Below are 72,089 nucleotides of genomic sequence, written 5' to 3' on the forward strand. Positions count from 1 at the left end.
AGAGTGAATGCTGACTGTGGTTAACAATGACTATTAAAATGACCCAACTCATGAAAAATAAAGAGATGAAGCTCCTGGGTAAATGGATGCAATGAAACAGCCCCATATCCCTCCGCATCTCTTCAAATCAATTGAAGTCAGCAAAGTCACAAGTTTGCCAAGAGAACACTGGCTTTTAACTCTTGTTTCACTTTGATGTATTTATTCAGCAACCAGGAGCCCTGTGGGTTAACCTTTCTCTGCCATTCATTGTTCCTCTGAGATCTGAAGACTTAATAAAAATGACTTAACCAACACCTAATTTTTTAATATAGTTTGTCTAAATCAGACTGCACCTGAGATTGTTAGAACTCCTTCCATCTATAAATGATGACAAGAAAAGAAGCCAAAGACATTATTGAATTTCTAGCTATTCTGTACTTGAACAAATGCTTGAGATATTTTAAAGCATAAAATAACTTCTAAACTGGCAGTCTAGGGGTAATTTCTCTTTAGCTGTGACTTTCACCCCAAGAAGAGAGGAAAATGACCAAATTATTAAGACAGTTGAGAAAACCTCGATATGCCAGCCTCCTTACTGACTGCAAAAACCCTGACCTCAAGAGAATCTAAACTTTTTCATTACAGCTACATTCTTTCAGGACACATCAGTTTTTCTTTTCTGTTTTGTTTTATTTTGTACTTTTTGTTTGTCTGTTTGTTTGATTTTTTAACATTAGAAATGGAAAGGGAATGGACCAAAATGTACTTACTTGCAGATGTTTCCAGAATGCCTTCTTAAGGTTTACCTGTGGGAGTGGGCTAACTCCTGTTGTGGCTTGTACCTAGATGTCCCCTCAAAGCCTCATGCACTCACAGGTAGGACATTTTTATGGTTGCTGGATTATGCTTGTGAATGTGATTAAGGGTGTAATACTGGGATTAAGAATGCGGATAATGGAAGTCCCACTCTGGGTGTGATGGACTTCACAAATCAGTCGGATTGTCACCTGGATAAAATACAGAAGAACAGACGGAAGCTAAGCTTGCTGCTGCTGCTGTTGCTCACCACCTTCTGCCTGCCTTGCCACACAATTGACTGTTTCTCCCCTGTGATCCCCCCTCTACCATTCCACCCTGCTTTGGAACTGGCTAACTACAGACTGAAACCTCTACAAACTGTGAGCTGAAATACATTTTTCCTCCTTTAACTTTAGGAATTGCACATTTTATCTCAGCAATGAGAATAGTAATTTAAAACACCATCTAATCATAAGTGTGAGATTAATCCACACATATTTCTTGGCATTTCTCAAAAATAATTACGTGATTGACTTGGAATGCTGTCAAAAAAGTTTGCTTTATGAATTGATTTCTGAATTATAAAATGCAATGACTATCCACTTTAGAAAAAATGCATTTTCAGATCTGAATAAGTGCTTCTCTGCATTTGGACAGAATTCATCTTTCATTTAGAATAACAGGCGTGTCTATTTTTCTGAGCAGGGCCCAGTGTGGAATTTAAACACTCACATCCCCCTGTAATTACTTCACTAGTCTCTTGTTCTGTCCTAGTACGTTTGTTCTCCAATTAGATAACAAGAATGATCTAAATTAGAAATTAGGGAACTGAGGTACTGCAAAGGGACTTGCAATCAGAAGACCTGTCCTTCAGTCCTAGATTTGCTGTTTTCAGCCTAAAGGATCTTAAACAAGCAATTAAACATTCTCAATCCCCAATCTCATCATCTACCACAACAGAATAACAGTGCTTCACAAGCATTTATTTTAATGAGGCTGAACAACACAATAAATGTGAAAGTTCTTTGATGGGTATATAGTTCTTTGTAATACATCCATGTTACCACTGAGAGGCAAGTTGGTAAAGTGCGTTCACATGAGACCTGGGGTCAGAGCAACTTAGATTCAGAATCTGGCTCTAAGACTGCTGTGGTCTATGGCTGTGTGCACAATTACGTGATTGACTGGTAATTCAGTGAAATGTGTTTTCATTAATGAATTTGTTGTTTTCTGAATTATGTTTAAAGTTTCAATGACTATCTTCCTTAAAACAATGATTTTTAACACCTGAATGGGATGTTTCTAGGGCAAGGAGGCAGGTAATTCCTAAACGGTCCCTAAAATCCTCACCCCTAATCCCCAGGAGTGGGAGTATGATGAGCTATCATACTTATGGCAAAAGGGATTTAACAGATGTTGTTAAGCCTACTAATCAGTTGACTTTGAATTAGTAAAAATGGAGAGCATGGGAATGAATTTAGTCTACTAATAGGAGTACTTGAAAAGCAAGAGGTTTTTCATAGCTCATACAAGGGGAAGTCAGAGACCCTGGAGGCACAAGAAGGATTTTACACATGATTGCTGTCTTTGAGGATGAAGGAGACAGTATGAAAAGGAGCTCAGAGTGCCCCCTAGAAGCTGAGAAAAACTTCTGATCCACAACCCAGAAGCCCACAAGAAAGCAGAACCTCACTCCTAGAACCACAAGGAAGTAGATTCTGTTAATAACTTGGATGAACTTGGAAGTAAATTCTCCACATGGGCTCCAATTATGAACCTAGCCTGCTAACACCTTGATTTATGCCTGTGAAATCCTGAATGGAGAAGTCTGTAGACTTCCAACCTACAGAACCATGAGACAGCAAGTGTTGTTTGAAGCTATTAGGTTTTTGTTACTGTTAGGGCAGCAGTAGAAAACTTTTACAGCCAAGATTAAGATATAGTGAGTTAAGCAGCCTGCTCAATAGCTGGCATTCAGAAAGGAAAGAGGAATTTATAAATTCAAATCCTGTGACTTCCTCTAGAGTCTGATTTCCCAAATTGTAATGCATACTTCAATCAGTTGGGAACCTGGTTACAATAAAGACACTGATTCACCAGGTCAAAGTGTTTCTAATGAGTCCCCAGTGATACCGTGCTGTGGCCTGGAAATCATGCTTGGAGTGCAGGACTTGGAGCTCACTTCCTCCAGTGAGTGGGTCTCCTTGACTAATACCCAGAAGCCTGCATTTACCTTCTAATTTAGTTGGTCTCAGGTTGAGCAGAGACCTCAGTATCTTTTCCAAAGATCTTATAGTAAGTCTCTAGTGCAAGCAGGGTGGTAAAGGATGGCCCTGGTTCTGATTCTCAAAATGTGTCCCTGGTCCAGCAGCATTAGTTTCCTTAAGGGACATGTTAGAAATGCAAATCCAGACCTAACACCTGTTGGCTGAACAGTGCCCAGAAAATCTAACACTAAAATTTTCCACTTAAAACGTATCCCCTTGGTCCAACTTCAGGCATGTCATGGGGAACTCTTGTCTCCTAAGTGGTCCCAAAAGGAAGATCCTTTCTCCCAGTGATGGCATAGAGCAGCTGCTGACCTCCTGTGACTTCTGTGGATGCAGCTGAGACTCATTACAACTCCTTATCTTAAACACCACTTATGGCCATGTGTCCTTATGTAATCTGAAAACTCTTTTCAAAAGAATGAATTAGAAAGGCAATGTGGAATGTGGAACAACCAATTACTACAAGAAACTCCCTTCTTTTTCCCCCTTTTGACTTATCTCATTAGATAGGCAGTTGATACTCAGAATCTTCCAACTTTTTAAAAATTAATTATTAGTGCCTGGAGGTATGGAAGCCCTGAACATTTATGAGACTACACAATCAGACAAAAACAGAAGGCCTGCTGACTTTCCAGCCAGGCAACGTAATTTCCCAATTATCTTTCGTAGGCAAATTACAGATCTAAATATAACATATTGTAACCTCTGCCATTTTTCTGCAGGGCTGATACATTGATGCTTTGATCTCTTGTTTTCTCTCTTCTGCTCAAGAAAACAAGGATGGGTGACGGTGATCTACATGCTTGTCAAATACGACATTGCTAAACTAAGAGGGAAACCCACATGACCTTACCCAGTCAGCATCTATGAAGGGAAATGGGAAGGCTTGAACTCTCCTTCCCCAACACTGGGAACGAATTAATTAATGGTTCTGAGTTTAGACCCTTCAGGCAGCATCTCTGAGTGAAGAGACTGTGGCTGACTCCCAGGAAGCCCTTACTTGTTATTTCAGGGTGATGCTAATTGCCAGACAGTGGGGACTCCAATTAGCATAATGTTTATGGCAGCTGATGGGAAGTGGTCTGCTTCCCTAGGAAGTGCCCCCACCCTACAGGGGGTGAGGATGGATTCAGCAACATCTGCTATGGATAACTTCTGATCTCTGCTTTAGGGCCAGCTTGTCTTCTGGGCTCAAACCCCAACCTCTGACATCTTGGAAATCCCAACTGCAAGTCCTAAAGATACCTTACACTTAACAGATATGGAAAGCTGGCCTGACACCTCAGTTGTTCCTTTTTTAAATACTTTTTGACCCTCTACAATCAGGAAAACCATTTAGAGTCTGTCAAAACCCTATATGTGGCACTCCAGATCCTACATTTCTCTTGGTCACTTCTGCCATGCCTACTTTATAATTCCTCACTTTTCTTGATATGTGAATCATGCACTTTGTCTTTGAACTTGTTTTTGTCAACCTTGTTTGACTTCACATCTCATCTTCTGCTTCATGCCTTAGGCTGAATGATGGGCCCATTTGCCACCACCACCAAAATTCACATATTGAAGTCCCCCAAAACCTCAGGCTGTGTTTTATTCAGAGGTAGAGTTTTTAAAGAAGTGATTATGATTAAATGAGGTTGTTAGGATTCTCTCCACCCAACATAGCTTGTGGCCATGTAAGAAGAGAAGAACTGGACACAGAGACGCACAGAGGAAAGACCCTGTGGGGCCCAGGGAGATATCTGGATGTCCACTGACGATCAAGGGAGGCTTTATGGAAACCAAAGCTGCTGACACCTTGATCTCAGATTTCTAGCCTCCAGAACTATGGGAAAACAAAATTCTGCTGTTCAAGTTGCCCATTCTGTGGTTCTTTGTTACAGAAGCCCTAGCAAACCAATACATCTCAACAGCCTTTGAAGGCATAATTTATCTTTTTTTTTTTTTTTTTGCCCCCACTGCTACTCCAACCCTAGTTGAAGGACAACACACCCATAATTCTCTCATCCCTTGGGAGCCAAGGGTGATATTCAAAATACTTTAAAACAAGTAAACCAGAATGAACTGCAATTGTAGGGATGACGACACCATTGCCCATCTATTATTAAATGATAATAGATCAAGGGATCTGGAGGGGATTGGATGGGAGCTACAACAGCCAGGACTTGTGGTGGAAGCCATTTACCATGGAAATATTTTAGCATATTCATAAACTGTAGTGCCATGCAGGCAAGCCAGGTGAGCCTGAGCCTGTGTAATCCAGGCAGCTGAGCAGCTCTGGCTACCAACATTCTCTGTCTTCCTCTGATGGGAAAGAGGTATCATTATTTACTAATTTCAGCAGGTACTAGAAACCTGCACCTCACTGTTGATTCTTCCCTCTTCCTCACAGCATTGGTGATCATTTCTTAGTGTTCTTATTTCTGAACTTTTCCCATTTCCCTAACTCAGCTTCAGTTCATTACATCTCATCTGTACCACACAATGCTTTACTAACTGACTGTCTCTTAACCAGTCCTGACACTCACTCTGGTGCTAGCATCCCAAGGGACAGTTCTGATAGAATTGCCCCCTCTCCCCACAAATAAATCATTCTCTGATGTACACTAAAGAACATGCAAATATGCTAATCTTTTTTTTTTTTAAAGCTTAACCTGGCTCATCTGTTATTGAATGCATTCACCCCATAAATATTTACCCTCCTCCCCCAAAGTCATTTGGGGGAGCACTGAAAAAAGTCATTTGTCCTGAGCACTGAAAATCCAGCCATGAATGAGACATGGCCTCTACCCTCCAGTTCCTTGCATGCAACAGAGTAGGAAGCAAACCACAAGAGGGCATGAAAAGAGCTGTAATTGGATAAGCACAGTGTGTTCTCAGAACACACAGGAGGGGCCTCCAACTGAACGCAGTGGTGACAGCAAAGAAATGAGAAAAGTAGGACACTGCACTCAAGAGAAAGAATGTCAGGCTAAGGAAATTCAGAGAGAGGCTCTAAAAATGAAGGAAAGTGACAGAGAGAAAGAAAGAGAGAGAGAGAGAGAGAATTATTTCAGAGTGAGTGCAATCTGAGATATAGGTGCCATGGCAAATCATGAAGAGGGGAGGTCCATAAGTATATCCAGGAAGGCAATGGAAAGCAGGAGCTGTTATGCCAAAATGAAGAGGCTTGTGTAAGTTATTCTGAGACAAAGGGAACATTGGCTACAGTGGCTTATGGCTCAAGTTGACCTCAGTTCATTAGTGGCGGCAGTGTCAGGCAAGTGTTTATGTACATCCAGTGAGCTGGCCTTGTGCCCCTGTGTTAGGTGGTTTGATGGACTCTTTTGTGACAGTTCCTCGCTCTGGGAAGATTGTGCACAAGGAATCTTCTTTCATGTCCCCCTGGATCTATTTAATGAGGGCTTGACAAAAGTGACTCCATTTTGATTCTGACAACTTTGAGTGGGGACAGTTCAAGGACAGCGGGCCTTGTAAACAAAGAACAAAAGCATGGCCACTTTTGGTAACTGTGAATGACTTAGTAAGACTTTTGGGGAGACCTCAGGGAGAAGAATAACACCTAGAACTGGAGAGGCAAACAGAAGCCCAGTCATGGAGAGACTATCGACTCCTGCCAAAAGGTTTGGACTTACCTGAGAGAACTGGAAGTCACTGGAAAAAGCACCTGGAAAGGACACAATGTGGTCAGGCCTGCATTTGCAATTGAGCCTCCTGGCCTCAGTTGGATGTAAAGTCTGGAAGAGCTAAGACTGGAGACCATGTGGACAACTTCAAGAAAGAGCTTTTGGTTAAGGGGACAGCAGAATTAAGAAGGGTTGTATTGAACCCTATTAGAAACCACAAGGAACAGGATTTGGAGCCTGATATATTTTGAGGATTCAAGAACAAGGGATGGCTTCCCAATTTCTGACTTTAGCAGCTAGGTGAGAGATGACGCCATTTTCTGGCCTAAGAGACACAAGCATGAGAACTGTTTCAATGGGAGAATATGATGAATTCAGCACTGGGCTGAATGTCCAGAAATACCAAACAGAAATGTCCAGGTACCAAAGATATGGATCTAGAGCTCCAAAGATGTAAACAACAGATATAACTTGAGTTTTCAGCAAATAGTTCTCTGCTATGACTTCCCATCACCACACCCTCTCCAGCCACAGACCACCCACACAGCCCCAGACACAGCCGTGCAGCTCTCCCTGTACCTGCACAGTTCCTTCATAAGCAATCACCTTCACCATTCCCTCCCATTCCCTGAACAACCCTTGTCAAAATTCTGCTCCTCCTTTGAATGTTGTTTTCTCTACCAAGCCTTATGGAATTCCACTAATTGCTTCCAGATGTGTTTTCTTTATTCAGAAAATTATATCTGTCTCTCTTGGTAGAATATCAGTTCTTGAAAATATTTATCTTTCCATGTCCTCCTGTCATAATACCCCAAAGAGAATAGATGAACAATAAATTTTAGTGGAATGCCAAGATAAGCCTGTGGAAAACAAGGGCTGGTGATGTAGTCAGAGTAGTTAGAAAAAGAATAGCCAGTCTGGTAGATCTAACAAGGGGAACTCATTATACCATAAAGGAAAAACTGAGAAGTCAAAAAGAGAAGGTGAGGCCACTTATCAACTATATCCATAGCAGGAAGCCTCTGCTACTCTTCAGGAACACAAGCAGTGTTAGTGTGCCCCAGGAATTGAGCCCAGCTGGCAGATCTTTATCTATGGAGGTCAGTTATGGTTTAGATCCAAAATGTCCCCAAGTCTCATGTATTCCGAGGTAGGGTCTTGAAGGTGATTGTCTCATAGGGGTGGAAGGGTACTCTACACATTAGTGAGCTAATCCATTGATGAGATCATGGCTGACTATGCTGTAGGAGGTGGGGCCTGGGGGGAGGCTGGTCACTGGGGTATGACCTAGAAAGGAATATTCTTTTGTTTTTCAGATTAATTTAATTGGTACACTTTGGATACACATAATGATCACATTCATCATAGGGAAGCTATACCTGTACATAATATATCTTGATTCTTCTTTTTTTTCCCCACTCTCCTCCCCGCTTGAGCCCTTCTCCCCCGTCATTTACAAAAGTTTTATTTCCATTTTCCCTTCTATTCTCTTTTTTCCCTTTTCCCTTCCTTCCCTTCCCCTCCCCCTCCCTTGTTCCCCTCCCCATTTGAACATATTCTTCCTACTTCTCAATATCTACTATCCATTGTGGGTCTTATTTATCCTTTCAGTTTCTCACACAAGAGAAACAAAGTGATATTTAAACATGTGTGTCTTATTTATCTTGCTTAAAATTATGTCCTTAAGGTACATCCATTTACCTAAAATTGTCACAAGGCTACCCTTCTTTATGGTAAAGTAGTACTCCATTTTATATAAAAACAATATCTGCTTTATCCATTCATGCAGTGATGGGCATCTGGGCTGTTTCTAAGATTTAGCTATTACAAACTGTGCTACTATGAATGTGGGTATGTACATATCACTGTGGTATGACACTTTTAACTCTTTTGAGAAGACACCAACAAGGGGAATAATAGCTGCAACAAATAGAACCTGTAGGTTTAGTTTTCTGAAGAATCTCCACACTGATTTCCATAGTGGTTGCACCAGTCTGCACTCCCAACAGTGAAGAAGGAGTCCTTTTACACCCACAGTCCCACCAGCATTTGTTATTGATTTCTTGAAGACAGCCATTCCTCCTGGAATGAGATGGAATCTCAATGTTATTTTAATTTCCAACCATTCTCATTCTGTTTCCTATTCTCCACGAGGTGAATACTTTCTCCACTATGCTTTTCTGCCATGTAGTTTCTGCCTCGGAGCCAACCAATCCTGGACAAAATCTCTAAAGACCACATGCCAAAATAAACCTTTCCTTCTTTGAGTTGTGGCATTTTGTCTCAGCAACAGGAAAACTGAAAAGACTTTTCAGAACTACAAAAAGAACCAGACACTACCATGGGATACGGCCAAGGAGAAGACATAGCTGTCACTGGAGAGGCTGCCAGACATAGAGGAGGAAGAGGAGAAAGTTCCTGGCTTCTCCCTTCCTCCCACCCTCTTACATACCACTCATTGGCCCAATCAGGCAACAACCAATCCACAGGACAGTTGGAGAAACACCCTGCAAGGTGGGCCATCTGTGAGGGATAAAGAGCAGAGCAGAGGTAGACTTAGGAGCAGACCCAAGACGAAGGTAAATGGCCAGCCCAGCTAGTAACAAACTGCTGGCAATTCACTTTATAAACAGGAGTCTAAGGAGCTTGCTTTTTAATAAATCAAAGAGACCACGATGCAAAAAAGTGTCTCGGAATTGTTTTCTGTCTACTGAGATGGAGCCTGAAACGCAAAAGGAGGTGCATCCCACTGTTTAGCGTCATAAGCCCTATAACAGGACATAGGACAATGAAATAGAAACATGGGAGCGAGTAAGACTTTACTAAGAAGAGATATTTGAAGTAGGTTTTATGTACCATACTGATCAGCTTTCATTTGCTAGGACAAAATACCTGACACCTAAATCTAAAGAAGAGGTTTATTTTGCCCTATAGTCTCAGAGGCTTTAATCCATGGTTGGCTGGCTCCAAGGCAGAAACGTGGAGGAAAGGTATACAAGAGAAAAGGTGCTCAATACACGGCAGCCAGGAAGCATACAGTGAAGGAAGGAATCAAACATAAATGGCTGAGGACCTGATACAATTGCTAAGGTCTTGTCCTTATAACCCACTTCCTCCAAGTAGGTCCTGCCTTCCAATACCCCATTCAGCTATGAAGTGATCCATGGTTACCGATTGCTAACAACATTGCCTTCTCAATTCATTCACCTTCCCAGAAGTCTCTTCATCCAGTCAAACTGACAAACAAAATTAACCAGCACAGATAGCTAGCAGTCCTCCAGCAAAAGATCACAAAGCCCATTAGATACAAACACAGTATAAGAGTTTAGAAAAGAGAGAAAATATTTTTATCTGGAGTTCTCAGATAAAAATATTGTCATCAAGAAGCTACTATTTTGATTTAAACTATTTTAAGATTTGGAAAATGAAGCAAAAGCTAAGAAGCAAACCAGATATATACTCAGAGAAAACCTCAATTTGTTGGGATTGTGACCTTCAAAATGAGGCAGCAATTCTCCTCTAATCCCTTTCAGCAGCAGATATTTGTGCTCTCTGGTATGCTTTGCTGTGAACGTGGTTCCAAATAATGTGGGTTGGTCAAAATGCTAATAAGAAGTCACAGTTGCTTAGCGGAGGTCCCCTTTCCACTCATATTTCACCTTTCTACCTTGCAGGAAGGCCCCAAAGCATACCATTGTCCTATGAGGCTGATCAGAGGCAGAAGGACTGCAGCAAGAAGGTTGACCCTACTTCCCTTCTTAGAATAAAAGACTGACTTGCCCTTTGATGTGGACCAGTGTGTTCAATGGGTTTCCTTCTAACTGCTTGGGAACGATGGTTTTAATTGTTATAGAACTTTGAAACTTACATAAGCCCCACATTCATGCACAGAAAGTTCCTAAATCTGAAAGTCAGAAGAAAGCAATGCAGCTATTATAAGAAACTTAGCAACATTTTAGCAAAATGTTTAAAGTTCTTATAACTGGAGAGAATTGGGCCATGTTGTTCTTTTTTTTTTTTTTTAATTTTATTTTAAAAATAAAAGGAGGAGGGGCTGGGGGTTTAGCTCAGCGGCAAAAGCGCCTGCCTGGCATGCGCAAGGTCGTGAGTTCGGTTCCCGGTACCAGAGAAAAACCAAAAAAAAATAAAATAAATAAAAAAAAAAATAAAAGGAGGAAAACATTAACAGATAGACAACTATTTCCAAAATAGCAAAAGAACAATACAAACAATACAGTTACAAACAAAGTGGTAGGAAATTAACAATTCTTGTTGTATTACATACTAATATCTTCAAAGTGGTTTCTCATGAAAAATTCAGGGTTTTTGTTTTGTTTTGTTTTGTTTTGTTTTTGTTTTTGTCTTTTTCCTCTACTGGGAATTGAACTCACGACCTTGCACTTGCCAGGCAGGCGCTGTGCAGCTGAACTAAATCCCCAGCCCCTCTGGGCCATGTTATTCTAATTGTAAGTCTTGTCCTGAATTGTGTGTTCTTTCTGATTGGCCCTTTCACTGGGCCAAAGAGATGATCGTAGAGATCCTTCATTTTTCATGGCTTTCTGGACTAGTAAAGACAAGTTTCTCCATTCTACTTGAAGATAGAAATGAAGCTGAAAGATTTGAGGACCAGAAAGTGTTTTGTAGTATCCTAGAGGAAGCTCTAAAATAGCCAAAAAAGAGACAACCATTTTGCATTCCTGTTTCAAGACAGCCCTCAATGGTAGCTCTTCATGGTGTTTGAGTGTTATTCCAAGCTGTCACCAGGGATGGGGCTCTGGGGCAAGGTGACATCCTCTTTTGCTCCATGCCAACCCCAATTACTCTCTGCAGCTGTTAGTCCCTGCTGGAACATGGGCTCTCCGCCTTGGAAAGTAAAGCCATTTCCACCCTCAAACACAATTTCCCACCTAAAATCCCTATCACACTAATGACTAATCAGCAAGATTACATATTATTGCTCTCTTCCACCTGCCATCTTCTGGGCTATTTTGTACATTCAGTCATCATTGCCTCTTTTAGCTCCCCAGGACCTTTCATTTCCATAAATTTCTTACCATCCCAAGATGAGTGGACCATCAAAGTTCCTAGTTGCTAATAGTCAACTGGCCAGCGAGATGCTGCTCACCAAACACAGGGAGCTGAAGGGAAAACCTCTACTCTAATGTCCCATGCGAGCTTACTGTTGCATCACCAAGCATGAGAAATCAGTGGCAAAGGAGTGAAAACAAAGATCAGCACCTTTTTTGTTTTTGATTTTTGGCTCACTCACTAATCCTCCCTCACTCCCTGAGAAGCAAGATTCTGAACATTCCAGTATGCCAATGAATAAACCATCTCCCTGTTTGTTTGTGAACGGACAACAGGACATCTGTTTTGGAAGTGGAATAGATTTTGTATACAGCTGGATCATATAGTGCCACAGGCAGGAACACCAATCAACTTGGAAGCACAGTTTTGATCTCAAGATCAATGAATTTAAAGAGATAATATAACATTGACATCCTTTTTCTTGAGAAAAGAGGATAAACAAATTTAGAAAAACTCTATTTTTTATTGTCATATATGATGCTTTCTGGGATGAATATTGCTGTTTCTATTCAATTATTATTGCTTCCTTCTTAGGCATGTGATCATGACTAAATACATTTCTGCTGGCAACTCATTTGTTGAATCTCCAGTGAAATTCACAAGCCACATTAGGGCCATTTCAAAATACCTTCATGAATTCAGTGTTCTTATTTAGGAAGAAACCAGTAGAAAGCCCCAAATTTCCAAATTTTTCTCTGTGATTCTCAAAAATAGTCTTGAAAACCTTATCTAAAGGCTGCATGAGCATAACACTATTTTGAATGCAAATAACAAAAATTATCTCAGTACATTCTGTACCTGTCACTCATTTATTCCTGAGCAACCATTTTTTTATTACTTTGTGCTTACTTAAGAGTGGTATTGTAATGTACCACAAATGCTTCAGTCAGTGTCTTAGTTACTTTCTAGTCACTGAGACACAATATCCAACACTAACAGCTCTAAGGGGGAGAGGTTTATGTTGGCTCACGGTTTGTAGATGCTTCAGTCCATAGTCCCCCGGCTCCAAGCAGGGTGATATGGCAGAAGGGCATGGCATGGGAGGCTTGCTTATGGCATGGCAGCAGCAGGAAGCAGAGAGAGGGATCAAAGGAGGAGGAGGGAAAGACCCTTCCAAGCCATGCCTTTGTGGCCCACCTCCTCCAATCAGGCTCCATCTCCTACCATCACATTTAGCTATAAACTTATCAGTGGACTAATCCAGTGATAAGTTTCACACCCCTATGATCCAATCACCCCCCCCCCAGAGAACCATCTATGAGTGCACGAAGCTTGGAGGGGAGCATCTTGTTATAAACCAAAATAATCAGCAGTAGAGGACATGGATAATGACAATCCTCTAAGATCATAATGGGACTAAAGAATTCCTGTTGCTTAGTTACATCATAGCTGTAATGATATCACAGCACAGCACGTTTCTCATGTGTTTATGGTGATGGTGGGAAAAACACACTAGTGCACTGCTGGTCACCAAAGAGTAGAGCGCATGCAAGTATAATGCATGTTACTTACTAATGATAAGTGACTATATTACTGGTTTATGTATTTCCTACATGGTGATTGTTATTATTTTAGAGTGTACTACTTATACAAAAACATTTACTTGGAAAGAATATGGCATGTTAAACAGGCAGCAGCCTCATGCATCTCCTGTTTACCCCATCTTGTGTTTAACTTAATCTCATATCTTTTCCTCATCATGGCCCTAGGAGTCATGGACTATATGAGATATGATTGAAAAATACTGTGAAATTTAACAATTTATTACAGTAAAAGGCACATTATCATTAACCCCCCTCAAAAAGAATCCTTCCCACTTTGAACACATTTGTCCCATCTTTCTTGCCACATTCTGAAGCAGTTCTGGAAGTCCTCTTTCATGAATGTCTTTTGCTGTCCTATTTGCCTTGATGTCCTGAATCAATTAAAAATGTTTACTTTCATGGTTATTTTTGGCTTTGGGGAAGAGCCAGAAGTTTCATTGTACCGAATTATTGAACTAAGGTGAATGAGAACACACCATAATGTTTTTTGGCTCCTGCCTTTTCCCTTGGATGGCACTGAGGCCATCTAACAACATTCACTGTACTTTTATCATATTTTGTGAAGACCTTCACAGAAGAAGACATCCAAAGTTGCTTCAGAAAGTGACAAGAACAATGGAATAAGTGTTCACATTAAGGGCCATGTGTCTTTTACTATAATCAATTGTTTAAACACCCACTGTGTGTGTGTATATATGTGTGTGTGTGTGTGTGTGTGTGTGTGTGTATTACTGTGTAGCCTATGTGTGTCCATATAAGGGCACTTTCTGATGTTCACATAATGTCCAAACCACCTAATGACATTCCTCACAATTCATCTTCATTATTAAATGATACATGACTGTAATTCCTTCCTTCCCCCAACAGGCACCTGCAGTTCTACTAGTCACACACGTCAAAAAGCATACTTATATGTAGTTTCCAAGATACTCTATGAATAATTTTTCAGTGACAGGTAAAGTAATTACACATGGAATGCTTAGAAGAAGGATTCAGGGTTTCAAGTCAATGTACTACATAGCAAAGCAGCAGTAAAAACTGTTGTTGCAACCTTAACAGTAAGGCAGCTACTACCAGACAATAATTCTACGTAAAAATAGCCAAACACATAGAGTTGTACACCATACTGGGACATAGGAAGAATTTAAATTAAGCAGAAAGAAAAGTAAAGGCACAGTGGACCAATATATATAACTCTTGGTTTTTGTTTTGTTTTTTTGATTTTGCTATTGGTGGTGGTGGTTTACATTTTGTATTTTTAATGAGCTGGAAAATCAACTGAGGGAAGAGGCAAAACTACAAAAAGAAATGTCATCAAAATAAGAGTTTTTAAGAAGGTAAATGGAACTTCAAATACAAAACAAGAATTTAATAGAACCAAGAAGTTGAATATTGCTTCGGCTAAATAAAACTATAGGCTATAGATTTTAGGAAATACTTGCTGAGCAGAATTGATTGTTAGTTTGATTTTAGTTGAGATGCTTGGTACAGGGTAGAGTTTGTGTATAAAGGAACCAAGTCCAAGACGGACATCATACCAAGTTTTACCTTCCAAATGGATGTCTGCTTCAGGACTGGTGGCAGAAAAACTGAATTAAATTAAATTCCACACTTGCCATGCAACAGAAGCATGGCTCTTCAAATGTGTCGAGCAATACAAGCTTTCCTCTCTCTTTGACCTCCTGCTTTTTAGCAGGTTCCTTTCTGATCTTTCTATGATTTCTGTCTAGATTCCACTTAGTGGGGCAGTGTCCTGAAGTTCCAACAAAAATCCCCTTGATGGGCAAAGGTACAGGTCCCTTATTTTTAACATGAATAGAACAGATTTGTTTAAGTAGGCGTAACATTCTATGACTCCACACAGGAATTTCTTCAACCTTTCTTACTCTATAACAAAGCACCACACACCCACATATCAGTGTCTCAGCCTATGATAGAGCACCCTATAGATCACCAGTGTTTCTCTTTTAAAACTCGGTGTAAGCTTCTTCCAACCCCTTTGCGTGTACAGGGGCTGTGAAGATACTGGTCTTCAGTGCTATTTGGAAACACACATTTATATTTATTACCCTTAATGAAAAGCAACAATTTATGCATTTTTGTTCTTGATTTGATCCACTTGCCTGTAACTAGCTTTTAAATGCTCACAGACAAACTTTGCCCCCACAAGTCACACTGTGGTGAGCAAATGAAATGCATGACCATGATTTTACATAATATTTATATGCAAAAAGATGGATGCATTGCTTACAAACTCCTAACTCAATAGACTGCTCTAATAATACATGGGGGAATTTAAATGTATTACACAAGAGCAATTCTAAATTCAATGAAAAATGAAAAGTGGGTATACTCTCTTGAAACAATAAGCAAAATAGAATTTAAAATTCTTAGTGTAGTTTTGCACAAAACAAATTTTTTTCTTCATCTTCCACAGTAGATTACAAAGAATGTTAAATGACTCTTTGTGAACCTTGGAAATAGTGGATCAATCTTAGATTAATAATGTAAGAGATATTACATAATGTGAAGAGCACACTGTGGAGAAGAAATGGAACTCTACATGGGTAAGAATTCCAGATACCTGCATAATGTCATGGTCACAAGGGTACTAAATGCGATGAGTTCAAGTCATGTTACTTTACAAAAGGAAGTATTATGTTCTTTTTCCAGCCACATACAGAACTAATTCATGTTGTGGGAAATGTTAAGATATGTTAAAAATGATCTGCAGACATACCCAACCATCCAATCTTTGTTGTTTGAGGGCGGGGTGGGTTTTAGCTTTGTTTTCACTGTGATATATTGCCCCTGGGTATTGTCCTTTAAATTCAACTTTCATAATTGTTTTCAGTGCACTGATTTTGCAAATAAGTTGCACTATGGACTGGAACAATTTGGATAAACATGTGGACAAAACTATTAACCTTGACCCCTATATCCTACTATAGGCAAAACTCAATCCCAAATGTAAAAGGAAAAAAAAATGAAGTTCTAGAAGATATTGTAAGAGAATATAGTATGATGGTGGATACTGAGGGCTTCTTTAAAAGGTGTTTAAACCACTACCACTACAGAAAAATATTAATACGTGTGACTGTGTCAAAATTAGGAATTTCCATATATCAAAACTCAACATTAAGCAAATAAAAAACAAATATACTAGAAGAGCTTTGCAATAAATATAACTCACAAATGACTTAAATACTATTTATTATTACAAAGAAAGATAAAAATAGAACAAAAGATTTAAATAGGTACTTCACAATAAATGGTATCCATATTGGCAATAAACACAAAAAGGTGTTCAACCTCATTAGTCATCAGAAAAAAATAAAATTAAAGTCATGATGATGCATCATCACATGCTTGCTATAATGAGTAAAATTCTAAAACACTAACAACATCAAATGTTGGCAAGAACATAAAGTAATAGAGTAACTGGAACTAATCTATAATGCTTGTTGGAATCTATGTTACAGCTTCTTTGGAAAACTCTTAGGCAATATCTACTACAGCTCAACATATATATTACCAGGACCCAACAATTGGTATTAAAAAGTCAAAATAATGGTTAATATTGGAAAAATAGTATCTAAAAGAGAATTTGAAGAAAATTGATTATTAACATTCTTTTGTATGTGGGCACCTAGATATGCTCACTTTATGAAAATTCATCATACTGCTCTAATATTACAGATACTTTTCTGTGTTTATGGTATGCTCTGATAAAAACTTTTACTTAAAAAATTCTTTGGCAACTACTTGCACAAATGTAAAACAAAACAAAACAAAATTTCCACAACTGTAGACACTGACACGGGTGCAGAAGGGGATAGTAAATAAAAGTGAAAGTCACCTCCATATTCTATAGTATTTTAAATTCAAGCTAATTTCTGATACAGCTTGCATATATTCCTATTAACTATTCCATTTTAATGGTACTATGAAGTCAAAACCTAGCTACACTTTTTCTCTTTTGTGGTGTTAGTGATCAAATTTGGGGCCTTGAACATGCTAATCAAGTTCTTAACACTGCGCTATATCCCCAGTCTTACTAAGTTTTTAGAAAAAAATGTTAGGTGAGTTTGATAATACAACAGGGTACCATTAACTCTAAACTTCTAGAATATGTGGACTTACCAGGAGTGACCCAGACCTGCTAAGGCAGAGAAAGTGAAGGAGTCAGAATAGCACAGACTGCTTTCTTCCTCTGAAATTCTGTATCATTGCTAACCAAAATCAAATACAGTTACTTTGAATAACTGCTACATTTTCTCCACATTTCCCTTTATTAGTTGCAAGATAACTAATAAAAGAAGGATGCAGGTGCCATGTGAAATAGCTGATACCTTTTGTGATATGGAACTGCTAGGAACAAGAATTTAAGACATATTACACAGGATAGTGGATTTTCTTAACTAGAAATAAAGGAGGTCTATAATCTCACCCCTCTTTTTCTTACACTGAAAAGGTAGTAACTAAAAGAATATCAGACAGGAGGCTTAAATAGGCAACTCACCAAAGGTGCAAGTGGAGGATATAGGGTACAGTCTACATTTCAAGCATTCCTAAGAGGGGACATGAAAGAGTGAACCCAGCAAAAAGGCTAGGCCAGTAATAATGAAAGAAATTTCACAGTGCATGAACTTTAGATGCAATGATATACAGTGTTGGGAGCTTTTCTGTGTCCCTTTCCATTATAATTGCCTTATGCTGTTTTACAGTCTTCAGTAGAGGAATCTCAGAGGAGCATGGGAGCAAAGGTGACTTCCCAACCATGAGGGACAGAAACTCACCTTAAACTGCCCACAGTCTGAGGAAAGTGCAGGAGACATGGGTCTACAGATGCAATGAATCTTGCACACAGTAGGTAACCTAAGGCAAGCAGCTATTGTCATCTCATTCCTATACAAGAATGTCAGGAAAGTCTTTACAATATCATTCAAAATGGAACAAACAACCCACAGCAACATTTTCCAGACATCAGAAAATAACTTGAATTAGAGTCATCTTACAGTTTAGAAAATGTGGAATCATAACTAAGGAAAGTCACTCTTTGAAAAACAAACAGTGTGACAGTAATGACTTCCAAGAAAAGTTTGGAGGATTTTGTCGGTACGAAAAATATAGGCCAAGGTTAGAAAAAAATTCAGAAAAAGATTCAGCTACAAACTGTCAGAGTGGTGGGAAATTGCATGTCATTATGGAGATGCAGCTCAGCAACTTTTCTGTCTTGCTAGTTCTTCTTTGATTGGGAAGATGCAGGTGTCAAGTAAAACATCTTGTACCTTTTGCAATGTGAAACTGTCAGGAAGGAAAAGATGTGTTGCCAAAGGGCAAAAAATTCAAGTTTATAATAGATTTGTACTAAATTGCCAAATTTCATCTATGCAAACACTAAACATCTTCTTCCATACATGATGTATTATTCAGTGCCGGGGAGTGGAAGTGGTTCATTAAGTGAGACAAGGCACGGACATAGCATGAGTAGTGATTTGTACAATACTCCGCATGGTGCTTCAGATGAGGTCCCATAGGAGGCACAGCAGAAAAGGAGTGAGCCTCAGGACAGTCCTGCTGAGCTGTCGCAATGCATGAACTTCCCAAGACACCAGAGGCGGTGAGGGATAACTGGCCAAATCCATGCAAGGGGAGAGCTAGTAAATTTGGCAAGATAATGGTGACATATCAATAATTCAGAAGCATCTACATGAAAGCTCAAGTTACTTGGGACAAGGCCCTCTGGGCAAGTACAGGGGAGCTAACTGGAGTGCTATCTAAATCAGAAACCTCAGCACTAAAGAGCAACCGGGTTCCCATCTTCCATTACCTGATCTGTAATGGCAAGTTAATTTGGGAATCAAAATAAAATCCCAAAACCTGTTCTTATGGCCTTTGATTTTTTTATTTTGTTTAAGTTTGGTTTGGGGGTTTGGATTGGTTTGGTTTGGTTTGGTTTGGTTTGGTTTGGTTTGGTTTGGTTTGCAAAACTGGGGATTAAACCCAGGGCCTTTGCACAAGATTGTAGGGGAAAGGGGTGTGTAAATAGAGGAAGGACTCATTGAACTTCTTGGCTAATCCTGACTAGAAAGAGTTAAAGCTTCACTGGAAAAAGCAATTCACAAGACCAGATGGGAGGAGACAGTAGACAGGAAGAGCGCAGGGAAAACCAGGTGCTGGAAACCACAGTAGCCTCACCCACCTCCAATAAAATGCAAAGGAGACAAATGGCAGCCACTTAAAAGAAAGAAAAAGATATACGGCCACTATATTAGTGCACTAGCTCCTTTATTTGCTAACTCAACCTTGTACGTAAGGTCTTTTATAACCAACACATAAATTCTAAAGATAAGATTCTGACAGGCTCACTAAGGATTTGCACAAAGATCAAGGCAAGCAGGTTAGGAGTCTTGGGGGCTGTGATCCATCTATGACAGCCCAGGAAATCAATCAGATTAAGACAAGTTCCAGGTAGGGGAGGGCCCTGGTAACCAATAAAAACAGCCAAGAACAAAAGGCCCTCGGATCCTCCATCTTTCCACAACCCCCCACCCTGATTTACCAGTGCAGCTACCTACCTCCTCCTTTTCCCCTCTTTCCAATAAAGTATCCTTCAAAATGTCTTCTTTTCCTGAAACTTTGTATCTTTAATACCTTCCTGATACAAAGTTTACAAACCCTAGTGAGCGGCCCCCCCACAGTTGAGCAGCAGTGCTCCCCCCAGCTGAATGCAACAGGGTTACTTCCCCATCCCTTTTTTATTTTGAGACATGGCCTTACTACGGCACTAACTTGGCCAGGCTGGGCTTGAACTTGTGATCTTCTTACTTTAACCTTCAAAAATGCAAAAATTATAGGTGGATGCTATCATATCTGGCAAGACTGAAGTTTTTCAAGTGCTCCTGGTGCTGTCTGGTGCTGCCAGAAGCATTTTGGGGGTGCAGGCACTGCTCTAGCAAGCCCATGGGCAATGAACAGGCCATGAGATCTGCTGTGATGACAAGGTTCCAAAGAAGCTGAGCTGCAGGGGATCAGAGGTCCACACTGTAGTCCCGAAGGACAGTCTTCACTCACTCAGCCTTTTATACGTGGAGGTGTTGCACTGTTTCTCGTGCAGATACTCCAGAAGTGATCAATGTTGCCTTAATGCAACAGTTTAGAGTCCTGATGTCCACACTCCTGATTTACCACGTTGCAATGGAAGATTGACCATAGCTCATGGAACCTAGCATCACCCTTTCTGCAAAGAAACAGTTGGTGTAAAAACAATCTCTTGAAGTTCTTCTTCAGTGGTGATTTGCACAAGTACCTTCTATGATACTTCAAAAAGATTTATTATAATATGTTTCATTATTAACCAACTAATGTAAGTCCCTTACTAACCTCATAACATGATAGCAATTGCATAGCTCTTTTGTCTCCTCATTTAATTTTAGTTAACATATTTTTATTATAAATGTGTTATATAAATCACCTATTACATTATCCTTAATGATCATAAACTTTATTATACATGATACAGGCAATCATACACAGATCTAGAATTTAGAAAGCCAAACTAAAAACATTTTCTTAAATTGCTGAAATCATCTACATATGAAAGAGATTGAAAAAAAGAGAGGGGAAGAGAGACAGAGGGAAAAAGAAGAGACAGAGAGAGAGAGAGAGAGAGAGGGAGAGAGAAAGAGAATACTCTTGATAGCTTCTCACTAAGAGTTCATTTTTAGGTTACAACAAATTGACCTAAAGACCTGAAGATTCAGAAAGTTGAGGCTCTACCTACCAGATAGCTTTAATTAAGAAGGAGTTCTAATAAGTTTGAGATAAAAACAAAGATAGTGCAAGGAGTAATTAATGATAGGTAAGAATTTAAGTATAAAAGTATTGGGCTGTTACTTAGACTTTGCTCTGCATCCGTCAACAAATCTTTCCAGAAAACTGCATCAGAAGTTAGGTTAAGGCAGCAAAATGAATACAGTATGGTCTTCAGTCCTCGATACAAATGTCAAAGACAGTGTAGTCAGCTCATAAATAGGCAGTTAGCAAAGGAAAGGCCCAAGACGTAGCTAGGTAATCAGGTATACCGGTAAGAATTAAAATAAAAACGGGGAGTGGACTAGGACTTTAGACCAACAATAAAGTTCCTCAGGCAACTTGGGAAGGGAGTTGCACACCCTCCCTAATAAGTTCCTGAGTTGCAAGGATCTTAAAAATGCAAAATAACTAGTCTTCCTTTAAAATCCCAGTTTCCTCTAAACTCTACATTCTGAGTAACTGGATTAGAGATCATGAGGTCCAATTGGTCATTTTAAGTTCACTGAGCTGCTTAACAATTGAGCAATTCCTATGCTCTGCTTATCCATAAGGAGCTCTGGATCAAGAGGACATGCGGCACCCCACTCAGGACCCTGTTCAACTGGGAACTATGTCGCTTCCTATATTTCTAATTATCACTCTCCCAGCTTCCTCCTTTTTGTTCATGATGTCATTCTTTGGCCTCCTGAGACAACAAGATTGGGTTTACACGGTTTCTTTTTTTTTTTTTTTTTCTTTTGGTTTTTTTCCGGTACCAGGAATCGAACTCACGACCTCGTGCTTGTCAGGCAGGCACTATGCCACTGAGCTAAACCCCCAGCCCCAGGTTTACATGGTTTCTATGGAGATAACTGATGGTTGTTTCACTAACAAGAAGTTGAGGGAGCAGCAGACATACAGATGGTGTTGTTCTGTAGGAAACCCCATGTGTGTATAATCTACTTAGTATGAACTGAATGTAAAGCAGTGGGATTCAAGGAAGAGAAGCAAACTTCCATGACATCAACTTTGCTCGCTTATAGTAGATAACCATAATCCATACTTTAAAACAGCATGCTCAGACTATCAGATTTGAAGCCACTCTGTGCTTAAATAGAATTCTGTTCAAATGGCAGGGTGTATACACACCATGGCTACCCATGGAGCCTCCCATGGCTCCATTAAAATGTTAATAAAGGACTGTGTTTTGTTTTGCCTACAGAATAAATAAAAATGTGAAAGATAATATAAAATAAGAAATTGAACAAATTTCTAGGAGACAGAAAATATGTGAAGAGAAAGCTTCAGCTAAGGAGGGATCCAGTCTTGGTGGTGGGATCCAAGGAAGCAGACAGAACAGCAGAGAGGAGGAGCAGTGCTGCAGCTTGTATCTAAATGGCCTCAAAAAACTTTATGTGCTAACAGAAGGGGAGCATGGGTGTGTGATACTAGATCATGGGTATGGATACTGGATTAATCCACTGCTGGGTTAATAGCTGGATGTGGTGGTGGAAGGTGAAGCCTCATATCAGGAGGTAAATCACTGGTGGCCTGGAGATACATAGAAGATAGATGATAGATGATTGGTAGATAGATGATAGATAGAGAATAGAGAAATAGATAGATAGATAGATAGATAGATAGATAGATAGATAGATAGATACCTTGAGTACTCACTGCATCCAGTAGACTACCCCATGCCCTAAGCTGTTTCTCCTCTGCCATGCCACCTTCCCTTAGAGTCAGCCTTCTATGGACTGAAAGGTCTACAAACTGTGAGCTAACATGAACCCTTCCTCTTTTAACTTGTGGGTGTCAGGTATTTTGTTCTAGCAACAAGAAAAGTAACTAAAACAAGTGGGTAGGCATATTAATTCATACCTCCATCTGAAATGGTTAAAACCAATTCCATACTGTCCTACAGGCTAGAGAGTTACTCAGTATGAAAACAACAAGTTCCCTTCCTTAAAGAAACAAGCAAACTATTAAGGGATCATTGAAAGTTAATGCAGGTTCTATTTTCCTACTACTTGACAAACTCTACCTAGGACACAGCGCACTAGTCAATGTTGCTATAACCTCAATCTGGACGTGAATAGAAGTCAAAAACCACCAGAAATCTGAATGAAGCCCACAGCATGGCATAAAATGACCATGACAAATCTTGTAGAAAAGGGAATCTCAGAGGAAAGAAAGGTGAGCTTTTAAAAACTTTCTAGTTAATATGAGAATTAACACGAACATGAGCATTTGAGAACATACTATATTCAGAGAGGAAGGAAGAGGAAGAAGGAGAATAAAAGAGGAGGAAAGATAGGGAAAGGACAGGTGTATAATGCAAAATAATAATAACTTAAAAATCATGCCACTGTTTAGCTGGCTCACATTTGGACCATACCTATTTCTGTTTTGTTACATTGGCAAAGAATAAGGAGACAGAATTAGTTTGAACATTCTGCCTTCAGTTGTATGAGGATCATGACATCAGTCAGAACTGTACAAAAAAAAATGTAATCCAATCCAAAGAAGCTAGTTGATTCTTAATAGAGGTGGTTCTTATAATAATAATGGAAATTCTGCATATTCATTCAACAAATATTTATTGAGTACCTACTATATGACACACCTTTTAGGCCAAGGATTTTGTCAGTGAACAAGACAGAAAACAAAACAAAACAAGCCTTTCCAGCTCCTCTCCTCACTCTGCTTGTCAGCCGCCAGGCCACCAATGTGCTTCTTCTCTGCCATGTCCGTCTGTCAGCAGTCCTTCCTTGGAACCAGAGGACTATGGACTGAACGGTGTGAGACAATAAGCCTCTGTCCTTACATTGTGGGTGTTGGGTATTTTGTCCCAACAATAAGGTGAGTAACTAAGTCTTTAATCAGGTCACTCTGGTACTGCATTCGAACTAGAAGAGGCAGAGATGGAAGCAGACAGACCACTTCTGAGATTATTGCACTGCATCATTTTGACTCTGTGACCCTTTCTCTGTCCAAAGCATAGAGACTTAAACATTTTAATATCCAGATTGCAAATGTTGGCAAGCTGGCCTCACTAAAATAAATGCATATCTCACAGAGTTGGGAAGCTAAGTAGGGAAGAGAATCAAGAAAGAACTTTTCATTGTAAGCTCTTTCATTGCACCAGTTCTTAAACTACATAGATAGATAGATGATAGATAGATACATACATAGATATAGATAGATGATAGATGGTAGATAGATAGATAGGTAGATGCTATGTGCAAAGCAAACAGCTTGCCAGATTTCCACAGGCTGCACAGCATGACAGGAAGAACACAGAGGGTCACAGGCCCAGCCACTTGGAATGTGGATTGGAATGCCTGCCCAAATATCCCTGAGCATCCAGAAAATGGGCTTAAGGTAAGTGCTATACCTGAGGATATGTTTGAGTGTTCAGTAACCTACCCAATGTGAAACGCTTTGTGAAGTGAGGGTGTTACACATTTTTATATTTATATAGCTATGTTTCATATCTTACTGATCATCAATGCATTGCACAGCACTTCATATATTCAGTATGTTTCACTCTTCCTTAATTCCCTAACCTAATTAGTGAAGGTGTGCTGTTAAGTAAAAGAGCAATTACCTTAAACTTTGATTCAGGCATGACAGATGTCTGGTCCCATCAGTCACTTTGGGATGTTTCAAATCCAATTTTATCCTCATCTGAGTTTAGAGAAACATAATTTCTATAATGAGTTCTCTATAGTCAAAGGAAACATCTTAAACTTTATCTTTATTTCATGCAAAATCATTCCTAGGCAAATGGCTTTACCTTTATTATAAAATGTGAGCACTGGGCTTTATGATACTTTGACATGTAGCTGAAATTTCAAGGAAATCATTTTAATCATCATGAAATTTCTCTGATACATCTTACATAAGAAACTCCTTATGGCCAGAAGGCATGTGTGAAAAGAATAATTCATCCTTCCAATACCATAGTGACCATTCAGGTCACTGAGGGCTTTGGAACCAAGCTTTTACTAGCTTGCAATCACATATTCTTTGGCTTGGCTGACAAGAAACCTTTTAACTGCACACACTAACAAGAAAACAAGAAAGAAAGTCTCTCATGTTCTCTGAAACTTTATTATGGTGCTAACCTTTCAACAGAAATGGCATTTGAGAAATGCCACATGCATTTTAACTCTTGTTGCAGTTATTAATGGCAAGGATGACCTATCAGCAGAGAGGGGATACAGCCTCACCAGTAACCACACAATAACCTCAGTCCTCCAGGGTCATTATTTGCCCATTTTTCATGCAGGCAATTGCCATTTTATTTGTCAATTTACTCCAAAGAATATTAATTTCCATTAGTATCAGCAAATTGGAGCATCCCGGGGGATTTTAAGTGATAACAGTCCTATGGAGACCACATCGCCAGCATCTTTCTTATTTCTTTCCTTAAACTTGCTCCTGTCAGGTCTATCAGCAGGAACTGATCTGATCATCAGTTCATCCATTTCTGAGCCCACATCTAGAACTCAGAATGATGCAGAATTTTTTTCTCATCTGCAAATATCTCTCTAAAATAGTTTCAGGGAGTGTAAAGAGAGCACATCTTCTTGTCTATTCCAGTAGGAAAACAATCCACAGATGCGATCCACCTTGTTGGACAGTGCAGATTGGGAAGGTAATGGCTAAGTAAGAAAGCTTCTGGGTGAGTCATGCACATTAGCCAAATCATCCCCTGACCGCTGAGCCAGCGATAGGTGAAGCTTCCAGTAAGGTCAACATTGGAAACTGCCAGGGGTTCAAATTCGAGGGACTATTTGAATGAATAAATATTCAATGTTTTCATTCACCAAATACCAATGGAGACTTGCATATTATAACACATGCAATCATAGATGCTAAGAATAGCAGTGAATAAGAAACCAGTCATTGTCTTCATGAAGCTCCTACCCTTGACCGGACTTAAAGATGAGAGCAAGAGTGCTTTAGATAAAGAGTGCTTTATCTGGTATTGAGAGATATTGCCAATTTTTATGGTGGTCAGAGATGTCCTTTCTGAAAAAATGACATTTTAGCAAAGACTGAAAGGAAGTGAGGAGTTACCTATGTGGATAATCAGTTTACAGAAGACACCACCGGCCTCATGTCCCTTTAAAATCTAATTTTCTGTCACTTATATTTACCTTATTTTAGTATGGAAAGTGGAGAGTCAGCAAAAAATAATTGCTATTTTTCTTCTATAGCATCAATTTTTTGCTTTCAGAAGCTAATTATATAATCTGCATCTTCTCATTCTATTGTGTAAGTTACCTCATCTCTTCTCGTACAGGGAAAGTGGCCAACAACCTCAGTCTTTGAGAACCTGCGGTCAAAATCCTCCTGGTGACTGCAATGTGTCGCAGCTGGGAGTTTTGATGAGCAGCAGAGGAGCAATTACAGGTCACAGTGAGACGTGAGAACTTCCTGGATTTTCTTTGTGCTTTCCCCGAGGTCTGTCTCGTGCATTACCATTTAGAGAATCTTTATCATACACGTGGGTAATAGAAACACAAGCTTGCAGTACTTTCAGGGGGCAATAGAATTGTTTTAACTTCTTTTAAAATCAGGAGAAGGCAGTGATTCTAATTTAGTTTGGAGAAAATGCCTTACTGTGTAATACTAATATATTTGTCGGTACCCTAATATACAGTAATAAAAGGTAATGTTTAATATTTTTATGGAGGAAGGGCTTGTGAAAACAAAAGTAACTACATCCCACCAAAGTCTGGCCCGAGGGCCAATTTCATGCACATGGTCTCGGTCCAGAAGGACCCATTCTTGTTTAAACTCCTGTCACCAGTAAAGAGTTAGCAGAAGGCGTGATGGGAAAGGAGGAACAAATTCTGTCGTCCAGACTAGGTCTCAGGACACTGAAGTAGGAGCCAGGTTGGCTACATCACAGGCACCTTTGCCTGGGAAGGCAGCGTTTGCTAGTGGCCAACACAAGCCAGTTGTGTACTTTGAAAGTAAATGAACTTGGCCTCATTTACATCATTGCTAATTTGTGGCTTTTACCTCCATGGAAAGTTCTCATGTCTATGGGAACAAACAGAACAATTATCAACTGCCTATGCCATTTAATACCAGCAACCATGGTAGATGTTAGGCATGTACTTCTCAGCTGATCCTGGAAATAGTTATGGGAAGCCTTGTGCTGTGGTTCAGGTGGGAAACATGTTTCCGTGATGGTAGGCAAAGCTACACAAATACTGAAAGACAGAGCTATGCAACAGACCCAAGAATGAGTGACACTAAAGTCCATCTTCTTCGTGCCTTTTCCTTCAAGTAAGAAAAGGAAAAAATCTGCCACAGTGACTCTCCCATTGCTGCCATTGCCCTGCCGCTGTTGCCCCATCCCACTGCAGGCTCTCCATCAGCGGCGCCGTGGTGTTTTAAAGCATGACGCTTCCTTCCCTCACATCACTCTCACTCTCCATCCTCCAGTACACCCTTTCTGTAGTGTACTCTGCAGGATACAGCCTCAGCTCCCGACCTCTGCCTGCAGCGGCCTGTCCACCAGGCCCTGCCCTCAGCTCTGCTTCCTCTCTTAAATTGCTTTCTCTCACAGCTCGAGATGGTTTCATCGGGGTTCCTGTTCTAATGCCGTCTTCTCAGGAAGGCCTCTCCAGTGGCCTCTCCCTAGAACAGCACTAGCTTGGACATCCTGAAACTCCTTCCTCTGCCATACATCTCCTTCTTGCATGGGTCCCATTTGATATTAACTCTATATTTGTTCCCATCCAAAAGGAGAAGCCTCAGGAAGGCAGGGCCTCACTTCTCAGGCGTAGCTGTCCTTGGAACCCCTTGCCGTGAGGGACCAGGTGCTGGCTGCATGCACCTCCTCGCCAGTGGGTTTCAGGGTGCTTCACATCTGCCTCAGCCTTGTTTTTCCCAAGGCTGGTGCTAATCCTTTATGTGCTACCTCATTCTTCGAGCTTTTTTTAAAAGCCAGCCAGCACCTGTTTTTGTGTTTTCTCTTTCTCCTCGCTGTCACCGCCCCCGAGGCCACCTCCTAGAGGATCTGAGCTCTCACTGAAGTATCACTCTAGCATTCCTTTTCAAGTTCACCAGGCACTCATAGAAACTTGTTATTTCTGGATCAAAGGAGGAGAAGTTGGGGGTTTTTCTGGCACTGTAGTATATCTGAGCTTTAAACTGTGTGCATGCTATAATGAACTTCTCTGAGAAACTAAACAGTAATCAGTACTAGGATTCATTACTTCTAAAGTTATCAGAGAATAGCATATGAGACCCGAGGAAACCTGTAAAGTTGTCACTTCATCTTTCAATGACCTTTGTCAGACTGGTGAAAAAATATACGGGAGCTGGATACAGATATAAGTGAGAATGTGGGCTCGGGGGGCCAGACTGAACCAGAAAGGCTTCTCAGACAGCACCACTGACTTTTGTTCTCTGTAAGTCTATGTTGTTGGAGACTCTCCCACTCATTACGGGATAGTTTAGCAACATCTTTGGCCTCTACTCCTGAGATGCCAGTAGCACACACAACCCCCCCCACCTCCCCGCCCAGTGAGCTGTGACAACCAAAAATGTCTCCGGACAGCCAAATTCTCCCACCAAGAAGGGGAGATAGGCCCCCAGGGCAGATCCACTGGCTCACAGACCCAAATCCAAATTCCACCAAAAGTGACCTTGCCATCCAAAAGGAACCCTCCATTTCCTCATGAGTAACAGCACTCCATTTCTATGCGGTTATTTTGAGGACTTACCTGGCTCAACCTAAGCACTCAGTAAGAGTCAGCTCTTCTTTGGAAAGAGTCCTTCACAGTGCAAGTCAGAGGCTGCGTGAGCATGTCTCATGAGGAAGTTAACTTTGCTCTACAGCTGAGATTTATGTGCCAAGTGTAGCACACAAAGGAGCTTCATAAATAAGGGTTTAAAAATCAGCCTGCAAACAGAAGCGTAACAAGGAATAAGGTTTTTTTTTGTGTGTTCCTCTAGATGCCAAGGAGTGTGCTAAGGGCGTTGTGCATACTTCCTCATTCTACCCTGTAAACATAGTAGGAAATAGATCATGCGATTGCCGCCTTATAGCAAGGAGAACTTGGGCTCATGAGGATCATGCAACTTGTCCAAGTTTGCTCAGGCTGAAGGTACCTGAGCCAACAGTTGAGCCCAAGTCTGTCTGACAGCAAAACCTGTGCTCTTATGCATCATTCTGTATAATCTTAAAATAGATGGGGAGTGTATTTTATGAGAAGGAAAACAAAGCCTAGAAAAAAATGACTTACCCAAATTGCACAGCTAGGGCTGGGGATATAGCTCAGTGGCATAAGCACCCACCTGGCAAGCACAAGGTCATGAGTTCGATTCCCGGAACAACAACAAAAAAATTGCACAGCTAGTCAAAGGCTCCAGAGTTCATTGTTATGTTCCAATGATCAACCACCCTTGTCAGGATATTTTGTTTTCACATGTCCACGTCCCAGTAAAGGTGCGAGAAACAACTCTTTTAAAATACCACTTCAAATCTGTCTCCTGTGGGGTGTCATAGTTTTAGGCACATAGAACCTCAATGGTCTGTGCGTATGCAGAGAATGACCAGGAACAGAAAGACCTCAAGCTTTCCCTCCAGCACTCACCTTGTAAGATCAAGGTTAACTGCCCCTCCTTTGTATGGTCCTTAGTGTGGTCACAGATTTCCCAAAGCAGACACACCTGTGGAACTTGTGCAAGAACTACACAGAAATGAATGATCACAATTCCTAATTTGCAATCCCTTCCAAGGCACCTGCTGAATTCGAGGACTCAAAGCAAGAAAGCACCAGCAAATTGCTACGGAGGAGTTTTAGTTACCACTTTTGCAAAATTAGTCATAATGAGCTGCCCAAGGCCAGAATCATCCTGCAGGTACTAGGCAACACTGCGCTTGTGAATGGACTGTGCCCACCTAACCTGGATCTTGCTGAGAGCTCTCTGGGTTGGAAACCAACTGGGCAAAAATAAAAATTACTAGCCAACTATCTGCGTATCTGCTCATCAACATTTCTGGAGCTTACCCATGTTCGCTGATATAGCATGAATGGCCACTGAAAGGCTGGAAAGTAATATTTTGCCTAAGAAGGCTTCAAGAGATCTGTGCTATCACAGAAAATACATTTAGATGTTGCTCTGGATTGCACAGGAGAGGGGAAACCTGTCTTAGCCCATCCTTCTTGACCTGCAGTATTTCCCCCTTTCCCTCACTCTGCTCTTTAGCGTTCTTCCTCCAAAAGAGGGCCCCCTCACTTCACGTTCCCTGTGCCCGCAGGAAGCGCTTTCTCAAACAAAGAACTCTTGCCCAGCCCTCACACTGTTCAAGTGGCCACTTCCCACCAAATGGGCTTCAAGTTGGTGCTGCAGCCACGGAGGCTCTTCCAATGAGACTCTTTACGTGCACAGCACTGCTTTGATCTTGACAGACGACAGCCCTCATTTGAATGCCCCCTACCTCTTCCTCTAAGCACACGCTTCAGCTTCCCTTTGCTGAAACAAACCAAAGAGTTAATCAAACTCCTGAAATGAGTCCTGGGGAGTTGGAAACATGGCAGCGTGCCCTGCCTGCCTATTCTGCAAGTTTAAGAACACTGGGCTTCCCAAGAGCTGATGCTTGAGGGTTTTTTAGACACCCAGAATACTAAATGAGCTGGGGATTTTCTGTCATTAGCTAGGGCGACTGAAAAGGGAAAAGGAGGAGGAAATGCAAAGTGCTTTATGTTCACCTTTTTGTTAGATCTATTGCTGATTTAAAAGCAAAATAAGTCAACAGGTTCAACTGGAAAATATGCTTCAATTTATACCCAATAGTTGCACTCAATTATTTGAAGAGCTTTTTTACTTAATTCACTTTTTATTTAAATGCAACACAATGGACAACCTGTCCTGCTTCACCACACAGCAGCAGGTCACAGGGTGGCCACCAAGGCTGGCTTGCATGAGGATGCCACGGCACTGGGAAAGGCAAAATTACGGGAAAAGACTTTGAGAGCTGGTGGAACTAAGACTTTAAGGTGGATAATAAGAGACAAAATTCACCCCCACATGTCTGGGAGAGGTGCTCAGCAGGGTATAGAGTTTTCTGCTAGGTAGACAGGACATTGAATTTTTGGCATCCATCCTCAGGGACAGTTTAAGGCAAAGTTTTTAATATGATAGTGGAAGTGCCAGGTAGCTGTCCTTTATAAGGAGGGAAGATGTCTGCATTTTTAAAATCTTTAAACATTAAACATGAATAGATGGGAGAATGGGTATACAAATGGACAATGGCCAGACTATCAAAATAGAACCATGACCCACAACATGCAGCAGTGTGCCCAGGAAGCCAATCTTCTCAACTACAATACACAGCCTGAGAAGTCACCCTGCTATAAGTCAGTCTTATAGGGAACCGCCAGCAGCCTGATATCTCTACCTTCAACCCAGGTAGCTCAACTATAACTTCTGTAACAATCTGCCCCAAATTGCCAGGACTTGATTGAGAACTGTATCAATCAAGGTTCTTCAGAGAAACAGGTCCCGTAGCAGATAAACACACACACACACACACACACACACACACACACATAAAGAGACTTATAAGACTTGACACAGGCAGGCTGAGCAGGCCTTTGACGTGCAATTTGCAAGCTAGAGAACTGGTAGTAGCAGTAGTCCAAGACTAAAGACCTAGGAACCAAGGGCTCTGATACCCAAGGTTAGGAGAAGATGAATGTATTAGTCAGCTTTCTCACTGCTGGGACACAATACCCAACACTCACAATTTAGAGGAGAAGTTGATGTTGGCTCAGGATTTCAGGGCATTCCATCCATGCTAGGCTGGATCCAATGTGAAGACATCATAGCAGAAGGGTATGGCAGAGTAAAGATGCTTAGCTTATGGTTGCTAGGAAACAGCATAGGGAAATATCACCAGAGAGGAAGGGGTCAAGGACCATGTATAATTTCCAAGTTTATGCCTCCATAACCTACCAAAACATATCCAGAAATGTGTTCGGCCATTTGGTTTGGGTCCCAAACCAGGTAAGTTGACACAATTAAGTTTGATCACACAACGGATATGTTATCTCAAGAAGAGGGTGCATTCACTCTTCCTCTGCCTCTTTGTTCTAGTTGAGATTACATGCTGTCCAGCCACATTGAGGGTGATCTTCTTTATTCTATGCAATGACCCAAATGTTGGTTTTTCCCAGAAATACCCTTATAGATACACACAATGTTTTACTAGCTGTCTGGGCATCCATTAACCCAGTCAAGTTGACATCAAATTAACCATCGCAATACCTAACATTTCCCCTACTTTTTATCTCTGCTTTCAAATTAGGACTAACCAAAAAAGACAAATATGCTCCCTCCAACACTGCCTTGCTCTCCTAAGGAACCTATCAGTAGCTTGCCCAACAGCCTCCAAAAGGGTGTACCTGAAACACACCTCTATCCACCATAAAGCCCCACCCCCTTTGAGTCTCTGCCAAGTACAAACAATGGTGGCTAACTACCATACTCTAGCAAGCTCTGAATAAACAGCCTTTACTTTTCTATGTGAATGGTCTTTGATTCTTTCCACACAAGCTGCCTAGAAAAGCTAAGGTATATTCCAGGAACCTAATAAAATCTCTATTCTCTATCCAGAGAGAGGACCGTGATGGGAAAACACTGTCACTGAAATCCGTCTCCCCAAAGCTAGTGGTGACCTCCAAAGGAAACTGAAATCAATTCAGACCCATGAGCTCCATCACTGGTACCTCACCTTGGTATAACTCCTGGCTCTAAGTGCATCTTTGGCAAGTCTGAAAACTCTCAGGGGGCTTTCTTGCAGCCATTCTTTTGAAGTCTAAAGATTAACTCACATGCACAGTGCCTGTATTTGATTCATGGATCTTCATTTTTGTGCATGCCTTTAGTATCACAGTCTGCTTTTAGGTTTATTTTTACCCCCTCAATTACAGACCTCATCCACCTTCATCTGTGACTCTTATCCCTGTCTAGTATCTTGGGGGGTCCTTGACACACTGACATTTCTGATCATTAACATGTACTCACTTCTGGAAATCTCTTCTCTTTCAAGGATTTGAAACAAATGACTCTTGCAAGCGCACAGACCTTTATTCATTTTAAGTCTAAAATTGCTTGCCGTGGTGAATCAAAACAGTTGCAACATGCATTCAATTTTGGCATATGCCTGTCTGGCGTTTTCATTAAGGGAGAATGAGGTAGGATATGTGGTGGATTAATTAATGGTCAGCTTGAGTAGGAATGTCCAGGTGGACAGAGTCAGTGTGGTTCTGGGGCTAGGAGAACCACCTGTGGATTTCTGTCAGAACAGGAATAAAAGGAGAGCAAGAGGGGAGGATTTCACGCTGATTTTCCTTGGAAGTGCCTTACTCTAGAATCCTGGAGGCCTCTGCTGCAATTCACCTATGGGGCCTCCAGAGTCTCCAAACAGCATCTCACTTCCCATCCACCTCCTACCCTCAGAAGAACAGAGGAGGCTGAGATCTGGCTGCCGTTCTCTCCCAAGGAGCTCCGGTTTTCACCTTCACCTGGGCGTCATCTCCTGGCTCTCAGCACAGGCTGTCCAGCTGTCAGCACTGGTCCCTGGCCTCTCCCTCTCAGACCTTCCTCCGTCTTCCATGCAGACTCCTGGGCCTCCTGAGGCGGACTCACAGGGGACACTGCCATGGGCTCCAAGATCTCAGCGGGATTCTTTGGATCTCTAGCACGCAGACAGATCTCTTGCACTCTTCGGCATTTGCCTTTTCGAGTGAATATTATAAAATAATCCTATAAATTATGTGTCCTGTATTAAATCTATTCCCTTGCAAAACTGCTGACTACAACATGATATACTTGGTAAAATGCTTACCCTCACTGAAAAATTGATACAGAGAAAAGATGATCCTTTTGTTCACATAAAGGCCTTTCCCGATCAGAAGGCAGCTCTCCTCCATATTTCACTCAGGGGCCTGATCTCCTGTCTTATGGCTCCTTCATTTTCAATGCCAGATTCCCCAAGTTTCCAAGCTCATCTGAAGTCAGAGGGGGAAAAACATGGGTTGGATGTGGGAGGTATTTCCCAGAGAGGCCTAGAGGTACGACTGTGACTTTCAGCAGATTTCTATCAGCCAGATTCAGGCACGTGGCCACATGGAATTACAAGAGGCCTTAAAATGTGACCTACTCCCAGTTCAGAGGGAAGAGAAAATGGGTTTTGTTAGAGCTAATCAATTTCTGTCACACTTACCAAGAAAAAACAAAATTCATTGTCAAGATTTCTTTTGCAAATATCATTCCCTATCCCAAATGCCCAGCTTTATCATTGAACAACGTGTCCAGGCCAAGCTCTAAGGTACAGGGCATCTCCTGATGGCCCTGGTTACTCAGACGTGAAGGACAGCTAACAGGGACAGCAGCATCCACAGAAAATCCTGCCAGTTGTCCCTGCCTTTTTAAAGAGTGCTGTGTTTTAATTATATTGCTTCTAGATGCGTCTCAGCTTCCGTGAACCAGTGAACTAGTTAATTGGCTACACCAAACAAATATTAAGAGACTACAATTCCCTAGAGCATGAGCCTTCAAGATTGAAGGACATGCCAAGGGTCAACTCAAGGTCACATGTGACAGTGAGGGACAAGGAAGAAAATGACATTTTACAGAGGGGAAAAAAGTCCGTGAGAATGCTTAGACGTGTTTTACTCTCCGAATTACTGAAGTAATAAACTGTCCATAGGCAATTATTTGGCTACAGAAAAGAGAATTCCTTTGTTGGGCTTTAGGTATCTGCCCTGTTCAACCCACGTATACATCAGCTTAGGCAAATCTGAAATAAAAAGTAATGGAGATTTTGGTTCTAATGCAGATCTTGATTTATTTTTATTTATTTACAGGGCCCAGCAAAACAATCCATGCCTTTCTACAGAAACAAGATGTCAAGATGCAAAGATGACTGCGTCCCAGGCACAGGCTGACACGGCCTGCTTCACAGCCACCTCCCAGGGCATCTTTCAAGAACAGGCCACATCTGAGCCCTTTCATCAGACTGACATCGGCCAAGCTTCCTGTCTGCTTCTAGCAGAGTCATAGCTCAGAGTCACACGGAATGGGAATTTTCCCTGGAGTTCAGCAAAAGTGTTAGATCTGCTTTCAGATGAGTCATAGAAAAAAAAAAAGAAGAAGAAGTCGTAGAATAAAAATAATGTGGCAAGCTTTTAAATGAGAAAATGAACAAGAGATGTGAGCATGGCTCACACAGACCTGTCTATTTTCAGTTCTAGTTGGCTGCAAATCAGCTCTCAATTTTCAGCTTGTTTTATTTCCTAACACACCATTCCCTGCATCTGCCAATGACCAAAATGCACACCGCCTCTAGGTAATTTCTCTCCACTTTTTCTCTATCCCAGGCTACAGAACGTGCTGACAGAATTGTCAAATTATTAAGGCAAATATTTATTAGAGCTAAAAAAACACCTGGGCATGTGTTATTTCCTATACTTATCCCTTACTATTCACTACCACGTATTGCCATTACCTCTTCTTCCTCCATTAGCACTGATAAATTGCAGTTGATGACAGTTCAGTTCTTGTTCTGGTGGGTTAAGTGAAATAAAATGAGCAGAAAAGTAGCAAACACGGCCTCAGGGTGACATCAACACTCTAAAATGGCTGATTTTTACCTCTGATAATTTTACAGGTGATTCTGCCCGAAATTCTCCAATTTGGGATAATGATGCTGAAAGTGTAATACAAGAATTTGGGGGAGAAGCAATACATGATGGCAGTGGTGGTGGTGGCAGAAAGGTTATGTATGGATAAAAATCCAGCTCAGTGTGAGATGCCGGCCAGGGCTAGTCACCTGAGGGCTAAGATGAGCCTTGATTCAATGGTTCTATTAGTGAAAAGAATATGTTTTGAAGTTCGCTTTGGCAAGAGTGAAAACAGCATCTCCAACAGTGCATGCACTCCAACAGAAATGAAGGAGCCGGGACCTGAATTAAGAAAACCATCCTAGCTGCAGCTCTGCAGTGGCATAGGATTTTTTCACTGTAATTATCAACCCTTTTAGGACCCCTTCTTTATGTCTGAATAATAGACCCCTTGTCCTGGGCCTCTTGGGGCTAATAGGATGTCTGGCTGTGACTGCAGGTATCCAATCATGAGGATCACTGCTATGGAAGACAAGGAGCTTGTCTCTTTCTTGAAAAAAATGTTCATCCCAAGTTTTGCTTTTTTAAGAAGCTTTAAGAAGAGAAATTATGGTCACAGTGAAATATTCCCTCTGGAATGGGAGAGTAAGACACTTAAAATTCAGGGAAGACCTGAAATCTACATCAAGAGCCACAGAAAATTTTGCCTAGCGTCTCTCTTGCTGCCTAGAAATATGCTCCCCACTGACCCCCACCCTTAGTCCCTTGGACCATCTTACCCTCCAATTTACATTTACATCTTACTATAGTTCAATTAATTTCTGCCAAGGAACTCTGGGCACTGTGTAGAGTTGTGTAAATGTCTTTCATCATACCTTGGAACTGCTCATCCCTCAGGGCATTACTTATGCTCAAACTTGTCTGAGAACCCTTCTGGCCACTTTCTTTCCATTTCACCCTAAACACTTAAGTCTTGTTCATAAAACCAAACAGCATGCTACAGGGGCCTTCAACAAAGTCAGGCCAAACTTTCATTCCTCACTTGTCAAACAACATGTTCCCAGGGGACCTTTGTGCTGACTTCTCACTCTTCTCAAGACCCATCTCTACACTCACTCCCAAGCTTCAGTCTCCCACATGGACTGAGACATCCACAAGAGACTCAAGATCCTCCCTTTCTCCCTTGCATTTCTAGGAAGTGGACTTGTTCTCTCCGCAAGGCCCACACTTCCCTACCTCTGCCCTGATCCCATCTTCACACCTTCTCTGGGACTTGGTTTCCTCATTCCTTCTCCTCATACTTCAAACTTCTCCTTCCTTTACACCCTACCGCCCTTGAGTTATTCCCTCTTTCAAATCAAAGGAAACAGTGTGAAATAATATAGCATCTCAGTGGATCTTTTTTTATTCCTCTTCCAGAGCTAGGTACAAACCCTCATATTTCCTCCATCCTCCTAATAGTTTTCCTTTTGCAGAAATATTCTGTTAAACACCAATATTTTTTCTAAGTCTCCAGGTCAGATCATCAGGATATTATTTCACTTCACTAGTTACTAAGTTTTGGTGGCTTTTAAACATTTGTATCAAAGACCAATATGCATGCAGCATAGCAGACAAATCAGAACTGTGATTTGTAGATATGCACAAAGCTCAGTGCATATCTACAAACTAATCACATCTTTGTACCAGCACACAGACCAAGAAAATGAACATAAGCCAAATGCTAGACTCCCTGCTCATGTTTCCTCTCTAAAACTTATTCCCTGAGGCACACACATGCTTTTAGTCACACACACTCACGCATGCACGCACACACTCCATAGGCTGTTATTCCCACTTCTGAAACCACCGCTTAACGTTGCTTTTTTGTAAACTTCCTAAAAACAGAAGTATATGAGATGTACTTATTTGGTACTTGTCTTCTTTCATTAACCATTGTAGCTGTGTTTATTCACGTCGTGTATTTGTAGTTTATTCACTCATTCTTCTTCCTGTAAGTTTTCTACTATGTAAGTATGCTACAATTTGTTTATCTACTCACTGTTGATGTACAGTTGAGTAGCTTCCAGCCCAACTATTTTGTTAATAGTGGAGCTATCAATGTCTTATGATGCATACATGTATAATCTTCAGTGAGGACATGTGTGCACATATGGAGTTGAACCTGGAAGTAGAACTTGGGGGGCTGTACAGTGTTCACATCTTTAGCTTTAATACAAATACTGCTAATTTCCCAAGTGTAAAAATTTACACTCCCACCAGCCATATATGAGAATTCTGGTTGACTTATGTGCTCACCAACACTTGGTACTTTTATCTTTTCATTTTTCCCATTGTGGTGATTGTGTATTAATGATTTTCAAACATTAATAAAGCCAATAGTGTCACCTTCCTCCAGACTTAACTTTGGCAACTCTTCCTTTTATTATAAACTCATACCTTCTACATGTGTGATGAATATTGATCTTCATCCTCTGTTCTCCTATGCCTCTTCCTTCTTTTACTCCTCCCAAACTGTGGCATTTTTATTCTTTTCCTTGCCTTTATAAACCCTCTTCATCATCTTATAGTTTACCATACTTTCAGTTCAGTGCTGTGATTATCCTTCCAAATCCTGAGTTCTTCCAGACTTGATAATTGGAAACTTCCATCATGATATTCACTTATTCATCCAACTGTTATGCGACCCTTTAAAAAGTTTGGTTTGCCCCTTGGCTAGGATGCAGAGATATGAATTTTAATAAGAAATAGACCTTGCCCTCAAACAGCATACTGTCTCAAAAAGATAGTAGCAAGTATATAAGCTTAGGTAGCACTAGGGAGATCCCAGTGATGGAGGTTCACTGAGGTAACCTGAGGTACAGAGAAAGGGCGAAGATGAAAGAATAAAGGTAACAAGTGATCTAAGAATGTGCCCCCTAGGTCCTGACATCTAAAGTGAATCTGGAGGAAATAATCAAGTTTTTTTAGCAAAGACTGTGGGACATCTGCTCCATGGAAAGGAAACCCTGTGTGAAAAATTGCAGTGCACATCATATGTGCTGTCTTAGTCACTTTCTCATCACTAGAACAAAATACCCAACACCCACAAATTAAAGGGGGAAAAGTTTACTTTGGCTCTCAGTTTTTGCAGGTTCAGTGCATAGCCAGCTGACTCCAAAGCAGGAGATTCATGGCGGAAGGGCCTGGGTGGAGAACAGCTGCTCATCCCATACCACCCAGGAAGCAGAGAGTGAAGGGAGCCAAGGACAGAGATATCCACTTCCGGGTCCTTCCGGGTCACTCCTTCAGTGACCTGAATCTTCCTACTAGGCTCTCCTTCTTAGCAGCACATTCAAAGACAGAAGTCACTGGTGGATTAATCACTGATCCAATCACCTTCCAGAAACCCCCCTTGGGACACATTAGGCTTTGGGAGGATGCTTTAGATCTAAACCCTAACACGCACTGACACCAGGTAGTTTAGAATGGCTGTTAGGTCAGAAACAAAACAGGAGGCTGGAAGCAGACATTGAAAGGTTTCTGTTCCTTGCTGGGAAGTGACTGAATTAATAAATCTTTAAAAATCCATTAATGTCTTTGGATAGTGCTGTTTAATTGACTGAAAAAGATCATGTCTGAGTAAGAGTCCTATTTTAGTTCCAAAGCTAAGGCAGCCATATGTCCTGGCTCTTCCAGGACTCTACTGATTTAAAATATTTTGCCTTATCAGGCCATGTGTCAGAACGCAGCCCAATTTAGGGTCAGGAAAACTTTGTTACCATAACCTCATTCCATCCTACACACCATATTGTTTTTCAAATAAATTATTTCTGGTTGGTATCCTATGCAAAAAAATCCTGATTTATGAGCTTACAATTCATATTTATGAATATTCAAAGACACAACTCCAGTTAAAACAAAATTATGCTCTTCCCATAGCCTCATTTACTTTACTCACAAGCTATAGTACAAGGACCTAAGGAAAAACACTTAATATTTTGATAATACCTGGTCATCTTGCCTCTGATCGAGCTCTTTTGTTTTTACCTTTCACTTACTGAAGTATCATGGACTGGCTAATATCATAGTAGAAACTGCAGCTACTTTGTTCAGGCTTGGGGTAGCTTTCCTGTTTCCAGAGGCTTCATAGGATTCAGTTTTTGCAAGGAGTCAAATGCCAGAAAACCCAATCTAATTACAAGGAATTTAAGAGGAAACTCTAGGTTCACAACCTACAGCAGCAACAGTTCTCTAACCTTGTGTCCTCTATATCTTCCTTAATCCTACAGCCATCCTGCTATCTCAGCACCTCAGCCTTGCCAACCACCTGACAGCTCCCTGTCTGCCTTGCCCAGCTCTTTATTATGATTACTGTAGTTCTCCATTTCCTCTTGTCTTGGGGTATCACCTAAATTCTCTACCACAATGACAGCTGAAGTTTAATCGGGCAAATGGAACCCTTACCCACCTCTTCCCCCTCATCTGAGTCTGTTCTCTCCCCATTCTCCCAGAACAGACATCAGGACACAACTACCCCAAAATATGGCACCTTGCTTCTGGGAAACAACCGAAGCAGACCACAGAAATTAGGTTCAATTCTTCTCACCTCTCCTCCCCTGAAGCAAGCCAGAAAACCTAGCTGGGTCTCACCTGAAAATACACCAGACCCTCATTCTAAGAAGGAGTACAGGAAGGAAATGTTCTTCTCCTTGAAAACACAAACACAGAGAAGACTTTCCACAGGCAGGCCTTGCTAAGCAGTCCCAGTTATCGCCAGGAGGTTGGAACCGCCTGTCCTACAGAAATACTTCTATACAACTCTCCATTAAGAAATTTCTTTATTTCTTTGTCTTCATTTCTGAAGCCTCTCATGTCACGTAAAGCATATATTAAATAAATCTCTGTGCTTTTCTCTTGTTATTTTGTCTTTTGTTATAGATATGCTTTAAGGTGATTGTTGTTCATGATTGCAATATATACTTCCAAAATATAACATCCTAGCAGAATATTAGAAGGGCAATATAAACAGAATATTAGGTCTCTGTCTCCACTCAGAGTTATGAAAATTCCAGATACCTTCGAAACCTAGTTCAAAATAGCTTTAAAACTACCCAAGACTTCCCTTGCTTATATTCACCAGTATCTATCACCATCATTTTCCTCCTCTGTTAGTCTCGCTTATGGCAGTGATGTCATCCACTTCCATAGAAGCCTTCAGTATCTCTGAGGTTGTATAGTTGCAAAAAGTCCTTTCCTGATCACTGTCCCATGTGAAAGACAATCCAGCCTGTTGCTAATTTTGGGTTGTCAAATTTTGGCATTTCCAAGGCAAAACAATCATGATGATTTTGCTGCATTCTCCATTAAGTGGATTTTCTTGGTTGCCTTTAAATATAATCTGTCAAAAGGTATCCTTAACTATGAAAAGAACATCCAGAGATTTCCTTTTAATGTCTTCCCTAGGAAATGTCTTAATAAAAACTAAATGAAAGCGTTTAGCATCTAGAGCTAAATTCCTAAGTGTCCTTAAGGAAGATGAAAGTTACAAAACATGTGGTCAGTGAAAAATCAGGAAGAGAAGCTCCCCAAGTCTTAAGGCAAAAGTTGATGAAAACAAACTGTTTTTTAAAAATGAAGACCTAGGGGCTGGGGATTTAGCTCAGCGGCAAAAGTGCCTGCCTGGCAAGCGCAAGGTCGTGAGTTTGGTTCCCGGTACGGGAGAAAAACCAAAAAAAAAAAAAAAAGACCTATACTCCACTAAACATTTCTTAGTCAACCAGATCACCTGTATACTCGGTACTTTGGAATAGACAAGGCAGGTGGATGTTAACCTGGAAAGACCAGGGGCTTTGGCATCAGACAGACCTAGATTCTAATGCAGGACCTCAATGAGTAAATGATTCTGTGAGTTTAATTAAATATCTTCCTTAATTTAGACATTCATAAAAAGAAGAAGAAGATAAGTAGCAGCTACTTACCAGAATTATTGAGTATTAAATGAAACCAAATACACTTCTTTCCTGAAATAGGTCCCAGTGCAAACTAGACAGCCGTTACATCTCAGTCACTCCCTCCATGCCAGCTTCTTCTTGCCTTTCAAGGAAAACTATTTGGGAAGCCCACGCCTTGTTCAAACATTATAACTTCAACTTGGGGTCACACCTTAGCAAGCAGGAGAGTTGTGGCCAGCAAAAAGCCACATTTCATAAAATTTTGGAGAATATCTAACTCAGTGCATCCGTATTTCTGTTTGGGCTTCCAAGAAACTCTCAGATGAAAGATAAAATCATAAGAAATGGAGAACCCTGAGGTTTTGGGTTCATTTGTTTTCCTCCAAACCCTATGGTAGCATCTTTTCCTTTTTAAAATTTTGTCATTGTGCCTACATCAAACTAAATACTTAGCCTCAATATGTAGGTGGGACTGTTATTTCCATTTGATATATAGAGGACTGAAACTAAGACAGTTTAATTTTCCTTGAGGTGTCTGGCTTCAAAATATTGCTTTTACTCATAGCTTCTAATTTTTGATTTCTCTTTTGAAGGTTACTACTATTTTATCTACTACAGTGTGCTACTCAAAATTTTTAAACAGGGATTCTGTCAATTATAAATAAATATTTTGATAACAATGAAGTTATCAGAATCACACAAATCAAAGCTGAAAAAGACCAAATCAGGCAATCAATGAACTGAACATGGACAACAAGTCACTATGTGAAAACACAATGCATAGGTATAACTTTCAACCAAATGACTATTGTTCAAATGACTATTGAACAGGGAGGGCAAATTCTACAGTAGTTATTATAGATGCCATAAACTGTTATTCACACGAAGCAACAAAAGAGCTATTTTTCCTGCTGGAATAATTTGTGAGGCTCCTATCTGGTACCTAGAAATGAAATTATAAAGGAGGAGGAACCTGAGAGGTGAAATAGAGACTCAAACTGCGAAGACTAGAAATATCTCTCAGATTGTCTTCCTTGGTGTGATAGTCTCTAGAAAGTCCATCTGCCTCGTCTTTTTCCCTGGCCAGTGCCAAAAATAGTGTCACCTCATTTCTTCAGCTTCAGAACACAGTTCCTTCTAGAATAAAAATGGTGCTAGGAGGTTCCAACAAAGTTCCATCCATCACTGAGAACTTCGTGACAACAACATTCCCTCCCTTGGATTAGGATGTGAGGAGAGGTGGGAAAAGATTCTGTGTGCCTCTGTAAGTAAAGTTGAAGATAAACCACTTATTAATTTTGCCTGACATCAGCTCAGGGATATGTTTGCCTTGTTTGAGCTAATATTCTTCAGCCCTAAGCCTTCCAGAAATGCAAGGCTAGCTAAAGTGTAATTATTTGCATAACAAAATGCTACCAGTAACCTTGGTGATGAGTAGGATGAACACTGTCAACTTGCCATTTTCTCTTCTACTTTTGTGATACATTAGAAGTTCTAATTTTTAAAATTGAATAGGGAGGGCAGATTCTACAGTTGTTATTACAGATGTCACTGCACTCACTTATTTTGCTACCTCTGGTTCAAAACAAAATATCAAAATGGCAACATAAATGCAATTGAGTAAATTTGTTTAAAGAAAGTTTTAGGTGGATTTCCTGCAAAATGTGATTTTTTTTTGCCAGAAAATAATTTAAAGATAACACATGAAAATATGTCAAAGACTAAAGTAAGTGGAACACAGCTTTAAGAATTTAATATTACCAAAACTCTTTCAAGAAGAAATAGAAAATCTTGATAGATCTGTATATAGCAAGAAAAGAAATTGAATCAGTAATCCAAAAGCTTCCAACAAAGATGAGTCCAGGACTAGACAGCTTTTCTGGCAAATTCTACCAAACATTTAAAGAAAAATTAGCACCAACCCTGCTCAAATTCTCCCCACCCCCACAAAAAAAATTAGGAAGGGGTAGTTCCTAATTCATTCTATGATACCAACATTACCTGATACCATAGCCAGACAGAATTCCAAGAAAAAATAAAAACTTCAGATGAATATCTCTTATGAATATAGATACAAAAATCTTTTTAAAAAATAGCAGCAAACAAAACCTGCTAGCCCTTTCAATAAATGATACACTATGACCAAGTGGGTTATCTCAGGAAAACCAGGGTAGCTTAACATAAGCAAATTATATCACATTAACAGAGCCTCAACCTTTTAAAAGAAAGGTTTCTATGTTATCTCAATAGACACAAAAAATACATTTGGCAAAATGCAGCACAGTTTCCTGATTTAAAAAAAATATTCACCAAATTTGGAATAGAAGACAGCTTCCTTTAAAAGTTAAAATGATTAGAAGAAACAAGAGGAGCAAATTCTCATGACTTCAGCTTTGGCAATTAATTTTTAGATTAGAACTGTAAAGACTTGAAAAAATTAACCAGCAAAAAAACTAAAGGAAATGATAACTGCGTATCAAAAAGATACCTGCATACCCATGTTTATCACTGTTTTATTTGCAATAGGTATCTGGTAAATGGATAAAGGAAAAATACTGTGTAGACATTGAAATATTATTCAGCCATAAAATAATTATGTCTTGTCAGTTACAGAAAAATAGAACTAGAGAATTTTATACTAAATGAAGCAACACTGAAAGAGAAATATCACATGTTCCCTCTCATATGTGCTTGTTAAAACACAGTCTATCTGAATGTAGAATAATGATCAGTAGAGACTGTGAAAGGTTGGGGGAATAGTGGAGGGCATTTGGAAATTGGGCAGTGAATTCAGTTAGATAGAAGTAATAAATTCCAGTGTTCCACAGAAGAGTGTGGTTTCCATAGTTCACAATAACTTATCATATATTTTATGAAAAACTAGAAAAAAGGAGTTTGAAGGTCTCCAAATATAAAGTAATGATAATGAGGTAGAAACATTAATTACTTTTACTTGACCAGTACATATGGTATGCATATATTGACATCTGCTTCAAAAATATGTGTGATTACTGCATGCTACTGAAAAATTTTAATGTTTCAAGACATGGAAATGCTAATTATCTTCATTTGACCACTATACATCATATACATGTATCAAATTATCACACACCACCCCACAAATAAGTATTACTATTATTAAAATAATAATAAAGAGATAAATTTGACTTATCTATATTAAAATTCTGAGAGGGTCAAGAAAATAGATTTACAAAATGGAATAAAATATCTGCAAATCATATATCTAGTTAGAAGTGTAACATTCAGAATATGTTAAAAAAATACTCAAAATAAAAAGACAAAAAAATCCAACTATAAATGGGCACTGGATTTGAACAGACTCATCTCCAAAAAGACACAAGAATGGTTAATGGAAACGTGAAACCATGTTCAGCTTCATGAGTGATAAAAGAAAATCAAAACTACAATGATACATGACTTCAGCCACACAGGGATCGTTATATTTTCTTAAAAGGGAAAGTAAGTATTTTCAGGAATGTAGAGGAACAGGCCCTTCATGCATTCATTGCTGGTGAGAATGTAAAATTGTCCAACCACTGTGTAAAAGAGTTTGGCCGCTCCTCAAAATCTTCAACATTGAATCATCCTAAGATCCAGGAATTCCACTCGTAAGTATTTATCCAAGAGAGGCGAAAGTGTATGTCCATGCAGAAACTAATATCAATATTTACAGTAGCCAGACCCAAAGGGCAGAAATCACTCAACTGTCCATCAATAAATGAATGGAAAAAAATAACATGGAACACACATATAATGGAATATTATTCAATCATAAAAAGAAACAAAGTACAGGTATATCAATAACTTTGATAAATTTTGGAAGCACTTTATTAAATGAGAGAAGTCAAACACAAAAAGTCACATACTGTATAATTCTCTTTATATGAAATACCCAGAATAAACAAATCCATGCAGACAGAGAGCAGGTTAGCAGTTGCCAGGGGATAGAGGGAGGGGCAAGTGAGGATCTGTGGTTACATAGAATGTAAAATGCTTTACCATGATGAAAAAGCTTTGACAGTAGAAAAAGGCAGTAGCTGCACAGTACTGAATACACTAAATGTCACTGAATTGTGTACATCGAGAAAGTTAATCGCATAGTGTATACATATCAATGAATTGGGGAAGAGTAATATGATCTTATTATTAAAGAGATGAAAGTAACCACAACAACTGCTAAAAGAGATTAAAAATTGGCAGCCTCTGGAGACTAGGCTTGCAGGAAGGGAAGATCTTTAGCTTCTTATTCTAAGTCTTTCCATGCAATGCTATCTGTGCTTGTATCGCTTTGATGAAAAAGTTCTTATTTTTGAAAAGATCAGTGTTCCACGATGTTGGAGTCCTGGCAGTTCTGTATGGATTCTCAGGGAACAGAGGAGAATGAGCCAATTTCTGACACACGTAGGAGATGATCACTCGCTTGGCAGAAACCTTCACAGAAGTAAAACCGCAGCCAGCAGTTGTGGGCATGGCTATGCAAGGCCACGATGTGAGCTGGACAGTGAGGGCTGATGGAACAGATCTCCAAGGTCTCTGTCATGTGGCAACCACCCAGCTTCAGGTGCTAGATTCACTGCCATCACCCACACTGGTCTGCACCCGTTCCTTCCTGATGTGCTATCAGGTGTCCACACACAGTGTCTTTTGAGATTGGTGTTAAAATCGTCTTCACACTCTCTGAATAATAAACCACACGTTCAACCCATCAGTAAGACTACTTGGTTCAGCTTCCAAAATGTGTGTCCAATAGGTTCTTTTTCCAACATCTTCCTTCCCAACAATTCCCACTACCACTGCAAATTAACAGATTATTAACATCAGAACATGTGCAGAAGACCCTGAGCCCCTCGTCCCCAGCCCATTCTCCACCACTCAGTGTGATCTTTTAATCAGATTCGGTCCTGTCACTTTCTTACTGGAACATTTCAATGGATTCTCTTACACTTAAAGTATTCCAAAATTCTTCATTCAGCTTACAAGGCCTTTCAGTTTGCTCTTCTTCTAATTTTTGGCCTTCTGTCCCTTCTCAAAATCTTCATATCTACTTTTTGATCTTCTATAAGCACCCAGCCCTAGCCTTACCTGGCTGGTTCCTTCAGGTCCCAGGACACAGGAAGGTGCTGCAGGCCCTCCTGTAACCAGCTTGAGTCTCCTACTGCCTACACCAGCTCTTCCTACATAATTCTAGCCCAATTTTAATTCCACTGTGTTGTATTGTTTGTTTGATTTCTTTCTCAATAGTCTGCATATACCATCAATGAAGTAAGGACTGGTGGCATTTTGTGAACTCCTTTTTCTATGTCCCTTAGCACAAGTTTTGCAATATAGCAGATGAGCACGCTAGATAGTTGTTGAATGAACAAAGTGAAAATCATTTCTCTCTTCTAGATAGGATGTTCATATTTATGATTGGCTGGCTACTAATTTTGCAAGTAAAAATAAAAATTTTATTTTAATGCTGTTTACAAAGCTTAACAGGATAGATAAAGTCACAAAGTATAATCCCTAAGTCTAGATATCTCACTAAAAATGAAGAAGGACACTTTAAAATGAAATACTGACAATTCTATGCATCACTTCATCTGTTCCAATTATAAATCACCAGTTGAAGAAAGTAATCAGTAATTCTGATACAAGTATTTTTAATAAAGAACTTATTAAAATTTTTCAAACCTGAGGTAGCAACATTTTTGAATTTCAGAGCATGATCAGACCATGAACATGAGGCTGAGTCACAAAGAAAACAATAACTTGAGGTGTGATTTTTAAATAACTCACAGAGCTAGCTATATCTTCCCTGTCAGTCACTTTCAGAATGGAAGACAAGTAAAGCCAAGTGGAGAATTTCCACAACAATAGATGATTGCCAAGAGCATTTCCCACTCCAAATCCCTCAACTTTCCATGGTCTAGATTGTGCCTGGTCCAGTTCCACTGTAGCTGCACATTAGAGCTATGCTAGATTTTGACAAGACAATACAGTGATAGTTCTTTAAAAGAACAATACTGACCATGTGGGATGGCAGCCCACTGGGCCATCCATGCCTTCTAGCACATGTGCTCCTTAATCCATGGTATCTGCAGTATGTGAAGGGGAACAGTGTCTTCATTCTCTGGTATGTTTTCACAATTATCTGAGAGTCCTCCTCCTCCACAGCAAAGTCAAGAAGTAGGGATTGCAGACCCTATGTTGCCAGATGCAAAGAAACCAGACTTCAGGAGGTTGAATTGTCTTGGAAAATGACAAACCCAGGACTCACATCAGGACTATCCAGTTTATTCACTATAGGCTAATATGTAACAAGTGCTTACTATTTTCAACATTGTTGTAAATTCTTAGGGATATGTCAATTATTTTTTAAAAGATAATTACTTCTGCTTTCATATAGCTTACATTATAGTAGAAAAGATATGTTGATACTGGTATGCTGCTGCTGTTCTATTTCTTTGTTTCTCATTTACTACTCTCTTAAAATAAAAAAAGAAAAGATGTTTTAATTTCAAATACGATGATCAAAATAGCCCTTTTGAGAAGAAGACAACGGAGTAAAGAGGAAAGAGCAAACTACTACACGAGTGTCTCTGGTAGGTGCATTGGCAGAACCATCAGGCACCAGCTCAGACAAAATAACTGGGTGTGGTAGGGATTATTGATGATGAAGAGGGCGAAAAAAGAACGCGCTAGACACATACTTTGAAAGTAAAATTGACTTGTCTCCCTGATCAGTTAGATGGATGGTTTGTGCTTTCTCTAGAGCTGCCAAGATGATCATTGAAACAGGATCAAAAGACACCAGATGAGGACACCTGCTAGAATGCCAGTAATGAATCCAGACTCGGGGTGACACTGAACAGTTTCATAATGACTGACAGGAAGAGCAGGAACTCCACTGGGTTACAGCAGAGGGATGGGAGACAGCAGAGGGCTGGAGAAGGTCAGAGAGGGGATGGAAGCTAATGCTGCAGAGCCTTGTGGGGTCATTGAAAGGACCGTGGCTTTCATCCTGTGGAAAATGAGGAAGCAGGAGAGAGTTCTGAAAAAGGAGAAGCATGATCTGCCCGTTATTTTAACCAGGCAGCCAGGCTGATAGTACTTATCCAGGATAAGGATGGAAGAAGAAAACCAAATGGAGACTGCTACAAAAATTCAGGCTTGAGGTGGCGGGGGCCTGGGCCAATGTGTTGGCAACAGGGGCCGTGAGAAGTGATCAGAATGTGGATGCATCATGCGTTGTGGGTTCAGAGTAAACAGAATGTGCTGGTGGGTTGAATGTGTAGTGACATAAAAAGAGAGAAATTGGGGACAGCCCTTTAGTTTTGGCCTGAGCCCAAGAAGCATGACATTGCCAAGCACATAAGACAATAGCTGACAGGTTGAGGAGGAAGAAGAGGAATTCAGTCTCAGACAAGTTAAGCTTTAGTTGTTTACCAAGAAGAGATGTCAAGGATGCCGTTTAATGTGCAAGTCTGGGCTACAGCCAACATTCTTTGGCTGAGATAGGAGTTCCTGGTGCACTGTTCATCCCAGCTCACTGTACTTCTTCACAGCCATAGCTTGGAATTCTCCAGAATGAGAAATGTGGTAGTGAAGCTACACCCTCCTGCTGCCCTCCAATCTGCATGGGTCCTATTTCCAAGAAAGATAACAAGTTTTCCTGCATGGTCCCTAAAGAGGACCCTCAATCTAGGGGCTCCCTGTCCAAGGTAATATGGCAGAAACCCTAGAACAGAACATGTCAGACAGGGCAAGAATAAATGTTATATATTTGCATTAGAATTGATTAAATAGGTAGCGTTTGTCCAATATATATATTTAGTCATTTTTCTTACTTTATCAGGAAGATGCAATTTTATTTTTATATCCTTGTAGATGAAATTTTTCAAAGCCTGGGGAAGATCATAAGTAGCCAAGTTGATCCAAAACAGCCACATTCAATGCATCTAAATAACCCTATCTTTGAATCAATGCCAGTGAAATGATCATATTTTAAAACTTTTCCTATAAATGTGACATATGCGTCCCCATGTGTCAGCATAATCTCTGCTGCAAACAGTTCTGTGAATGACGAGTTGATTGGCCCCAATTTGAAAAGCACAGTGTATAAAAACATAATTCCAGTGTGGCCAACATTATGACAGATTCTATATTTTGCTCATATACAGAACTAGTTTGAACTGTTTGGGGAATTTTGATAGTCTGCAAATGCTTGCAGCAAAGAAAATTGGCCAGATAGGAGAAGGAGAAAAGGGAGGGAATGGAATTAACTACTGTTGGGCAACTATTATCAGCCAGGCATTCTCCGAGAGAAAAGTGGAGGGTCAAGGGACTGATTGATAATCATTGTTTTCACTATCGAGGGAACAGCACAACAGACGTGGAAAGAACACAGGCTTTGCAAGCGCAGACCACCATGCAAATCTCAGCTCACTCACAGTGAGCTATCAAATTATGTCACTTCTTGGACCTTTAGCTTTTACATCTGTAAAGGGAGAATAACCGTAGATAGCTGTAAGAACAGAACTAAGTTTTATTTTTGTACACACACACATACATGATGGGCTCGACTTTTTTCTAATTTTATTCCATTATAAATGGTGAATTATGAAGGTTCTAATATGATGTGTGAGGCTGGTACCATTCAGGCAGATACACACCACAATTTAGACAACCAAGGAAAGTCTGCAGCTCATTTCTGCTAAGATGCCATGCAGGGTCTTGTTGATTGAATAGCTGAGAGATTTGAAAGAATAAAGAGAACCCAGAACAAGTCACTCTTCTGTCCACCAGACAACTTCAGCCACACCAGGGCCTTTCCTGTGGTCTCCTCATTCATTTTAATGCGTTTGCCTCAAAAGCCATGGTCTTGTCAGTTCAAAGTCCCCAAAACAAATTCTGATAGAAAACAAGGTAGAAAAAGTCGTGTGCTTAGTTGGGGAAGTGCAGGGCATAAAAAATGTTCTAGAAACCCCTCCACAGTGTTCCATGGATATCTATCTCACCCTGTGTTAATGAGAAGCATCCATAACTGAGATCTGCTCTGTAAACTGCTATTTCCTAAGGAATTTGGGTTTCTTTGTTACTTTCATTTGCTTTGACCTACTGCAAGGAACCGTAAGCGTGAAGGACAATTCCAAATTCTGGATCAAAGGAGAAAGTCCAAACAAATGGATGGCATACGAGGGCTACTGAGTAAGTGGGAAGTTGAGACGGCAAAAGAATACAAACCCTTCAGAGAGGAAAGGAGGTGGCACAACACGAAGGAGTCATTCTGAGCCCATCCCAAGGGGCCTCAACTTTGAAATGAGAATGATGCCTCTAATTTGCTCTTTCAGCAGCTATTGATTGGGTTTTTCAGATGGCTCTAACGTGAGAGTCTGCAGCTCTCTGTTAAAAGCAAAAATGGATAGATCAGCTCTTTTGCAATCGAATTTGCCATCAAGCCAGATGAACAGATAAACAATAACAAGTGAGAGGAGGAAAGTAATTGCCTAGCTTTTCTTCATTTTTTCAGTCTTGTCTTGCATAAAAAATCATCTAGAGAAAAGGCATGTTGGGAGAACTGAAGAAAGCCTCCTTACATGCAAAATTGCAGCATGCTGGCTGAATGCAAAGTGCTTTCCTTTGTAAAATCTGAGCTCCATGAGGTGAACATGACTGGAGGAGACGATACATCGTGTAGGACAAAGAAGGCCTCTGCATGACCCAGGCAGTGCACATGCTGAGCAGCATGAGAGGGCAAAGCCACGTGCAGGCACACCGGCGGAGACTGTGTGCAGGAGGCAAGGTCGAGGATAAAGAGCTGTAGCGCTAGGAACTGCAGCTTTAAGCCTGACCAGAGATGTTCATGGGCTGCTCTCTGTGATGAAAAACCTGCTGGAGCAGCCTCACACTGCCTTCTACCCTGGAGAGGGAAGGAAAGGACTTGGGCCAGCTCTGCTATGGACCCTGGCAGACGATGCTCTGCCTTTGGTGCACTTTCCTCGGGCTCATCTTTTCCTAAGTCAGAAGGCTAAGATCCAGGGTAAATCCAGGTGTGAACTGAGGGCAAAGGAGATTAATTTAGTCTACATCCTATGCCAGAGACAAGAATAATCCTTGTGATTCACGTGTCCCCTAACCCAGCTCGCCAGGGCTCTTTAAGTACATGGAACAACTAGACAGAAGTGTGGAAGAGGCCATCGCGGCAGTGGAGGACTCTGCAAAAAGTAGCTTGCACACACTCACACTTTTTTTTGGTACGGGAATCAAACTCAGGACCTCGCGCTTGCCTGGGAGGCACTGTGCCACTGAGCTATATCTCCAGCCCTCACACACATATTTTTTGTGCTTCCCATGTTTTCCACCAAAAATATTTTGACATCAAAACAGTACAGTAAGTGCCATAAAATGAAGACTAAGACTTAAAACACTTCAAACCTAAAGCGCACTTAATCAGCCAAACGGGTCGCACAATTTCTCAGACTAACATCTCTCCCATTGCTTCGGAAGTTAGAGCTGAGTGATTCAATAAATGTCACCCACAATGCTTTGAGAAATATTCATTTATTACCACTGGGTTCTGGAGTAAACTCAATCTGTCTTAATATTAGGACATCTCTTATGGATCAGTTAAAAAGCCCTACACAGTTGCTCTTGTCTTCTCCTACTTAAACCTCTAACCAAATATTAAAAACTGTTGCTTTAAGTTTTAAAATATTCAGATGGATATATACTCAAAACAATTGAAAATAGTCTCGAAGATCCTGTGCTGGTACACCTATGTTCATATCAACTTTATTCATAATAGTCAAAAGATGAAAACAACGCAAGTGTCCATCACACAAACCATAAACCCAATCTGGTGTACATGCACAACACAAATTACTAAGCTTTAAAAAGGAAGACACTTGAACACATTCTACAGCATGGATGGAGCTTGAGGACACTGTACAAAGTAGAAAACGCCAGGTCACAAAAAAGATGAACACTTATGACTGCACTGCAGTGAGATACAGTAGCTCATCCCCCACAGGGTTATGTGTGAGAAGGCTGGTCCCCGTTGTGGCACTGTTAAGGGAGTGGAACCTTTAAGAGAAGGAAGGTGGTAGTGGAGACTTAAGTCATGGAGGCCACACCCTCATGCGTGGATTAACACTGTCTCACAAGAGTAGGGTAGGTCTGGTAGAAGTGACTTAATTCCCACTAGAGTAGTTTGCTATGACTGAACCGATCTCCTTCCAGTCTCTTGCTTCCTGATGCAACATGTGATCTCTTCTATACTCACTCCTGCATCATGATACCATCCTCCATGTGGCCCTCATCAGAGCCAAGCAAATGCTGGAACCAGTGTTTTAAACCTCCACAACTATGAGCTAAATAAACCTTCATCTTTATTCAGTACCTAATCTCAAGTCTTTTGTTTTAGCAACATGAAACAGACTAAATATGAGTTACCTAGTCAAATTCATAGACAAAACAGAATGATAGTTGTCAGGGGCTGAGGGAAGAGAGGCACTGGGGGTTTTATAACAGAGTTTCAGCTTTGCAAGATGAAGAGTCCTGGAGATCAGTTGCACAACAATGCAAAGACATTTAACGCTACTGAACTGTACACTGAAAACTGGTGAAGATAGGAGTGTTATATGTATCTTTCCACCAATAAAAATTTTAAATTTACAGAGTATAATCTAGTAATCTATTAAATAAAGAAAGCTTTGGGAAAAAGTAAACTTTCAGCAGGTGACCTGGACAAAGAGTGGAGCTGGAGGATGGGAAAACTTGGGAAAGGATTAAGTGGCAGAGAGAGCAAGATACAGAATTCTAACTGGAGTCGATTGGTTTTCTCTCAATGGATTCCTAAGAGATTGAAAAACGGCTCTAGGGATGGGGATTCATTCTAATGTGAATGTTTTCACAGCAGAACGCTGGGTTGGGTAAGAGGGTATAAGATCTTTGATAGAGTGCGGATCTTGAACTCGGGGGATGCGTGTGGGTACAGATAGCAGGCTCCCACGAAGGCCTGATGAAGGACATGACACAGAGCAGCAGGTGAGCAAAATAACTTTGGTAGCTGCATGAAGGATTGACTGCAGGGAACCATGCTAGAAGCAGGAAAGCCAGTGAGGAATGGGTTGTAATTATTGGTCTTTGCCATTAAATTGACCTTACCACAATAAGTCACAGTATTTACCCAGTTCTCCAATAAAATGGCTCAGTATTTTACAACAATGAGTCTCCAAGGAAGCCCCAATATTAAAGTCCTGACAGATGCAAAAGGAAAATATTGAAGGAGTGGAGCTTTAAAAGGGAGGGGGGATGAAGGAGAAATATAAAGACTAATCTACCAGGGAAAACATTGCAAAACTGAGTGATTTGTAAAGGATAGCTGCATTCTTTTCTTGAAAAATAGTTGGACTGTGGAATATCAGCCTAGGGTAATTTACTAAATTTCACACATTAATGAGCCCTCCTTCTTAAAATTATTAAATAACCAAAAATTATAGTACAAGAGGACAGGAGAGAGAGAGAGAGAAGAGAGACAGAGAGAGAGAAAAGACAGAGAACACAATGCTCAGAACAAACCAGTGAACATCTGAAACAGTAAGGGTCTCACTTTCAGTGGAAAATGGGGTATGAGTCAAGGAGAGGTGGAGGAAGTGTGTCTGTGTTTGTATGTCTGTGTTTGTATGTGCACACACATGTGAATGATGTTTGTGTACACACATATGGCTGGTGAATGTACATGGCAGAAATTACAGGTAGAGCCAAACAGACCCAAAGAGAGTATGTAGCTGCTGACTTACTTATAGGCTTTCCTGTCAGAGATCTTTGCTGACAAGAATGAGTTCATGAAAGCACATAGCTTTGTGTAATAATAAACTTATATAGAACCCCAGTTCAGGACTCCTTCGGTATGCCTTGGACAGGTAATCACCTCATGAAAGGTCCATAAGTCCATGTCTAAAAACAGATGAACACACTTAAACTGTTGAGATGGTTAGAAATAAAATATACAGAATGCCTGGAGTAATGCCTGGTTTATAGTAAATACTCAACAAAACCCAGTAACTACAATGAAAACAGTATTGTATTATTTATATATGTGTGCATTAACTGTTGTTGTTGATTGATTTCAGGAAATGTACTTAGTCACATACCTTTATAACATGCATTTATTGGCTGTCTACCACATATCAAGTATTAGGCACTAAAGGGACATAGAACTGCCAGCCAAGTTTAGAATATTGCTTGGTTATATTAGAATATGAATTCTCCAGAGCCTCCTATGTTGACATCAAGAAGGTCAGGTGCACAAGAGAAAATCTCAGCTGATGGAGGATGAAGCACCCTCATTACTGTATACCATAATGCCAAGGTGCAGTCATCCCATGGAGATGCAGTGCTGCCCCCTGTTGGGTGGAGGACTTGAAGTCCAAGGGCTTTTACATTTTCATAATCAGAGATACAGTGCTGCAGAAGGTAGAAAAGAATGGAGCAATGTGAAGAATGTCGCTAGATGAAATTGGGGCAACCCCCTGCTCACACAGGAAGGGTTCTACTGGGTCTCTCTTGGCAGCACTGCCGTATCCCAAACCTACAGGGAGCCCTACCAAACGCAAAGAGCCAGCACCCTGAAAGTCTTTTGAAGGATGAGGATCCCTGTGAAGAACGAGTGAGCCACCCCTCCCCACAGTGCAGACACAGTTCCTTTGCTCTTTTATTGTAAACATACTTAGCAACTCCTGGGACTCTGGCCATTTTGCACTTAGCCAGCCATTACTACCTGAGCCTTGTGAAGGAGAATGCCCCTACCTCTGTTACAGAAGGCAGAGCACAGACAAAGAAAGTCAGTATGCTGCACGGTGGTGGCATTAACAAGGAGCAAGGTGCCGAGAGGTCATTAGCATGAAATGGGTACCAAGGGAACATTACCAAGAATTGGGGCGCCAAGGGAACATTAATGTGAAGGGGAGATCAAGGGAAGTCACATAAGGATGGTGAAGCTTGAAACAAGACTTAAAAGTGCTTGGAACCAAGAAAGCTGAAAGGAGAGAGCAAGATTGGTCACCTGCAGGAGGAGAGAACAGAGAGGAGCAGAGCAGGACACGGCAGGCACTCAAAGACAGAAAAGGCCAGGCTCACTGTAGACCACAGGTTGGTTTGAAGTTTGTATTACCATGAAGAAAGGGAACTTTAAGGAAAGTTCGTTTGGCAGGCCCAACCCCAGGGGCCCCAGTTGAATTCTTCTTCTTGCCACCCATCCCTACACACACACCTGCTACTACTTTCTGAACCACATCTACCTGGAACACCACCTCGGCACTGCCCTCCTAGATTCTTAGCAGCCCACCCCACAGGTCCTTGACACTGGTCCCTTCACCTGTGCTGACACCTGGTCCTATCCATGCTGCCTCCTCTGAAAAATTCTCCTGACAGGGAAAAACTGTACAAGAGAATTTGTTCTTTCTAGAACTTTGTTCTTTTGAAACTGCCTAGCTCTGTAACTGCTTCCTGGCTTTGTAATTACTTCCTTGACTCCTGTGACTATGAAAGCATGACTGAATACACAGGACTCTTGGTTGTACTAAGCTTTGTGGTCATTAATCTAGTCTTATAACTGATGATCGTTAACCTAGCCTTGTAACCAATGATCTCACCCTGCTAGCTAACCAGAACTACCAGGTGGTTCTGTCTCACCTTTGTACCTCCTTTGTACCTCCTCCTTGGGCGCCATACAAACCCCCTAGACCACCACAGATCAGGACCTGACAGCCTGGGAATGATCCGGATCAGTGCCCGTAGGTGTAAATAAATTTGCCTCCAAATCCTGGGTGTCGTTTCAGTGTTTCTGCTTACCATTGCACTCCAAGGCCTCTCTTCTCCATCTCTCCCCACAGTACCATAATTCAAGGCCTTATCCTCTGCTGGCCATTTTGGCTCTAATTTTGATGCCTTCATTGTATTCTCTGCATTGCCATCAAGCTGACTACTCTCAAATTCAAATACTATTTACACTATTTTGCTAATGTTCCTTTCTCTCTTAAGAAAGGCCCTCCTGATTTCTACCTCCCTGTCCCAGTCTTCTCCTCACTAATAATGTTCTCTAGCCTCATCAAACTACCTGCTGTACCTTCATCCTTAGTAATGGCCTCATTGGGGCCATTACTCACCTTGGGACCTTTGCATATACCATTCTATTTTCTTGGACTACCATTCCGTTCTTTCCGTGTCCTTGGGCTACTTAACTAACGTTTACTTATTCTGAGACAGGAACTAGGCACTTCCTTTACTTCTGTCATGAATCTCCTCCAACAGCTCGGATGATGTAAATACCCGCTTCTCTCTCCACACACTGCACAGCGTTCACTAACACATGTCACCCAGGGTGAGCCTGAACTCTGGTGTCGGTTTTCCTCACTGAACTGGGAACTTCCTGGGAACAAGGACTAATTTATGCAGTCCAGTGTCTCCAGTTCTTATCAGAGTGCTTGATTCATAGTGGTTAGTTGACCTTTGTGTTGATTTTAATGTATAAATGACATTAACAAATGATAAAAATCTATGCCAGTGACAGAGAAAGTATAGAATGCTTGAGGTCTTAGAACTGGAGCTTCCTTCTAAATGGAAACTTCCAGAAGCAAAATGGAGTCATATCCTGAAGAGACATTTCACTGAGGCCCAGATAAGTTGGCACATTGTACATAAACCCTTTTAGGGGCATATAATAAAGATGGACATATGTATATATGTGCCCACACATATGTGTGAGTTGTTTTATTCTGATCACACTCTGTACAGTATTATTGGTGTTGGTGTGGGCCCCAAGTATCCAGCTTGGTATATATGGGGACATAGAAGCTATCATCAAGTAACCTAATATATTTTCTCAACATCATTCATCTGGCCACCCTGGACCCCCAGGTCTTTGCTCTCCCCACCACAACCAAATGTTTTTCTCATCTTTAGATATGGAAAATTACCAGAATGTCAGAAGACTTCCTGCCATGGCAGGCACTGAGCCATCCTGCATCTCCACAGAGCCATGGGGCTCCCTGGATTGCTATCAGCACTTCACAGTGATCCCAGAAAGACAAATGGAGGACAAACATAACAACAACATGCACCTGTAAAAATAGCCCTGCAGCACCAGCCACTGGGAGGTGGGTGGCAGCAGGAACAGATGGCCACGTCTGCCTCATTTTCCGATCCCTGAGGCTGTCCCTCCCTGCTTCCCTTCCATCTCTCCTGGAACACAGTTTTGGCAGGTAGCAGGTCCCTTGGAATCAGCAGTATCCTTCAAAGTCATTCCGGAATAGTTCAGTGAGCAAGGCCAATGTACATGCAAAATCAGAAACCCAGAGTTATAAACATGAGCCACGTCCAAAACGAGTCAGTTGACCTTGTCAGAATGTTCCTGAATTTTAACAAATCTCTTCCATTGATGACCCAGGGCCTCCCTTAAAACAAAGACAGAAGCTCAGACTCAGGTGAAAGTTAAGAGTTATTTCGACAGTGTTATTCGCAGATTGCCAACCAGGCTCTGGGCCACAGAGGGACCGGCCTTCCTAATCAGCAAGCTACGTGTGCTGACTCGCACCCCACCTCCACCTGGTCCTCACCTGCGGGCCTGTCAGTTTCCTCACCTAGAAAACAGTCTGATCTTTGGTAAACATTGATTTAAACCGAGCTTCCTCATTAGTGTTCTCCAGGACAGACTTCGATGTGTTACAAGTGGTTACTGTCTGTAAATACTTTATGGTGGTTAAAAAAAAGATGTAAAGTGTAATGTTTATAAATTCACTCAAAATTACTTGAATTCTGAATTTTCAGAATTCAGCTTCCTCTGTAAATTTCCTGCGTTCACCAACTTGAAGAAATGCTGCTTTAAAGTATTAAAGAAGTGAATTATTTTCAGTATATTATGTAATTCTCAGTATGTTATTTTCCCCCTCATCATAATTACATAAGATAAAGGAAATGCACACAAAACTTTTCTAAAACCCATAAGTGACGTCCTTCTGCCGCTTTCAGATGACCCCTGCAGTCTCCACAAATGTTACTGCTCTGATGAGCTCAAGAAGGTGCCTTCATTTGGGAGGAGATGGATTAAGGAAAAGGGGCTTTCTCTGTTAACCCCCTGCTGAGCATGTACTAAAGACGTGCTAAGTCCGTAGGAGCACTTTATACTGATAAGGATGTCATCACCTCTGCCCTCACAGAACTTTCACCCAAGAAAGAGACAAGGGACCAGCCCTAAGATCTACTGAGATGCAGGGGGACCTAGCAAACTTTGGAGCATTGAGCAGATAGAGTTTGATATGGTTCAATTCAATCCTCACCACATCCCTCAGATTCAGTACTGTCAACACTCAAAGGTGGGGAAGTTGAGGCTCAGGGACATAAAATAACTCAACCAACGTCAAGGGCCCAGGTGTGTTTGATTCTAGACAACCCATGTTCTTTCTCTTGACTGAATCACATTGTATCTCAATAAAAATAGTAACAAAATGGTGGGGGTAGCTAAGCAAGAAGAAGAAACCCCCTCCAGTGGCATTCCTAGTGTAGGTATCAGAGAAGGCTTCATGGAGGAGGTGACACCAGAGTTGAGGTTTGAAGGAAACTGAGTTCAACATGGAGGCTAAGGAACCTGGAGAGGTGTGAGGTCAGTGAGTTAGCAATCAGTATGGCTGTGGGGTATAAGAATGTGGAGGGATGGAGCAGGAGATTAGTAAGATTACATTGCAACAAAAGGCCCAAAGCCCCTGCGGCAATGTTTTCCACATAGCAGCCAGGCAAGACCTGCCACCCTACACACCTGTTGCAAGACAATTCTCCTTCAGCAGTTCTCTCATTCTCCCCAAAACGATTGCCTCTCATGGTTCTCCATATTCCAATCAGACACCCTTCAAGAAGAGTTCAGTATAGTCTGCACAGCACTTTTTTTTCTCCAAGTTACCCAGAAACATCTGTCTTTCTCTCACCATCTGCAGCAGCTACTCACAAACTCCTGGTGCAGCAGCAGGGGACACTGTGATTTTCTGCTCTCTCTGTGAGATGCACACAGGGCCCAGCCGGCCTGTGAGGTCCACCCAAGGGCTAAGATCAGGAGTCTGCTTAACAGCCTCAAAACACACAGATCCAGGCATAAGGGAAATTTTCCACTGTTGAGCAAAGTTCATGGGAATCCTGTGGCGGGGAAGCACCCCTCTGTATCCTCTTCTAGGCCTCTGCCAAACTCCAGACTCTTCCCTGGGAAGATGAAGGAGTTCAGCAAACCATACTTTCTGCCCCAAATGAAAACAGAAGGCTGGGTAAAAATAGAAATCAATTTTTCAGAATGATACTGACTGCAATAACATAAGAGGAAGGGCAAGAAATTGGTAGTGACTTGCTAGTTTCTCTAAAAATTTGGGGTCTTTATTTGTGTCACTGGGATCTTAGCAGAAACCTAGTGGCACACATAAATACAGGTAACTATTTTCTTTTCCCCAAAGAATGGGGCTTGGGCACTGAGTGTAGCCCAAGACAAAAATTACCCATGAGCACCATAGAGTAAGCACCTAGGAAAGAGAGATTCTTTGTGTTACTGGAGTGGAATGAAACTGTGGATGTCATGGTACAAATAGGAAGAAAGGGATTCAATGAAAAATGTGTAGGAAATTGAATGAGATGAGACAGAATTTAAAAGAAATGTGAGTAAAAGGGTAGGTTCAGAGGTTTGGTTTGCTTTTTCCCCTACAATAGTAGAGGGATTTTATCAAGTTTAAATCCTGATAGTAAGAAAGAAGATGCTAAAGCCACAGTGGAGGATGATTGATGGAGAGAGGTCCTCGAGGAGGTGGGGGACACACTGAGGTGTCTGTTTACCCAGAAGGGAAATCTGTGCATATTGAAATGAATCAAGAATGTGAAGATGAAGGAAGACAAGTTTAGCAAGACCAAACACTTCAGGTAATTCCCATCTGATATTTTCTATTTTCTCAAGTGGATAAAGGGTTGAAGAAGGTAAGGAAATCTTAAAGAAAGGAATCACAGAAGTGTTGTTGCTCTCAGCTGATGTTAGGTAGTGTGGATGGGTCACAGCCATAACCCCAGCCTTGGATGTAGTTTCTCTAACAATTTCACCAGGCTGGAGTGGGAGTAAGGAAGGTAGAGGCAAATTGACCAAGATTGGCCTTTTTTGTGCGTAGATGGAAAAGAAGTTAGAGAGTGAGGGTATAAGAATATTAGTAAGAGAATTATTCATTCATTCAATGTAAGAGAATGTATTCATTCATTTAAAACAACGGGAGGCATCCATTCATTCAATAAATATTTGTTGAGTGCCTCACATGTGCCAAGCATTGTTCTAACCATAAAAGGCAGTGGTGGACAAAGAAGGCAGGGATTGCCAGGGGTGATGCACAGAGGAGGGAAACAAGAGTGAAGAGGTAAGTGAAGTAAGAATTTTTGAGAGTGGGCATATCTATCAGTCACTTTTCCATCACTGGAACAAAATACCCAACACCTGCAAGTTAAGGGAGGAGAGGGCTTTTTTTTTTCAGTTCCCAGTTTTTAGAGGATTCAGCAGTCAGCCAGCTCCAAGGCACAAACTACATGGTAGAGAGGTATCAAAGGAGAGCTGCTCACATCATAGCAGTCAGGAAGCAGAGAGAGAAGAGAGGAGCCCGGGACAAGAACACACCCTTCCAGGTCATGACCCTAGAAAGCCCCACCTCCCCTGTGATCTCATCACCTTCCAAATACATGAGACTCTGGGGGACATTTTTAGTATGCGCTATGAAAATACATGTGGCGAGGAGGAGCTGCTGTGTTAGGGATGGAAGATCTCTGTGAGAAACTGGGAGTCAGGTAGGCGGGGAATGCAGAGAAGACTCAGGAAACTGAACATTCAGAAGGGGGCACAGGATGGGAACACTGGACAGCAGAGGCCAGAGGAGTGTGCTGATCTTATGGCTTCAGAGGGAGAGCAGTTCCTGACCATTGTTGGGTTGAGAGGATGGCACAGGGGTCAGAGGGCTTTTTCTGCCTTTCTTGGAATTGTAACTAAGGTCCACAGCAGAGTCCCAAAGTCCTAAGAGCCTGCATTTTTATGTTCAGAGAACTTTCCAGTTGGACATCCATAAGGCTTGCTGAGGGCATCCTTGGCCACAGAAAAGTAGGGAAACACAGAGGCCAACAACTTTGGCACTCACCAGCAATCAAGCAGGAAACAGGATGTACCCGCCTTTCCACCTTCACAGAATGATGCAGAGAGGCAGTAGAAAGTGACCAGACTAAGGGGAAACCATGTGGTCGGCCCTGCCAAGTTCCTGGTTTGTTGAAGGAAAGGGGAGGATCTCGGGATAGAGGGTGGATTATACACTGCTGAGATGATGAAACAGAAGGTGAGAACTCTCAGGAATTCCCTGAGAGAGAGGGAGTGACCAGGACCTGCTGTGAAGGGGCAGAGATCTGTAAATAACTTTGACTACAAGAAGGACCCCAAGCCAAAAGAGGGTGTTCACTTGAGAGGAAAGGTTTCAGGGAAGGAGGAGACAGACAAAGAATTCTATAGCTAGGCTAAGGGTGCACAGGAAGTTGTCTACCATGGGGTGGTGCTAAAGAATTCAGAGGAAGGGCTCAGGAGGGGAACCATCGCATCTGGTCAGGGAGAAGGAAGCACACAGCCACGCAGAAAGGATGACAACCAAAGAAACTTCTGTTGATTTGGATGAAAAACATGGATGAACTCTGTGGAAAATAACTGGCCTAGAAATTTCCACAGAGGTGAACTCTGAAGTCTCTGATGGATTGGAGGACTTGGGCCTCTCTGGAAGAAGCCAGCTGCTCTTGGAAATCCTAGACCAGGTGGGCTGGCAATGGGGTTGGTTGGTTCCCAGGAGCCATACCGAGAGCTGGAAATAACATTAGCTCCAGATGGATGGGAGGCCTTTCTGGATGGAATCCTTCACAGCTTGTCTGGACGGTGACTCAAGGGGAATAAATGGAAAAAGGCATCACTGATTTTAAAATGATTCTAGGTGAGACCGTTGTCTATACTTTTTGTTTCCCTTTGCTCCACCCAGAGATCTGATTTCCTCCCATTTCATTTCACGAATATAGGCCTGGCCACATTCCCTAGTGGCCTCCATATTGCTTGCTCCATAGACAGTTTCTAGCCTTCTTCTTATAGGACTGTTCATTGACCACACCCTCAACCAAAAAACACTTCATTCGGGTTTCCCTTGTAACAGTGCCCTCTCCAAATTGTGCTCCTGCCCCTCTGGCTACTCCTTTGCTCTGTCTCTAAGGTCTGCACGTATACAGCCTACATAGCAGTGTTGGAGTTCCTTAATCCTTCATTGTGGACTGTCGGCCCTTCTCCTTTTCTATCCCATCTCTAGGCAATCTGCCTCAGATCTGTACCTTTAACTGCTTAATACAATCTAGGCACATGACCACTGCTGCACAGTCATTGCTAATAAATGGCAAATTCAGGCTCAGGGTGGAAAATAAAGACCAAGGAGACTATAGGTAAAGGCAGAAAAGAGAATACGGGTTAAAATTCTGAGAAAAGCTATTCACCGGAATGGAAGGGGAACAGGAACCATTAAGTTAAAAGTAACTGCTGCTATCATTCATCACAATTAACATTATTCTACAAGGCAATTGCTTACCTGTACATTTCAAGCTCTGGGTTAATGCGTACACTAGCTTTGTATTAGCACTTCCCACATTCCATCCACCCCTTTTATCCAAAATAGCCATGCCTATTTTTCATCCAGTATACTACCAGGCTTTGACTCATCAATTCAGTCCATCACTTGTAATTTCTATTGATTGTCTTTAGGTTGTATGGGGATGATTAAAGCACTGTAATCCATCTCTATGCTCAGAGATCTTGATACAGTATTGTAATGACCTACTTATTGTCCTCGGCTTCTCTATCAGCATCAATTAGAAAAGACACAAAGGAATCATATGTTTATCAGTTATTTTACCAAGGGGACAAGTACAAAAGCACGACTTGTGAGTAATTAACAGTGATTAGTGCATGCAAACAAAAGGAGGATAGTCTCAGGTTTTAAAATCTACAGTATAACCAACTGTCATGTATGCATAAAATAGTTATCTGCAGTGTATCGGGTGGCATCCCTGCTGCTCTGCTTATTGATCTGCCCTAATGAACTACCTGCTCTGTTGACCTCTGCACTCTGCAATGGCACAGCTAATCAAATCTTCCTCATTTCCATCTATTTTGCATACGATCTGCAGAGACAATCAGCTACAAAGGCGATGGCCCTCATCTTGAAGTCAGAAGTCCCAGGTAATAAATCCCATTTTCCTCAGCCTATACTTTTGTGAATAATATTGTACCTTCTTCATACTTTTCTAAAAGAAGTCAAGTGGTAAAAGTTGGAAATCCAAACATTAGACCATTTCCTTGTTCTGTGGAGAGTGTAAGAGAGTTGACAGTTTCCACAAGTGTGACCTGCAAGGAATGGCCTACTAGAAGCTACCATTCAGCTATTCTGAATGAATTTACAAAATCTCTAAACACCAGCTTCAGGACTAAACAGAAAACTAAATCAGGACTAAATTGTTCTATTCAGTTGGAATTACCCAGTGAACTAGGTAGGCAGCTCTTAGAATTATCCAGTGAGCTAGAAGGCAGGGACTATTATTTCCATTTCCCAAATGAGGAAAGGGAGACTCAGAGTTTAACAAACTGACCAAGGGGAAACAGTGAGAAAATGACCAAACTGGAATTCAATCTGTCAGACCTTCTAATTTCCTCATTTTACACCTCTCAGTAGCTGCAGCAGAGGAGAATGCAGTGCCTACGTCCTTTCTAGTGCAACTTTTCTACTCCTAAAGAGTCAGCACATCTCTGAGAAACTTCATCTCTCTCCTACTCATTTTGAAAGGGTTGAGTTTATTCAAAATGTTCACAATAACTTCTAACAATCAGAGGAATACTTACTAGTCTTTGCTTATGTCACAAAAATAACACTTGGCATTCCCATGTAACTTCACATTTATAATCACTTATTAGCAATAAGCAATTAAGAATTTACTTCCTAAGATGGTAGGATGTCTATTTCAATTATTTTACAACAAAAAATGTCTAGCTAGCCTTCCCTTTTAATAGTAGAGATATTTTTAAAATTAGTCTAACAATACCACATTAGATGTGCAGAGTTTTGAGCACGGCTCTTAGAAAGGGAATGCTTTTTTAAAGTCTTGCACATTTAATATACAGTATCTTCGATAAATTCTCTCTTTAAATGCACACGTGACTGAAGGTCACACACATGCTGCAGCTTAGCTGTGGACAGACTACACAGTGTATTCTAGTCATTTCCAGCTGGAGGCACATGAGACACTAAACTCTCATGATAATCAGTGTTGAATGTCTCTTTGACACCGTGAAGTGAAATGCTATGGACCCCAGCTTAAATGCTTCTCAAGTTTTCAGGGAGAAAAAACAATTCCAAAGCAGTCTGTTGCAGACATTTATCCCCATTGATAAGAGGTTGGCTATCTGGACATAATGCCAATGCTTGCAAGGTTTGCAAGGGTTTTAGACAAGAGAATCAGATGCGTGTAAAGTGGTATGGACCAAAAAAGCCACAAATGCAGGTTTTTTATACACGGTCTGCTAGGTCTTTGCTTAGCTGCAACCGGCAGATTTTTATGAGTGTTAAATTCACCGACAAATGAATAGAAGATTCAAACACATCTTTTTAATTACAAAATGCCCCCCCACCAGACCTCTACTCATTTCAGCCACTGAGAAAAAAAAAGTCATCATCATAATTCCTAATAGCTTGCTTCTGTTTCCGCCTCAGTAGATACGCTGTAGATGGGAAGTCACATAACAGCCTTGTGTCCTATCAAGTTGCCTACACCCGAAAACAGCTGCAATGCTTATCTAATTAAACCGCAGCACCAAACTGTGAGCCTCGGCATAAATCATTAATATTGTATTTTGGATCACTTTAAATTCTGACTGGGGGTAGGTGGCTTCCCGCACACTGGCCTCCAAAGGAGATTTTTCAAATAATCTTTAAGCGGCACTGAAAAAATAAAACAAGCTTCCTGCTGTTCAATGAGGGCTTTGCTATCCTGCTGCACCCTGATTAGCTGTTAATACTAATTGAGAGATGGATATTGCTTATTCTAAAAATGCTAAAGACTTTTTTTGTCTAAAAAAAAAAAAATGCAGCTCTCCCCACCTCAAAAATGTGTCTGTGGCTCTCTGCCCAAATTGCAGACAGGGCCAGAAGAATGATGATTTCTGGGTCTCTTGTCTTCGGTTTGCAGAGTCACTATTCTGAATCACTTCTTTCCTCAAGGCACCCATCCTCAAGTCAGCAAACTGAGATCCCCACAAGGGATTTGCCCGTGTACGTCCTACATCTGGAACATGGAAGCGCTCTTCCCCCAACTCTGATGGCCCAGAAATATTTATGTAAATCTCCATCCCAGTAAGGCACATGTTGATGTGCTTGGGTTTAAGCTCATAAACCAAGAGGGAAGAGCTTTTTGTATCCCATTCTATTAGATGAAAGCCAAAAGGCCACACCAAATGGGACAATTTAGATGTAGAGAGATTGGCCAAAAACAAATGAATCTCCTCTCCCTCCTAGCATTCTAGGAAAGCTACCAAGCCACTGTGCCAAAGCACACTGCTCTTCTTTGTTAGGAAAATACTCTGACCTGCGCAAAATCAGGGGCATCAATCACCACCAGGGTCAAAAGAGATGTATGCAAGAGAGACTCCCTAATGAGGGATGATCAGCTGCGGAAACACAGCATCAACCTAGCGCAGCATTAATACAACTTGAAAATTATGAAGAAATCAGACAAAGCATCTGAACCATAAGGTTCTCATTCTCATAAGGCAACGTTGATGAAGGCTTTGCCAGGGTACTGCCTGTCACTCAGCCACATCAGCGAATAAAGAGATGGGGAACTTGAGAAAAAACAAATAAGAAAAAAGATTGTTGAAGAGGAACGGGATATAAGGAAGATATAAAGGAGAGAAGAGACTGAAAGATTAGGAAACAATCTGAAAATCCACACAAAAGATTTCTGTCCATGGAGGCAGTAATAATCAAAGACATCTCCTGAGCCCACCAAATAGTTCAAAACATACCAGGGCATGGAGTTCGGGAATATTTCAGCCCAAATGAGTAGAAACTACATTTCCCAGAATCCCTCTGCCTATGCAATCCTGAGGTACAGTGTGGGAGATTTGGTCATTACAGTCAAGCACAGCTATATTGCATTCTAGGCTTTGAAGCTTGGAGTAGATCAAGAGTCTACTATTTATCTGCATGCTCATCTTCCTGCTGCTTCAACTCTGACTCCTGCTGAATACCCTTCTTTAGGTCTGTGACTATGAGGTTGAGCAGTTGCCAGCTGCTACTAGTAGTATCCCCATCCTTAGTGCTGGAGGCCAGGAGACCAGTAGATGTCAACATGGATTCTAGCCCATCCATATGGATTCCATCTAGTGCTTCTGGCTCAAGTTTGTCTTCACTTTCTCTATTTCACATCCATCTTTCCATACACATTCCCGTCAGTGGGGTTCCTCTGAATATGCTTAGGAAGAAGAGTAATTTTCCTTGGTCTGCAATTACTTAGTTAAAGCATTCTAGATGATAATTCATGGCATTCTAGGTAACTTATAACTCTGTGGGTTTGGGCTGGGAAACTAACATTAGGATGTTCTTTGAATAATAAACAGCTTCTGATCCAGAGACCTCATTTTCATTTCCTGTTAGAACATAGAGATATACACTATACACATGTACATTTGTGTAATAATGTATGCATACATGTACTTATACACAAATAATATGCCCATGTATGATATCCAATCCTGTTTTGCTTAACAATGAGACACCTTCTGCGGAATGCTTGGTTAGGCAATTTCATTATTGTGAGAATGTCACAGGATATACTTGCACAAAATAAGACAACAACAATGTCACTAGGTGGTATAATCTGGGACCACCATCATATATGCAGTCTGTTCTTGACCGAGAACTTAAAGGAGGAGAGGTGTATTTTGGCTCACTATTTTCAGAGGATTACATTCATAGTCAGCCAGTTCCAAGGCAGAAAGTGTGTGGTGGAAAGATCTGGCAGAGGAAAGCTGCTCAAGTCATGGCACCCAGGAGGAAGCCAAGAGAAGAACTGGGGAAGGAGATACACCAAGTCACACTCCCCGACCCACTTCTAACCACACCCCATCTCCTAAGAGCAAGTCAGCTATGAATTGATCAGTGAACTAATTAACAATGAGTATAGTACCTCCATGACCCAATCCACTTACTAAATATATGAGGATTTGGGTGACTACCCTGGTCTAAACCACCTATTATGCACTCACATAATAGGTGTATATAAAATTACAGTAGGTTAACTTGTTAGCTGGTAATGTAGGGTAAAATCTCACTCTACTCTCTTTCGAATATAAGATTTTTTTTTTTATCTTTTTGAGACAGGGTCTCGCTATGGAGTTCAGACTGGCCTTGAGCTCACTTTGTAGCCCAGGCTGGTCTTGAACTTGCAAAAATCCTCCTGCCTCAGCCTCCTGAGTCCTGGGATTACAGGCATGCACCACCACGCCTGGCCAAATATAAGATTTTTATATTGAGTCCCATCATTTCTATTTCCTTAACCCATTCTTTGCTAATGGTACTTAAATCTAGTAGAGCAGGTCACCTCTCCTCCACAGCTCCCCTGCTTTTTATGCCAGTCAAAACAAAAATGTATCACACTCTCTGCTTACATTAGAATGAATTTCCTCAAAACATCTGGGAAAGTGAAAACTCTTACTACTGCTTTACTTTCCCTCTTGGCCACAGAAGGAAAGAACCCCGTGCATCCTTCTAGGCCGGCCTTTGTAGCGCCCTGCCAGAGGAGTATCCCTCATCATTAAGCAAGTGTTCTGCGTCAGTGCAGAGAGTACTCGGGGGAGAATGTCTGGGTTCTGGATTCATCTTTATCACCTGCCAACCAGGTAACTTTGGACAAGTCATTTAACATATCTGAACACTCCTTTCCTCACATGAAAATTTAAAATAATGACACTTGCTCAGCCTGTCTTTCATGGTGTGCACATCAAATGCAGCAAAGTATGTTCAAATGCTTTATAAATGTAAAGGATTTTAAGATCCAACTCACTTCCATTACTGAAAAACAAATCTCAACCCTAGTTGTCCCCGAGTATAGGCCAGAAGCTAACTTTTACCCTCAACTTACATGTCTAGGATCTTAGGACCCAAATAGTCCTGGTCAATTATCTCTTGAGTGGGCTGCATTCTGCTCCAAATATTGCATAACTGATGGATAAATTATTTTCCTTGAAAAGAAAAAATTACCTAGAATCATGATATCACAAATCTTCCTTTTTATTCTGCTGTCTGGCCTATCTCTGTTATGGTCATGACATCCCACTGCTAAATCCAACCCTCATCTTCTCTTCTGGTATCAAAATCGATCATCTCTTTAGCCAAAGAAAAAAGATTGAAAGAAAACAGAACAGTAACAACAAAAAAATCTATAAGTTTGCAATAGAAAAATATTATAAACTAATTTATTTTTCTTCGAATTAAGGAAAGTTCGTAATATTTGGCAGTAAGGACTATAATATGCTTGAAATGTAATAGACTTGGGAAATGTAATAAGAATGGCCTTGTTTGTAACTCATTTTTCTGTGAATCAGGAAATTGCCCCTGGGTTGTTTTATCCCACCACCAATAACTGAAACAATCCCATTGTACCATGCATTGCTCTTTTATTCAATTGTTCATTCAACAAAAACATCTATTGATTCATGTCTATATGCCTGGCATTGTTCATTCAATTTGCCAGGCATACAGTTTAGAGCCAGACAATCTGGTCTCTGAGCTTTTAAGGCCAAGAATCAAAAACATAAGTCTGGTATTTTCTAATTAAGTGAAACATTTGCATGCAATAATTCCAGGGTTTAAGAATGCATTTGGTTCAGGTTAATGGGACTCAGAGATAAGCTGCAGTGGGATATCCACAAGGGGCTTAGAAAAGATTGTTACTGAGTTTAATTTATTTTTGCTCATGTGAGGCTGGGCACCAGATATGTTTCTTGACCCTCCACAAGCAGCTGGTTCTCGCTACTTGCCATGCATTTGAATCTCCCATGCATCATTTTAAAACAGAGATGCCCAACTGTCCCCCCACTCCCCTGGAGGCTTGTACAGTTGGTGGGACTGGAAGCATTTGTGTGTATTTTTTTAATTCCACAGGCAAATTTTAAACATAACTGGGGATGAAGCGCACCGACTATGAGTTCAATATGTATTTTTCAATGAACAAATGTACAAATATTATTAAAGTAAACAAATATCACACCCTTCAACCACTTACCACATTGCTAGGAGAAAATTCTAAGAGCAAGAAAAGAATAAGAGGAAATGCTGGACTAACATTGTGTGTATGGACAACACCACATACTAGGATACCTTATTAGATGAGAGAAGTAACATAGAGCCTTTTAGGCTGAAAATGAGGACCCTTTGGAAGCTTTTATATATTAGAATATTTCTTAGATCCTTGTGAAACACTGTCTATATTTTTGTTTTCTTCTATTAAGAAAATATATTAAAATACTATGAATCTGGTTCTTTAAAATAATTTTAATTTTTTAATCATATCTACTTATATTCTTAAAATACTAACACCTACATCTGCAAGGCATTATTTATCCAGACTACAGATTATGTTTAATGATAATTGGGCTTAGGAAGTAACTCAGTGACCCCCTGGAATTTATAATCTGCACATTGGGGATCACAGACATAGACCATCTTACTACTAATGGCATGAAATGACAGAGAGTATGGGGGAAGCTAAATGGTAGCGCATTGACTTAGTATGCATTAGGTCTGGATTTAATTCCTAGGGAAAAAAATTGAACTAATAATGACACTAGAAGGAAATGTTTAATCAAATTGAAGAAGTAAAACTAAACCATGAGAGGTAAGGATAATTTTATATTTCTACATAGTAGTGAAATAATTCACCAGGAAAAAATGCAAAATATTATGTTTTCCATAAGCTATCATTGCATAGAATTAGCAATTTCAGATTACTGAAGGAAAAAATCAGAGCTTAGTAAATGATGCAGAGAAAATTTGTAGAACAACTCTGTAACATTTTCTCAGAATTCAACAAATTTAACATAATAATATATGGAGTCATATAATCAGGAAGAAAAAATCCATTTGATTATTCAATATAAACAAAAATATTACAGTTTGAGTATCCCTGATCCAAAACCTTTGGGACCAGCAGTGCTTTGGCTTTTATATTTTTTCAGATTTTGGAATATCTGCCTATATGTCAAGAGGTATCTTGCAGATGGGAACCTAGTCTAAATACAAAATTCAATTATGTTTCATATATACCTTATACAAATAACTTGAAGGCAATTTTATACAGTATTTTAATAATTTTGTGCATGAAACAAACTTTCATAACATGGGATTTTTCACTTGTGGGGTCATGTAGGCACTCAAACATTTCAAATTTTAGATTTTCTATTTTTGGACTAGGAGTGTTCAATCTCTACTATAAAATAATGACATCTGTTAGGGGAATTATAATAAATGCATAGTGGAAAAAAACAATACAAAAACCCCATCAGAGAAATCAAAGGATCATTTTTCAGAAATTTACTGAAGCTCAGGGAAAAGTGTACATTCAAGTTCACAATCAGAATTTCTTAAACAGAAATTATTTGTGGTTAAAAGGCAAAGTAAAAGAACGGATTATGGAAAGCAAAAGGGCTTCTTTGTATTGAATGTATATGCTGTTGCTATGTGAACGTTACAGAGGTTGAGCTGAAGAAGCAGAGATATTGCTCATTCTCCTTCTCCACACTTTCCAGCAAAGCCCTAAACTATTCGCAAGAAATGACAACTCTGGAGAAATGATACAACCAGAGATCTACCCATTCTGTGGACACCAAAGCATTCTCTGCATGAGTCTCCTCTGAAAGAACACGCACACCCAGTTGGACACCAGGAAGCTTTCGTGCAACATATTGATACAGGATTCATCTCAGTGGCTCAGAGTTGAGGAGAGAGGTAATGTGAAGTTAACTTTGGTGCTAATTACCACAAAACTCTCCACTAACCTCAATTCCTGATAATTTCTTATTTAAAATGTCTCCTGAAACCCTTGGAAAGCAACAAGGAAGGTATGTGCAAATGCTTTGTATCATTAAGACGCTCTTTAATGAGCACTTCTTTCCCACACAAGGGACCTTCTCTTCACTGCAGGAAAATGCTTGCAATAAATGCTTTTGATAACATCTCCATAATAATCATCGTGCTATTGGTTAAAACAG

Source organism: Chinchilla lanigera, unplaced genomic scaffold (assembly GCF_000276665.1).
Source record: "Chinchilla lanigera isolate Chin_1 unplaced genomic scaffold, ChiLan1.0 scaffold00003, whole genome shotgun sequence".
NCBI classification, from domain to species: Eukaryota; Metazoa; Chordata; class Mammalia; order Rodentia; family Chinchillidae; genus Chinchilla; species Chinchilla lanigera.